The sequence below is a fragment of the Tachypleus tridentatus genome, chromosome 2 (genome assembly GCF_004210375.1).
Source record: "Tachypleus tridentatus isolate NWPU-2018 chromosome 2, ASM421037v1, whole genome shotgun sequence".
Classification (NCBI taxonomy): domain Eukaryota; kingdom Metazoa; phylum Arthropoda; class Merostomata; order Xiphosura; family Limulidae; genus Tachypleus; species Tachypleus tridentatus.
The window spans coordinates 88,122,098-88,183,908 of NC_134826.1; the positions used below are offsets into that span (position 1 = coordinate 88,122,098).

The window sequence follows — 61,811 nt, forward strand, 5'->3', positions numbered from 1 at the left end:
ATAGAAGTTCCACGTTACTCTTTTAAGCCATTACAGTAAGAAAGGAGTTCCAATTTAATGTTTAACCCTTTACCGTAACAAAGAAGTGCCAATTTAATGTTTTAAGCCTTTAGAGTAACAAAGAAGTTCCTAGCTAATGTTATAGGCCTTTACAGTAACAAAGAAGTTTCCTGTTACTGTTTTAAGCTTTTACTGTAACAAAGACGTTTCAAGTTAATGTTTTAAGCCTTTACTGTAACAAAGACGTTTCAAGTTAATGTTTTAAGCCATTACTGTAACAAAGACGTTTCAAGTTAATGTTTTAAGCCTTTACAGTAACACAAAATTTCCAAATTACTGTTTTAAGCCTTTATAGTAACAAAAAAGTTCCAAGTTACTGTTTTAAGCCTTTACCCAAAGAAGTTCCAAGTTACTGTTTTAAGCCTTTACCCAAAGAAGTTCCAAGTTACTGTTTTAAGCCTTTACCCAAAGAAGTTCCAAGTTACTGTTTTAAGCCTTTACCCAAAGAAGTTCCAAGTTACTGTTTTAAGCCTTTACCCAAAGAAGTTCCAAGTTACTGTTTTAAGCCTTTACACAAAGAAGTTCCAAGATACTGTTTTAAGCCATTACTGTAACGAAAAATTCCAAGCTAATGTTTTAAGCCTTTACAGTAACAAAAGTTCCAAATTACTGATTCAAGCCATTACTCAAAGAAGTTCCAAGTTACATTGTTAAACCAGTACGGTAAAGAAAAAATTCCAAGTTACTGTTTTAAGCATTTACAGTAACAAAGACCTTTCAAGTTAATGTTTTAGCCTTTACAGTAACAAAGAAGTTTCAATTTACTGTTTTAAGGAATTACTGTAACGAGATATTCCAAGTTAATGTTTTAAGCCATTACAGTAACAAAGAAGTTCCAAGTTAATGTTTTAAGCCATTACAGTAACAAAGGAGTTCTAACTTAATCTTTTAAGCCATTACAGTAACAAAGGAGTTCTAACTTAATCTTTTAAGCCTTTGCAGTAACAAAGAAGTTCCAATTTAATGTTTTAAGCCTTTGCAGTAACAAAGAAGTTCCAATTTAATGTTTTAAGCCTTTACAGTAACAAAGAAGTTCCAATTTAATGTTTTAAGCCTTTACAGTAACAAAGTTCCAAGTTAATGTTTTAACCCTTTACCCTAACAAAGACGTTCCAAGTTAATGTTTTAACCCTTTACCCTAACAAAGACGTTCCAAGTTAATGTTTTAAGCTTTTACAGTAACAAAGAAGTTCTGAGCTAATGTTTTAGGCCTTTACAGTAACAAAGTTCCAAGTTAATGTTTTAAGCCTTTACAGTAACAAAGTTCCAAGTTAATGTTTTAACCCTTTACAGTAACAAAGTTCCAAGTTAATGTTTTAACCCTTTACCCTAACAAAGACGTTCCAAGTTAATGTTTTAAGCCTTTACCATAACAAAGAAGTTCCAAGTTAATGTTTTAAGCCTTTACCATAACAAAGAAGTTCCAAGTTAATGTTTTAAGCCTTTACCATAACAAAGAAGTTCCAAGTTAATGTTTTAAGCCATTACTGTAACGAAATATTCCAAGTTAATGTTTTAAGCCATTACAGTAACAAAGAAGTTCCAAGTTAATGTTTTAAGCCTTTACAGTAACAAAGTTCCAAGTTAATATTTTAACCCTTTACAGTTACAAAGTTCCAAGTTAATGTTTTAACCCTTTACCCTAACAAAGACGTTCCAAGTTAATGTTTTAACCCTTTATCGTAACAAAGAAGTTCCAAGTTAATGTTTTAACCCTCTATCGTAACAAAGAAGTTCCAAATTAATGTGTTAAGCGTTTACACTAACAATGAAGTTCCAAATTAATGTGTTAAGCGTTTACACTAACAATGAAGTTCCAAATTAATGTGTTAAGCCTTTACACTAACAATGAAGTTCCAAAGTAATGTGTTAAGCCTTTACACTAACATTGAAGTTCCAAAGTAATGTGTTAAGCCTTTACTGTAACAAAGAAGTGTTACTGTTTTAAGCCATTACAGTGACAAAGAAGTTCACTGTAAACAGTAAAAACAGTAACTGTTTTAAGCCATTACAGTGACATAGAAGTTCCACGTTACTCTTTTAAGCCATTACAGTAAGAAAGGAGTTCCAATTTAATGTTTAACCCTTTACCGTAACAAAGAAGTGCCAATTTAATGTTTTAAGCCTTTAGAGTAACAAAGAAGTTCCTAGCTAATGTTATAGGCCTTTACAGTAACAAAGAAGTTTCCTGTTACTGTTTTAAGCTTTTACTGTAACAAAGACGTTTCAAGTTAATGTTTTAAGCCTTTACTGTAACAAAGAAGTTCCAAGTTACTGTTTTAAGCTTTAACAGTACAAAGAAGTTCCAAGATACTGTTTTAAGCCATTACTGTAACGAAAAATTCCAAGCTAATGTTTTAAGCCTTTACAGTAACAAAAGTTCCAAGTTACTGATTTAAGCCATTACTCAAAGAAGTTCCAAGTTACATTTTTAAACCAGTACTGTAAAGAAAAAATTCCAAGTTACTGTTTTAAGCATTTACAGTAACAAAGAAGTTTTAATTTACTGTTTTAAGCCATTACTGTAACGAAATATTCCAAGTTAATCTTTTAAGCCATTATTGTAACGAAATATTCCAAGTTAATGTTTTAAGCCATTACAGTAACAAAGAAGTTCCAAGTTAATGTTTTAACCCTTTACAGTAACAAAGTTCCAAGTTAATGTTTTAACCCTTTACCCTAACAAAGACGTTCCAAGTTAATGTTTTAACCCTTTACCCTAACAAAGACGTTCCAAGTTAATGTTTTAACCCTTTACCCTAACAAAGAAGTTCCAAATTAATGTGTTAAGCCTTTACACTTAAATTCAAGTTCCAAAGTAATGTGTTAAGCCTTTACTGTAACAAAGAAGTTTTACTCTTTTAAGCCATTACAGTGACAAAGAAGTTCACTGTAAACAGTAAAAACAGTAACTGTTTTAAGCCATTACAGTGACATAGAAGTTCCACGTTACTCTTTTAAGCCATTACAGTAAGAAAGGAGTTCCAATTTAATGTTTAACCCTTTACCGTAACAAAGAAGTGCCAATTTAATGTTTTAAGCCTTTAGAGTAACAAAGAAGTTCCTAGCTAATGTTATAGGCCTTTACAGTAACAAAGAAGTTTCCTGTTACTGTTTTAAGCTTTTACTGTAACAAAGACGTTTCAAGTTAATGTTTTAAACCTTTACTGTAACAAAGACGTTTCAAGTTAATGTTTTAAGCCTTTACTGTAACAAAGACGTTTCAAGTTAATGTTTTAAGCCTTTACAGTAACACAAAATTTCCAAATTACTGTTTTAAGCCTTTCTAGTAACAAAGAAGTTCCAAGTTACTGATTTAAGCCTTTACCCAAAAAAGTTCCAAGTTACTGTTTTAAGCCTTTACCCAAAGAAGTTCCAAGTTACTGTTTTAAGCCTTTACACAAAGAAGTTCCAAGATACTGTTTTAAGCCATTACTGTAACGAAAAATTCCAAGCTAATGTTTTAAGCCTTTACAGTAACAAAAGTTCCAAATTACTGATTCAAGCCATTACTCAAAGAAGTTCCAAGTTACATTTTTAAACCAGTACTGTAAAGAAAAAATTCCAAGTTACTGTTTTAAGCATTTACAGTAACAAAGACCTTTCAATTTACTGTTTTAAGGAATTACTGTAACGAGATATTCCAAGTTAATGTTTTAAGCCATTACAGTAACAAAGAAGTTCCAAGTTAATGTTTTAACCCTTTACAGTAACAAAGTTCTAAGTTAATGTTTTAACCCTTATCCCTAACAAAGACGTTCCAAGTTAATGTTTTAACCCTTTACCCTAACAAAGAAGTTCCAAATTAATGTGTTAAGCCTTTACACTAACAATTAAGTTCCAAAGTAATGTGTTAAGCCTTTACACTAACAATTAAGTTCCAAAGTAATGTGTTAAGCCTTTACACTAACATTGAAGTTCCAAAGTAATGTGTTAAGCCTTTACACTAACATTGAAGTTCCAAAGTAATGTGTTAAGCCTTTACACTAACATTGAAGTTCCAAAGTAATGTGTTAAGCCTTTACTGTAACAAAGAAGTGTTACTGTTTTAAGCCATTACAGTGACAAAGAAGTTCACTGTAAACAGTAAAAACAGTAACTGTTTTAAGCCATTGCAGTGACATAGAAGTTCCACGTTACTCTTTTAAGCCATTACAGTAAGAAAGGAGTTCCAATTTAATGTTTTAAGCCTTTAGAGTAACAAAGAAGTTCCGAGCTAATGTTTTAAGCCTTTACAGTGACAAAGAAGTTTCCTGTTAATGTTTTAAGCCATTACAGTAACAAAGAAGTTCCAAGTTAATGTTTTAAGCCATTACAGTAACAAAGAAGTTCCAAATTAATTTTTTAAGCCATTACAGTAACACAAAATTTCCAAATTACTGTTTTAAGCCTTTATAGTAACAAAGAAGTTCCAAGTTACTGGTTTAAGCCTTTACCCAAAGAAGTTCCAAGTTACTGATTTAAGCCTTTACCCAAAGAAGTTCCAAGTTACTGTTTTAAGCCTTTACCCAAACAAGTTCCAAGTTACTGTTTTAAGCCTTTACCCAAAGAAGTTCCAAGTTAATGTTTTAAGCCATTACAGTAACAAAGAAGTTACAAGTTAATGTTTTAAGCCATTACAGTAACAAAGAAGTTACAAGTTAATGTTTTAAGCCTTTACAGTAACAAAGAAGTTCCAAGTTAATGTTTTAAGCCATTACAGTAACAAAGAAGTTCCAAATTAATGTTTTAAGCCATTACAGTAACAAAGGAGTTCTAACTTAATCTTTTAAGCCATTACAGTAACAAAGGAGTTCTAACTTAATCTTTTAAGCCTTTGCAGTAACAAAGAAGTTCCAATTTAATGTTTTAAGCCTTTACAGTAACAAAGTTCCAAGTTAATGTTTTAAGCCTTTACAGTAACAAAGTTCCAAGTTAATGTTTTAATCCTTTACCCTAACAAAGACGTTCCAAGTTAATGTTTTAACCCTTTACCCTAACAAAGACGTTCCAAGTTAATGTTTTAACCCTTTACCCTAACAAACACGTTCCAAGTTAATGTTTTAACCCTTTACCCTAACAAAGACGTTCCAAGTTAATGTTTTAACCCTTTACCTAACAATGACGTTCCAAGTTAATGTTTTAAGCTTTTACAGTAACAAAGAAGTTCTGAGCTAATGTTTTAGGCCTTTACAGTAACAAAGTTCCAAGTTAATGTTTTAAGCCTTTACAGTAACAAAGTTCCAAGTTAATGTTTTAAAACTTTACAGTAACAAAGTTCCAAGTTAATGTTTTAACCCTTTACAGTAACAAAGTTCCAAGTTAATGTTTTAAGCCTTTACCATAACAAAGAAGTTCCAAGTTAATTTTTTAAGCCTTTACCATAACAAAGAAGTTCCAAGTTAATGTTTTAAGCCTTTACCATAACAAAGAAGTTCCAAGTTAATGTTTTAACCCTTTATCGTAACAAAGAAGTTCCAAGTTAATGTTTTAACCCTTTATCGTAACAAAGAAGTTCCAAGTTAATGTTTTAACCCTTTATCGTAACAAAGAAGTTCCAAGTTAATGTTTTAACCCTTTACCCTAACAAAGACGTTCCAAGTTAATGTTTTAAGCTTTTACAGTAACAAAGAAGTTCTGAGCTAATGTTTTAGGCCTTTACAGTAACAAAGTTCCAAGTTAATGTTTTATGCCTTTACAGTAACAAAGTTCCAAGTTAATGTTTTAACCCTTTACAGTAACAAAGTTCCAAGTTAATGTTTTAACCCTTTACAGTAACAAAGTTCCAAGTTAATGTTTTAACCCTTTACCCTAACAAAGACGTTCCAAGTTAATGTTTTAAGCCTTTACCATAACAAAGAAGTTCCAAGTTAATGTTTTAAGCCTTTACCATAACAAAGAAGTTCCAAGTTAATGTTTTAAGCCTTTACCATAACAAAGAAGTTCCAAGTTAATGTTTTAAGCCATTACCATAACAAAGAAGCTCCAAGTTAATGTTTTAAGCCTTTACCATAACAAAGAAGCTCCAAGTTAATGTTTTAAGCCTTTACCATAACAAAGAAGTTCCAAGTTAATGTTTTAACCCTTTATCGTAACAAAGAAGTTCCAAGTTAATGTTTTAACCCTTTACCCTAACAAAGAAGTTCCAAATTAATGTGTTAAGCCTTTACACTAACAATGAAGTTCCAAAGTAATCTGTTAAGCCTTTACACTAACATTGAAGTTCCAAAGTAATGTGTTAAGCCTTTACTGTAACAAAGAAGTGTTACTGTTTTAAGCCATTACAGTGACAAAGAAGTTCACTGTAAACAGTAAAAACAGTAACTGTTTTAAGCCATTACAGTAAGAAAGGAGTTCCAATTTAATGTTTAACCCTTTACCGTAACAAAGAAGTGCCAATTTAATGTTTTAAGCCTTTAGAGTAACAAAGAAGTTCCTAGCTAATGTTATAGGCCTTTACAGTAACAAAGAAGTTTCCTGTTACTGTTTTAAGCTTTTACTGTAACAAAGACGTTTCAAGTTAATGTTTTAAGCCTTTACTGTAACAAAGACGTTTCAAGTTAATGTTTTAAGCCTTTAATGTAACAAAGACGTTTCAAGATACTGTTTTAAGCCATTACTGTAATGAAAAATTCCAAGCTAATGTTTTAAGCCTTTACAGTAACAAAAATTCCAAGCTAATGTTTTAAGCCTTTACAGTAACAAAAGTTCCAAGTTACTGATTTAAGCCTTTACCCAAAGAAGTTCCAAGTTACTGTTTTAAGCCATTACTGTAACGAAAAATTCCAAGCTAATGTTTTAAGCCTTTACAGTAACAAAAGTTCCAAGTTACTGATTTAAGCCATTACTCAAAGAAGTTCCAAGTTACATTTTTAAACCAGTACTGTAAAGAAAAAATTCCAAGTTACTGTTTTAAGCATTTACTGTAACGAAATATTCCAAGTTAATGTTTTAAGCCTTTACCATAACAAAGAAGTTCCAAGTTAATGTTTTAAGCCTTTACCATAACAAAGAAGTTCCAAGTTAATGTTTTAACCCTTTACCCTAACAAAGAAGTTCCAAGTTAATGTTTTAACCCTTTACCCTAACAAAGACGTTCCAAGTTAATGTTTTAACCCTTTACCCTAACAAAGACGTTCCAAGTTAATGTTTTAACCCTTTACCCTAACAAAGACGTTCCAAGTTAATGTTTTAAGCTTTTACAGTAACAAAGAAGTTTCAAGTTAATGTTTTTAAGCCTTTACGGTAACAAAGAAGTTTCAAGTTAATGTTTTAAGCTTTTACGGTAACAAAGAAGTTTCAAGTTAATGTTTTAAGCCTTTACGGTAACAAAGAAGTTCTGAGCTAATGTTTTAGGCCTTTACAGTAACAAAACTTCCAAGTTACTGATTTAAGCCATTACTCAAAGAAGTTCCAATTGATTGATTTAAGCCATTACTCAAAGAAGGTCCAATTTACTGTTGTAAGCCATTACTGTAACGAAAAAGTTCCAAGATACTGATTTAAGCCTTTACCCAAAGAAGTTCCAAGTTACTGTTTTAAGCTTTAACAGTACAAAGAAGTTCCAAGATACTGTTTTAAGCCATTACTGTAACGAAAAATTCCAAGCTAATGTTTTAAGCCATTACAGTTACAAAGGAGTTACCTCTTATTATTTTAAGCCTTTACAGTACCAAATAAGTTCAAGTTACTGTTTTAAGCTTTTACTTTAACAAAGGAGTTTTAAGTTACTGTTTTCAACTGTTACAGTAACAAAAGTTCCAAGTTACTGTTTTCAGCCATTACAGTAACAAAAGTTCAAAGTTATTGGTTTAAGCCTTTACAGTAACAAAAGTTTCAAGTTTTAGAACAGCAGCTTGCCCCTTGTTAACCATGTTTCTTCTTTGTATAGTTAACTATTATATAAAATGAGGAGTTCTGTGAGTATTATTTGAAGGGTTGATCTGTTAAGAACAATGCTCCACATCCTTGATCCTGAATTCTGCATCCTCAGTTACACACCACAATTTTTCCAGAAGGGCCTGGCATTGGTTAGTGTTTAGAGCACTTGACCTTTAGTCTTTACATTGTGAGTTTGAATCAAATAATGAAACATGCTTGCTTATTTAGCTGTTGGGGTATTATAAATTGTTGGTAAAAAGTGTTAACTAGCTGTCTTCCCTTTAGCCTATCATTCCTAAATCAGGGATGGCTAGTGCAGATAGTCCTCAAATAGCATTCCCCCAAAGTCCAAAACTAACTTAACAAACATTAGTGAAAGCTAACTAGGTTGTCCATTTTGAGAAACTTTTCACAAATATAGTGTTGGCCACATGAACAAAACAAAGTTACAGAAGTCTATTGGAGTTATATCTGTGAACTTTACAGACACATGATCAAATGTGGTCACTTGTGATTCTTTGTTGAAGTCCATGAAGTAAATATATATAACTCCTCAACAAAATTTGTGACAAAATGACCTTGTATTAGTTATTGAAGACTGTTCTTATATAATGTGACTGACCTTCTCTGTATGATAAAATCTTGATTTATCAATTTTCATTATAACTATACTTGACCAATGATGTATTAGGTTTAGTAAACACAGAAACATGGCTTCAAACTTTGAGTATTTGTTAATAAATCTTTTTAAAGTAACTGTATAACTGTTCTGATATTTTAATTTGCTTTACTAGAACTTCAGTATTGCATTGGATACACTGATAACAGAGATGAAACTGCCTTAAGATGTATCTTCATTTTCACGTTACTTCTTAATTTGTCAGAACTGTTTAGGTAATACCAGAAATGTGTTATCCAAACACCAGCTTTAACTGGCTGTGTAAATCTGATTGAACCATGCACGTATTAGATTTCCTACTGTTACCAAAACACAGTTTTTAGTTGAAATGATAGATTTTCATGTCTTTGTAGCAAAAAACTAAAATTATTACTCATAATCTGTAAATAATAAAACCATTTACCGTAATAAATATTTTCTGATATGTTATAATCCTGTTATTACTTAATAGTGAATGCTTAGAAACAAAAAATAGCAGTTAATAATTTGTGTTAACGAGAAACCTACTTGAAGTAAAAATGTACCTCTGGATGGCTGGTACAGGTATGAACACTTTTACTACTAAAGCAGAGTCAACATTTCAGCCTTCTTAGATTATCTTCAGGTTAATACCCATACCACCTGTTCTGAGATACAGCAGTTAATAATGTATATCACCAATAAGTATAAACATCCCCCCCCAGCTTTGTGCATAATAATAAACAAAGTATAAACATATTTATATAATTGTAATAATTGTGTGCTTTGCATAATCTCTTAACACTGATGTTTTACGTAGGATAACCTGTTACTAGACGTGTACCTAGCTCCGCACGTGAACACACTCTATACACAAATAAGGAACAGAGCACTAGTACAGGTAAGTGATAAATCTTCATAGAGTAAAGTCTTTAAACTGTAACATTGTTAGATGTTCATATTTCTTGTATACAGAAGTAGCTAAAATCCTTATCATTACAGTGGATCTCGAACATTTTGTGCTCATGGCTGCTCATCTGATCCCACACACAAAAAGAAGACAGTTTTTCTGATTAAATATACTAATTTGAGGCTATTTTTAATAAATAAAAATGGTCTAAATTCAGTAAGAAGGCCACGTTAATCTACATATTACACAGTAATTTACAAAATGTTGTGGCATACCTAGAATGGCTTTGCAACACACTGTTTGGGAACCACTTGTTTAATATATGAAGGCAACACTTTAATTGTAGAAACACATCTCTTTGTTTGTTAGGCAGTGGTAATAAGTTATTATATTTTTTGAATATTAGTATCTTAAAGTTCCATACAAACATTAGTTATGTGAATGTTTTTAGTGTTTTATTTAACAACCTCACAGAAATGGTTCTGATTCTTGGTTTGTTTCTTACAAGTACTTTAGCCCTTACTTGTCAGCAGACATGAGGAAAATGGCAGCAGCATTTAACACGTCAGTTTCAGCGCTGGAGGACGAACTCATGCAACTTATCCTCGACGGACAAGTACAGGCTCGCATTGACTCTCACAACAAGGCATTTGAGTTTTATTTACATAGCATAGATACTGTATAAAAGAAACGTGTGTGTGTGTGTGATAGTTCGGGGGTGACACAATCTGAATGATTTGGGAGGTCACTAACAGACAAGTAGTTTAGAAATAGAGATATAGGAGAGTAAATGTAAGTTGTAGGGCCTACTTGAGACCAAGTTGTTTATGTCATACGTAGTTAACTTCTGGTCACCTACTCAAACTTATATCACTACATCAAGTATGTCACATTTAAAGATGTAGACAGTAACAAGTTTTATGTTGATAACACTCATCAAAACTCCAGCTGCTAGTCACAAGATAACCAAAACCTCTAACAACATCACTCCTATTTTATTTACACAATTTTAGGCAAAATTTACGTGCTTTGCTTACTATTAGGTTGAGGAATAATTCGTGAGCGTTTTTAAATAATTTCATTCAAGCATTACATGCAAGACTATACAATACTTCAATGCATGAACACATTACACCCAAAACAGTTATTATGATACTTTATTTCATGTAATACCTAGGTATATAGTATGCATTGTTTTAAACGAAATTGCAAGAAATTAAATGCGAAAAGCAGATGGTGTCGAAAATGCTTGATTTTGTCCACTTGACATTCCATTTAATGAGCTGAAAATGAAAACAAAAGTTAGACATATGAAAATCAAACACACCATCTATTAGAGCAAAAAATTATCTACCAAATGACATGAAATATTTTGCGAAAGCGTTTCATTTATGAATATATTTTGTTAACTTGAAAAAACGCTCACAAATTATTCATCAACCCAATATAATGTATATTGTAAGTAGGAACTAGTAATAATGTTGGAAGGGTTATTGGTTACTTTGTGACTTACAGTGTACAGTTCTTGTAAGTAAGAGCTAGGAGTGTCATTAGTAGAATTACAGGCTGTAGTAGTTTTGCAAGTTATAGCTTAAGTCCATTTTATATTTGAAATTTCCCTGGTAAAGAACAGTGTTAAGTGTGCGACTTCCAAATAAAGATGGAATACATTATTCTAGATTATGTGACCATGAGAAGTCTATATAAAAAAGTTCAAATCTTAAGGAACTTAAATTTTAACTATAAGTACAATGTGATTTTAAAAATACATAATAAAATTTTAAAGCAGCTTCAAAGAATGTAAATTTCATATTTTCAATTTTGAAAACTAATTTTATTCATCACTATTTGATCAGAAATATTAGAGGAACAGTGAAAAAAAACTTATTAGATTATATGTCAATCTTCTCTGTAAGTTTACCATGAACAAATTTCATTGAAAAGAAGATTTTATCATAGAATGTCTAACATAACTAAGTGTTTCTCTTAATAATTATCCTTATTTACACATACAGTTTCTTTGAAATTCCCTGCAGATTCTTTATGCTAAGGATATCGATCAAAGGAGCACAACATTTGAAAAGTCTCTCAACATGGGCCTTCAATACCAGAGGAGAACAAAGGTGTGAATCTAGTTTTGTATCATGGTATTTCAGGGTGGCATCAGGAAAAAACAAAAGTCTGAGAACTTTTAGAAAATTGACTTTCCTTCATCAGGGGTAAAGCTATTTTCCATGATTAAGGAAAGACAATTTTTTAGTTCTCAGATTATTAAGACTGTTTTGTAAGAGTTTTACAGTAAAATATAATTACTTGTCTACTTAATGCCATGAGTATTACAGTAAGTGTTAAAAAAACTGATGGAGGTATGGTTATCAATACTAACTAATAATCCTAGCTTTAAGTACTTAATTTTATGAGGCAATATTTGTTTTTAAATTCTTGAATTTCCCTCAGTATGAGAATTGTGACATCTACTCTCTTAAGTATCCTCTGTTCTCTAATTTATTTACCACCACTCCAAAAAGTACAAAATGTTAAATAAATTGCTCATTTGATGTTGTCATTGCTCAGCCAAAGCAAAATTTTATAGCCTTCAATCTTATTTAGTTTACAGAGCCATAAAATAGAAAATTGGAGCCACTTGCTACACCCACGTGCCACATTCTCTTTTTCACAAATTGTTATTATAGTTCTCTGACATTTAATACTATATTAATTATAACCAATAAAAAACAAGGTTTTATTTCAACAAATGACATTTTATAATAAATTGTGTTGTGTACAAAGAACTGTCTGTTTTTCCTAAGGGAACACACACTGATAAGCTTAGCTGAATTTTTAATAATGTTTACTGCATAGCTAGAAAGACAGAAAAATTGTAATAGTTACTAGACATTGCTTGTTTTTTTTTATACTATTATTCTCTGTTCTTTGATGCATTATTTAGTTAAATAAAAAGATATTTAATGGAGTTATGACGTTAATATAAAAAGTAGGGTTACGTGTCATCGACAGTAAAAAACAACAGTAAGTACCGTATTTCTTGTTTTTTTTGTGTGTTTTTTATTATAAAAGTAACTAAAGTGCAAAAATTAGTTAGAAATGTCTCTAGTTAGATTAGGTAAAATAAATAATAATAACATTTTTAAAATGTACGTTTGCTTGCAAGTATCCCTGTGTGTTATGTAATTTGACAGGGTAACATGAGCTACATATTTGCAATTAATTTATAACTTCCTTAGCAGGAATATTCAAAGAGCTATAAAACATTAAAAAATGGAAGTAGAAACAGATGTATACCATTATAAGTTTAAAGCTATTTAGGATAAAGAATCACACTCCACATATTTGGTGACAGTAAAATGCTAGTGTGAAGCTAGAATATGTGAAGAGTTGGTGTTGAGAATAGTTGACTAGCCACTATTGTTATAGTCTATCAGTTTAAAATTATGGATGGCAAAGTATAGGTACCACTTATGCCTGAAACAAATAAAAATATTCCTACATTTGATATTCTATAAATGTTTTGAAGTTTAAAACAACAACTATTTAACTTTGTCAAATTGTAGTTTTTGTATGAAAAGGTTGAATAAAAAATATCTTTGCTCAGTGAGAGAAAGACTATTAAAAACAACTTCTAAAGTACCAGATTGAAGGCATTGTCACTTGATTGTGCTACTAAATATTGTGCTCTAAACAAACACATACCTGGTTAATTAAGAAAGAAAGAAAAAGAAGAAAAATTACATTTACTTTTGTGTGTCTGAGTAATAAACTTGACAGAACATATCAAATGTTGAATTTTAGTAACTTAATTTTTTAGCAGTCTTTGGCACTCATAAATAATCTTTGTATGTAATCATACTTTTTGTTCTAATTGGTCTGAGTTTCTGTTTTTTTGGGTTGTTTTTTTTTCTAGGCCTTGATTTTGAGATCAGCCATGTTGAAGAATCAGATACATGTGAAGGTAGGTTGTAATTAATTGCTACTAAAGAATCTGATAGATGTGAAGGCAGGTCATAATCAAACACTACTAAAGAATCATACATGTAAAGACAGGTTGTAATTAATCACTACCAAAATATCATGCATGTGAAGGTAGGTCATAATTTATCATTGTATTATATAGTCTCTTCACCATTGGTTCTCAAACTCTGGTCTGTGGGTGGTTGCCTCCAGATGATCCATGATAAGGTTACATAATTATTGAAAAGTGGCATTGTTACATATAATCTGATTGTTGTCCGAGATAAAAAAAACAAACAAATGGTGTTTCACGAACAAGCACGTTTGAGAACTACTGCTGTAAAAACTGCTTTATATCCATAAAGAACTTTGTAAAAGTAATCCCAGGTGTTAGAACATGTCGAAATATATTGATTACATTATGTCATAAAACAAAGGAAAATCCTTGTTACAAATGCAAATCATGAACATAGTAAGTGATTCAAAAAGAGAATCTTCTGTAAAGAAAGTTATTTATATATGAAACAGGAAAAGCAACAATACCTTTTTTTGATTATGACATTCTTATTTTAAATTATTTCCTGTATAAGAATTTTTAATTAAAGACCTCACTAACAGGACAGTCAGTTTCAATACAGTGTTACTGTCAGAGTACAGATAGTAATGTTAAAACTTGTAAACATAATAATAAGAGCTGTTTGTTGATCGGTCACATTCAGCTTCTCTGAATTTCGTAAGTTCCACTTTTTCTCCCATAACGCTTCCTCCATTCCCATTGGTTGAAATTGACTACTAACATTGATATGAAAAGCTCCTACATTTTGGCCCATTTTTTGCTATATAAAAACCTATCAAGGATGGAGTTTTTATACAAAAGGTTTATTTAATCACGTATGAAATTAATTTGTTGTTTGTTGTGAACAGAAGATGTTGAACATTGATCCAGTATTTACAAGATATGTGGTTTTAATAAAACTAGCAATCATTTAATTGATGTGACAATAAAACAACTGTAATCAATGTATACTGGTACAAGAATCAATGCTGAGACACTCTTTGGACAAAATACATATTGCTAATGACTGTGTGTTGACAGGTGGCAAAGGTGTAAATACATCTTGGGGAGTTTGAGTCTGGTAGACATTGGTTACCCGTCATTTGTGACGGGCTTTTATGTTGTTAAGTATAACCCCAAGTACCAAATATAACAGAATAACCATTGTTTTCATACAGACAAGTTGGATGTTTTAATATTTGGGTATCTGTGAATAGGCTTGTCCTTTACAGTTTTATTGAAGTCACTTTCTTATAACCATCATGTTTTGATATTTTGTACTTAAGAGTTGATGCAGTTTGTATTAAAATAGACATGGGATTCAGCATGAATATTTATGTAAAGATAATATTTATTTTCACAAAAACAATATTTCAACGATTTTTTGTCAGTAATTTGCAGTTGCAGTTAGCTGAACATTTTGTAATTAATGTGAAGGTATGTGGTTGTTTTCAGAGTCCACCACGAGATGGCTCTCAAAGCACAGAGATGACTATGGCTCCAGGAAATAGTGTCTCTCCAAGGAATTGACAGTTTGTCAGTACCACATTATCAGAAACATAGTGTATGCTACTGGCTTTATCTTCAGAAGATCAGCACAAATGGTTTAGTTTTTACTCTGCTTCCATTGTGTTACTGAATCTTCACTGATAGAGTTGTTTCAATGAAACACTTTCCTTATCACAGTTGTTTCAGTTTTGTTATGACCACGTAGAGGTAAGCAGAAATTATTAAAACAAAATTTCAAATAGCTTGTACATTTGTTTATTAACAGGGGTTTGTGTTTATTATCACCATTAACTACAAACAAGTCATTTGAATTAAAATGATAAACTTGTATTGATTGCACAGGTGTTATCTGAATCATACTGCCCACACATTTAATATTTTTTTATTTCCTGTACTCATGCCTATTTTGTAACTGGTAACAAAATGTCATAAGAAATTCTAAATATGAACGACATGAAATTTTGTTGGAGCTAGTAAAAATATCTGGAAAATGACATGCTTAAGTTACATCTTTCCAACTATTTCCTTTTGTACCTATAATTAGCAATTTGTTTTAATATCTGTATATCACCTGTGTGTGTTTTTTTTTGCATACGTAACTGGTCAATGGAAATTGTAAGAAAGGCTCACCTTGAAGTTATGTAAATAAAACTTGTGTTGTATCTATTAAAAAAAGTTTATTAAAACCATCCATCTAGATTGTGTAAGGTTTTCTAGAAAGTTCGTTAATATTTTATTACAAAATAAACTCAACAATGGAATAATTCTTAAATATCGACAAACCCACATCGTTATAAACGTTCATGACTCACAATACTGATTACATAATAAAACTGTCCTTTCAAACAACAGATCACGTGTTTTGTGGACACTAATACTGATCACATTATTTGTGCTAACAACACATCTTGCAAGTGTATACAACACCAGGTATGGCTCATTCAATACTTTAAAATACGTAGAAGATATACAGTTTGGATCTCGAATGGGAGAGTCAACTTCTACTACTAACTTGCATCAAGCAACATGTAATGTTAACTGGGAGAGTCAATTCCTACTACTAACTTACATCAAGCAACATATAGTGTTGACTGGGAGAGTCAGCTCCTACCACTAACTTAAGAGCAACTCATCAAGTGGCATATACTGTTGACTGGTTGGTCGTCGTATAGTCAAAAGTTCTAATTTCAGGACAGTTATGTCCTAATCTTGAGGTCTCTGATGAACTAGCTACTTACAAGTGCATCATGGATGTTACTGTTTGAATAGAGTACACTAGAAACTGCTATGTATGTAATATTAATAATGTAATCTTTGTGTACTCACAATGACTATGAACTAGTCCACTCTTACATAATATATCATAAATAATACAGCTAATCGTGTAGTGATAAAATTATCTTTGTGTTGTATTGCAAGTTAAAGTAATTTTACTTGACCAGTGTTGGGATAGATCTACAGAATAACAGGAGATTCAGCTAGGATACTTATCATGGAATGTTACTAAATCTCCCTTACTAAGAATGAAATAAAGACATTGGACACAAAGTAGAACATGAAATGAAAAGTCTTTTTCAAAACTAAACATATAGTACATATACTGGCTGTGGAAGCTGGATTGACATGTTTAATGGTTTCCTTTCAGACTTTTCAAGGTTGTGTATAAATAGTATTTCTTAATTTTAAGAAATATTGCCTTTACCTAGAGCAACCAACACTACACATTTGAATGGCCATTCGCATTCAAACGTAGATGAGACCATAACCTCAAAATACTACCTGCTCTAACATTAAAGGAAACTTCTGTCAATATCTATGTACAGCTTGTATTACACAAATGCTGTTCATAAACAGATTGAGTATTATCTCCAAAGAATAACAAAGGCAGCCAGAACAAATCAGGTTAATAGTTTTCTTAACCATATGTGAAACCTGCATATCTTCAGAGTAAGGTAAAATTCAGAATATGAATTATAAGAACATAGAATTACATTGTATATATAAATATCACACAGCTACAGAGATGGTTGTGTACATCATATTAAAACAATCCTAAATATGAAATATTAGCACATTACGTAACCACCAAAGCTGATATATATAGTCTTGGTTAGACTAAATGTATCAGAACTACATTTTGTATGAAGTGTAATGTCACTGAAAATTACTGTACTTGGAAAAAAAAATATTTAACAAATCTTTCTGTGTATGCAAAATATTCACGTCTTTAGATTGGAAGTTAGTTTACAACATGGGGATATCACTTGTACTTAATTAAAAAATGAAGGAATATGGATCAGTTTGGGGTACCAGGACCATACAGAAATAGGTTTGCAAGTTGTACTCCAGCATATCTTTTGAAAAGTGTGGTAACTTTTGACAGGTGAGACTACACAAACACTAATGTCAATGACAAAAGTCATTCAAGTGTCTCAAGTAATAAGTTTGCAACATTATCAATAAAAAAGTTATACAAGATGCGTAGATAAGATACTTTCATTAAATAGCTATTCAACCATCGCATACCTCAAGCAGCTGGAAAATTAAATTGATATCAATCAAGGTGCCAAATCCAGCACCTATTTATTTCACTGCAAGTGGGTTGTTGAAATGTGTTCTGGGAAAAGTATAGTGCCTTTTTTGGGAAGTCTGTACCAGCATTGCACAATAAGATGGTGTAACTTTTGTACATTCTTCCTGACAACATTGCTTCAATCCTTACAAGTTTGTTGGAAAACATTAGTGCACTGCTATTGTGGAGTCTTGCCATATACTTTCTGTTGGACTCGAGGCAGAAATTTCACTGGGATATTCACTTTCTTCTTTAGAAACTTCTCTAAGTGGCTTTGGCTTTGTACTTCAGGTGATTTTCCTGCTGAAATGTGAATTTTCGACCAGTTTTAGTTTCTTGGCTGACTCGAGCACACTTTCCTCTAGGATTCGCCTGTACTTTGCATCACCCCTCAAGCATCCCAGTTCCTACTGATGATAAGCATCCTCATAACATGATGCTGCCACCACCATGTTTGACAGTTGAGATTGTGATGATATTGAATGTATTTGGCTTGTGCCAGATGTAACACTTTGAATTTAGACCAAAAGGCTCAATTTTTGTCTTGCCTGACCATAAAACCTTCTGTTACATGTCTGCAGTATCATTTACATGCTTTGTCACAAACTCCATACAAAATATAGGATGATTCTTTTCAGTAATGGCTTCTTGCTTGCCACTTGTTCATACAGGCCAGCTTTGTATAGGGACCAGGATATTGTCGATATAAGAACACTTGCTCCGATCTCGCACATGAAATTTTGTAAATCTTCCAAAGTCATTGCTTGCTTCACTGTGGTAACTCTTAGCAGTTTCCTTCCTGTCTAACTGTTTAGTTTTGAAGGACAGCCTGATCTAGGTAGTGACTAAGTGATGTGAAGCACATTCCACTTGTTAATGATCGACTTCACTGTACTCAAAGGGATAATCAGTGACTTTAAAATGTTAATGTATCCTCTGGTTCTTTACCACTTTATCCTTGACTTGTTTGGAAAGTTCCTTGGTCTTCATGGTTGGTTTATAATTCACTATAAAAGTTTTGGTTTGAACAGATACACATACTCTGAAACCAAGTTAAACCATTGATAACACATATACAAAGACCATAACACTAATTTTGTAACCTTCCAAACTTATACTTCACACAAGAGCTGTTTATGGTTGCTGTAGCAAAGGAATTGAATAGTTATTCCATTATGAATGTTCTAATTTTCTTTGAAATTCTAACTTACAATTTTTAGCTTTCTCGGTTAGATTCTGATATTAAGTCACTTTTGGATATTTCATCATTGCAATCTTAGAAAGCAACAAAATGTGAAACTTTTGCCTGGGGTGAATGGTTTTGCAAAGCACTGTATCTTTATATGCTTACTAGATGGAATATGGAAATTCAGTCAAGATATCAGATTGTCAGACAGAACATGAGCAGATGTGGAAATATCGAATATAAAAATATGTTGAAGCTTCAAGGTGATATCAATATAAATTATGCAACCGTAATAATATAAAATTATACTTTCTATTTAATAATTAAATAAGTGATCACATACAACCGTGAACATTTCCACATTATTTGGTTTGAATTTCACGCAAAGCTGCATGAGGGGCTATCTGTGCTAGCCGTCCCTAATTCAGGGATGTGAGACTTTAGGGAAGGCAGCTAGTCATCATTGCCCACTCTTGGTCTCCTCTTTTACCAATGAATAGTGGGATTGGCCGTCACATTATAATCCCCCCACTGCTGAAAGAGCGAGCATGTTTGATGGGATGGGGATTCGAGCTGCAATCCTCAGATTGCAAGTCCGAGTACCTTAACTGCTGGGCCTAATCATTATTTATCAATAATTTCAAAGTAAAAACACAAGATTTTTTTTTGGTAATACAATAAATTTTTAGCCATGTTATAGTAGCCCATAGTATGACTCTGAGTTTTTTCAAGTACAAACTTTTAGCACATTAATTTTAGATCCAATTACAGTTTTGAACTCGAGATGTCAAAACCTATCAACTAATGTATTTGTCCATACCTATGGTCTCATGTATTACTTTAGTCCTTGAAGATTCCTTTTTGTTTTGTTATGAACTTTCACACTTAACAGAATTCCATAAACTTACAATCACATTAATTATCCATATTTTCAGAGCTAGCAAAAACAGTAAAACTTTAGGAATGTTTTAAAATAGATAAGCCTTGTATATGTTAGTTTGAAATGGATAAGCCAGGTATTTGTTAGTTTGAAATGGATAAACTTTGTAGGTGTTAGTTTAAAATGGATAAGCCAATATTTGTTACTTTGAAATGGATAAGACTTGTAGGTGTTAGTTTGAAATGGATAAGCTTTGTATTTGTTAGTTTAAAATAAATAAGCCTCATAGTTGTTAGATTCAAATAGATAAGCCTTTTATTTGCTTCGTCACCGAATACGTGGTCAAAAGATATTTTTAGACGCAGCATAGCGACTCATAAAATGACTCTTGAGTTTTTCAAGAGTAGCTTTTAGATCGTAGCTCCGTCATCTGTTGACCACTTTGAAAACTATTTACAGTCTTGGAATCAAGAGTTTGAACCGTTTCAATTGATATATTTAACCACGGCCAAGGTCTCAGATTAACTTACTCTAACCCTGCTTCAAAGAATTTCAATTTGAGAGTGAAATAGCTGATATGTAACAAAACAGAATCGGGTATATTCACGCCTCACACTTGGTATTGCTAGCGTACAAAAATATAGCTGATAAAAAGAGAAAAATGACTCACGGGTTAATTTATAGTAATCTTAAAAGTAAACTAACTGGAGACGCATATAAAAAAAATCTAAAGATTTCACTAGTAACACTGATGACTTATGTTCATATGGTGATTAACTCCTGAACAAAGATGAGATTTAAGATGTATAATTAAACAAGATAACGAAAATATTAAACATTTGTTAGTAATGAAGGTATTACAAAAAAAATCAATTATATAACATGAGCTTAACTAATTCTTAGGCCAGGTAGATTAAGGAGTTCGAATCCCCGTCGCACCAAACATGCCCTTTCAGCCGTTGGGGCGTTATAAAGTGATGGTCAATTCCACTATTCTTGGTAAAAGAGTAGCCCAAGAGTTGGCGGTGGGTGGTGATGACTAGCTGCCTTCTCTCTAGTCTTACACTGCTAAATTAGGGACGGCTAGCGCAGATAGCTCTTGTGTAGCTTTGCTCGAAATTAAAAACAAAAATGTCGTTTGACCTGGAAAACTTAAAACAAATGAAAGTTTACGAAATGCTATTTGTTTACATTTGTTGATAAAATTTAAGATTGAAAAATTTAGTAAATTCCACCTTATATTTGTAATATAAGAAAAAAATATTAATGTTATGACATACAAGGAACATCATTTCGTTTCCCAAACGTTTAAGGTTTTTATAGAAACTTCTGTAATATAGATATTTAACTGTCTGTTTGTTTTGTTTTGAATTTCGCACAAAGCTACTCGAGGGCTATCTGTGCTAGCCGTCCCTAATTTAGCAGTGTAAGATTAGAGGGAAAGCACTACCCACCGCCAACTCCAACGAATAGTGGGATTCTACAGTAGGGGTCCCCTACAACTGTAAGGCTATCTCCTGTGTCCACCGAGGAGAAACGAACCCCTAATTTTAGCGTTGTAAATCCGTAGACTTAACGCTGTCCCAGCAGGGGTCCAGCAATGTTTCTGAGGAAATATCGACCTGACACATACAGATACTTTCTAATTTTGGGATTGTTTGATTTTATAAATAGTTTTTCTAATTCCTCTTCTGTTAATATCTTGTTTTAATAATGTGCCAGTCTGTTTAGAAAATTTGTGTGTTTTTATTCACATGTTTTTGGACTTTGAAAGGAGGTTTTTGGTGTTCTTTTAAATTGCTCTTTACCTTACGCCCTATTTCACCCATGTAAAATACTGGATAACTATTACACTCCATTTCGTAAATATTTCCTGTTGGGGTGGTTCGTTATCTGATTGTTTTTAATGTTTAATTTTCATTGAAAGGGTGAAAACGAATCAAGATTATAGCTTTGTACTAGTCTTTTAAAAAGTTACGATGAATGTTTATTAATATTTTTCTATATATGGGATATTGCAAGTGTTTAGGTTTGTTTTATGGGAAGTTTTTCAGTTTGTTTCTCTTGTCTGTTTTTTAAATTCGTTAAATCAGCTTTGGTCTGAAAATACGCGCGCACTTTCAAAGGCTGTAATTATATTTTAGTAGACATTTTGTACACAACGTATTAAAATCTTATCAAGTTTGTTTGTTTTTTTTTAAAAAAGGTCTAATGTGAAGGAGTAGATAATACTATCAATAAGTATATAACTTTATTTATAAGTTTGGTAATGTTTAGCCCTAACTAAACCAAAGCAAAAAACATACACGTGGTGCACTGATAATTTAACTTAAAGTTAGGCCTAAAATATGTGGACTTAACAGATTGCGTCTGTTATTAGAAAATATTTTTAAGCTGTGAATTATATTATTGCACTAAAAGCGTTTGTTCGTTCAATTTGATCATCGTTAGAGGGCTTCAGTATAGAGATTTTATTAGATATCATTTATTTACGGACGTGATCGTCATTGAATTAAAGAAGTGTAACCTATAGAAATGAAACAACGTACTCGCAACTAGGCATCGAGACGTTTTTAAAAAGTGTTCTTCACGCTGAAAATACCAGCAATACTCATGAAGATAGAAAAATGTTACTTAGTTTCGGAATACTAAAATGAGCCTCAAAACACGCCTTATCAAGAGCTGTAACAAATTGTTTCATAAGGACCAATTTTATGTGTAATGGTGGGAACAACACCTTCTGGAGGTCCACTACTGGCTCACACTTGACACTGTGCCTCTCCACAGAGAACTCGATCCGTTGTGGCCAGTGCTTCCTGTTGTAGTGCGCTGCAGTGTCGCTGCTGTCCCAAAGGCAAAGACAACAGGGAAACTTGGTAAAGTCTCCTTGGAGACCCATCAGGAATGCCACCATTTTGAAGTCTCTGATCACCTCCCAGCCATACTCATCATACTTCAAGGCTGCTAGCAAGGCCTTGACGCTGTTGTATTCCTCTTCGAGGTGCATCGAAAGATATTTAATTTTAATAGGTCTAAAATTTGTTCAATATAAAATCTTACTATTCAAACAAGCAAAAATTGTCCGTCTTACCTTCTAGAGTTTTTTTGCAGTGCTCGCAGGTAAAATGAAGTGCCCAGGGTTTGTCTTGATCCCCGATAGGCATGCCGAAATATGCCTTGTAAACTTCACACATTTTAGCAGATACTGTCACAGAGTACTTTTTCGCTCTTGTCTTGACAAATTGGCCACATACAAAGCAGAATGCGTTTGGAGAATGCTTGCAGCTTTTTGATGCCATCTCTGATAAAATCAGTTAGGTCTATGTGTTCACTTAAGCAGCTAGAACTAAACTGAAGTGGTGAGCCCTTGTATATATATTACTATGGAAAGTTCTAGAAAATTCTGAAAGGTTCCTGAAAATTCTCATAAGTTCTACAACATTCTTAAAATTTATTCAAATTTTTGTAAGTTCGAGAAAATTCTCTATCAGCCACTCAGCACTGAATCTACCTGGAATATTCTGAACATTTCATTACCCAGGTCACAAAAGCAAGCGCAGATAGCCAAGCTGCTTTGTGTCATAAAACACCAAACCAACCACAAAAGCAAAGTTTGAAGAGAAAAATAGGTCTTTTCCATTTACTTTAAACATAAGCAATTGGAAAATAACACTTTCTGCCCAGGAACAAGAAAAAGTAAAAATTTTGTTACATAGTGTTGTTATTACATTTATTGGTAACGAACGTACTAATTAGTACAATAGAAATACCATTAATTATTTTTCTGAATAAAATACACTGAAAACTGTTTTCTGATATAATTAAAAACCTACCAAAAAAAGCATTCCACTGAAAACTGTATCGAGTAGAAATGTCTCTTTCGGCTCAATAAACCAAACTCCAACGCCTAGTTTACAAATACTACCTGAAGATGCCGTCTTGTCCTCTTTGTCGCTTATTAGGTTTTCTTCATTGATCACGATTGAAAACAATATTTCTTGGTTCTATGCATGTCTCTAAAGTAAGGGAAAGATACTTTAGATCTCCTGTGGGCAAGAACAATAAAGCTGATGTCATCAATTTTGGTTTTGAGCTCCTTATGACTCTCTTGGCGTTTCAGTGTTTTCTTCGAATATTTTTCAACATTCTGTGGAAGTCTAAAATCTTTTCCCATATTTTCCCACATAATCACTGATGTGATTCTGTCCGTCATTTTGCTATTTGATTGTGTTTCTTCCTCTGATCAAGTGAGGTCTTGTTGATCAGAAAAACCTAAAATCAATTCCTTCATTGCTAAGAAGCCATCAAGAAGAAGTGAGAAAGTCTTACCGCAGGATATTCATATCTTACCACAGGATATCATGTCTTACCACAGGATATTCATGTCTTACCGTCTTACCACAGGATATTCGAACCTTTTCAAGTATTGAAAGAACAACTTTAGTAAACGTACACAAGACTGAAACTTAACACTCGTGGTTAACTCTCAAACAAAGCACACCAATGTTCTCTATTAATACATATTAGTCATCAGTTTATTCATAATGAAACCAAGGTTTCAAGACACAAAGCATCATGTACGGGAACATTTTTAAAGTTAAGTTTTTTACGGAAAGTGCTACAAACCAGTGCTGTGACTGACAACGTTACCTTGAAATGGTTGTAGTATGACCGATTCTTCATCGTTTTTCCCGAGTTACAAACTTTGAAACTAATCTAATGGGCATTGGAAACCACCTGTTCGATGAAAAAGAACTTTTAAGAAATAACTACACAAATAGATATATGGAGGGAGGAGAGAGAGAGAAAGAGACGAAGTCAAGTAAGTAATAAAATAAATAAGATAGAACTGGGAAACACAATAAATAGGCTTAAGTAACAGAAGAAAGAAATATGTTTTGAGACAGACAAATGTAAATTTATAATGTTTCAACTCACAAATTGGTGTAACGTGGTAAATGTCTACATGACGTCCCAAGATACAATACAGAAAAATAAATAATGCACAAGTATATGCATGTATACAAAGCAAAAAAATGTATTAAGTATAATCTAAGATGCATTTCATACTTATACATACATCCATATTTCACTCCTGATTAAAGTGAGTTTTAAGTTGCTGTAGTTACTAACAATATGAAAGGTTCCACAAGAATAAACAATAGTACAATATTTAGTTCTTTCGGATGAATCAGCGGTAAAAGTTGAGATTCGAACAGTTCAGTGCGTACAGAGTAAGATAGCCATTTATGCATTTTTGAGAGCGACAAGTTCAAGGAATGTCGTTTCAGCTAGGGGGTAAAGTGGACACCAACGTTGTCAAACAGCGAGATATTAGCTAACTTCACATTTTGAAAACAAAGGATATTGTAACAAGTAGTAAAAAGGTATTTAGTGGTCATGGCATACTTAGAAAGTGAATACCAACTTTATAATTTTGATATCGAACTCGAAACTTAAATAAATGTAAAAAAGACTGTAGTGTCATTAGCCATTACTGGGTTAATATGCAGGTCAACTGATCAAGCTGAAAGCACCTTGTTTTATTCCGGTTAAATTATAAAGAAACACACTGGTAATCCTACCAGGCATGGCCTAGTGGTTGGTCTGGCTAGATTGTGAATTCCTGGGTTTTGATTCGTGACCCATTTGTGTAAAAGCGCACCCTGCCCTTTGGAACCGTGAGAGCATCATAAGAGTGACGGCCAAGTCCCAATATTTAATGAAAATTGTCAAGGATTGACGGTACTACTCCCTTCCCCCATAGCTCAACGATATGTCTAGAGGTTTAGAACGCTAAAACCTGTTGTTGTTTTTTATACCTGTGGTAAGTACAGCACAGAAAGCCCATTGTGTAACTTTGGCCCTAAACAAACAAACAAAAGACTTGTAACGTTTCGTCTAGTCCATCAGTTCACATAAGGCACAGCTAGGGCGGGAAACCCTTGTGATGGTTTGAGGAATATAAAAACAAATGAACACACGTAATCATAAAACATTAATTTAAATACAAACAACTCACTATGGATATCGTTAAGGTCAGATATTATATTCGTGGCTTCACGATAGAGGGCGATCGAATCACTAGAACTTGCAAACCAGCCTGTGTAGACTGGATATAATGTTTCCCAGGATTGTAGCCTCCTGTTTAAATACTCGGCGGAGAGTCCTTTGGAGTTCAATTTTTCTAATTCCTGTTGGAGAGTTGTGATTTATCGTGTCAGAAACAGCTCATATTTTGACGTTAAACTCAGCAAGACAATGTTAGAAGGCAGCGAGACTTCTTTAGAATTAATTTTTCTGTTCAAAGATGAGCAACCAAATTTCTTAACCCTTATTTTTATGTTAAACCGCAATATTATTGAATAAAACAAATATCATCTTATTATATTTAATTATTTCATTTTCAGATGATATCACTGCCCCATCTGTTGGCTTATTTTTAACCAATAATTGTTGATGGCTAACATTAAAATTCGAGTAACTATACTCACATAATATAAAGAGCCGATTGAGTACTACTGTACTTAGCAGAAAAACAAACAATAACAATAAAAAACGATTACCTTTACGTCAAATCGAAAAACTACTGATAAATCAGCAATGATAACTATGTAACAGGCTTTGGCTGCCAGATGCAGATAGAAGCTCATTTCGTACATTCTGATATTGGTGTTGCGTAGGATAATAGGGCTTGTTCCTTTTTCAATTTCTTGTTCACACCTGAAAGAACACACATGAAATAAAGACAATATATAGTAGACGGACAAAAACTGAAGTTACGCTATGAACTTACCTTCACAACATCATTTTCTATTGTTGACATCCTCCCTAGTAAATGCAAGGTTTAGGACGTGTCACATCTGATGGAACTTTATTTCTCTAACTGAGCAATAGTGTTTACTATATATTGATGGTTAGACAATAGAGTTCATATAAAGATATTCATCACCCAGTAAACCGCGAGTCGTGCATGTATTTTAACAATACAAAAAAGACAAAAATATACACACATTCACACAAATTTCGTGCGATTTCTTTAGAGACGCTGATTTGCTATTTTTGTCAAGACAACACTTGGCTATGAAGATAATAACAATGATATCTGGCTTGGAGTTAGACGAAAGGAACATTCATCTTCAACCGAATACTACGATAACCTAGTACCGATCTGATCCTTCGTTTTACTTTTGGTCTTAAGAAAGTTATGTATTATTACCTTATATTTTACTCAGATTATATGGGAGCCTAGCATGGCCAGATGATTAAGGTGTTCAACTCGCAATCTGTGGGCCATGGATTCGAAATCCAGTCACACCAAACATACTCGCCCTTTCAGCCAAGGAGGTTTTGTAATATTTGGCCAATCTCACTATTCGTTGGTAAAAAGAGTAGCCCACAAATTGACGGTGGGTGGTGGTGACTAACTGCCTTCCCTTTAGCCCCACACTGCTAAATTAGGGACGCCTAGCGCAGATAGCCCTCGTGTGGCTTTGCGCGAAATTTAAAGAATATATATACATAGTCTGACGAGCCAGCGAACAGCATTTCTAATTTAATAGTTTAGGACCATATTTGTCGTCAGCCCTTTTCTATCAAGCTATGTTCATATGTTATTAATGTTAACCTTACTTTCCACTGTTCCCATGCTCTGAATTAAATACTTGAATTTATTAAGAATTTTGATAAGATATAAAAACTAGGAAATACATTCTCAGAATTCTGTGTTTTAAAGTAGCAGCCATTATTATCGTTCATTTACTTCTTATGATTTATCGATGAATAAAATGAAAGTATACAAAATAAAAAAACGAAGAGATACAGTTGAAAACTTGATTTTTGGAAAAGAAACTCATTAAGCCACTCTTCCTTTTAACGTCTACCTAAACCAACCCAAATTGGTTGGTTTATCAAATATAACCAGTTTATCAAATTGGTTTATTTAAATCAATATCAAAAAGGTGTCGATTTTACAGTTACACATACAACGGTTTTAAAAGTGTCAATCAGGGATATAGAAATATACAAATACAATATTTTTAAGCTGTGTGTGTGTGTGTTTTGTTATAGCAAAGCCACATCGAGCTATCTGCTAAGTCCACCTAGGAGAATCGAATCCATGATATTTAAGCTGTCGATCGAAAATACACAAATACAATATTTTTAAGGTGTTGATCAGAAGTATATAAATATAATTTTTAAGGTGTTGATCAGAAGTATACAAATATAATTTTTAAGGTGTCGATCAGAAATGTACAGTCTTGCATGGCAAGGTGGTTAAGGCACTCCACTCGTAATCCGAAGGTCGCAGGTTCGAATCCCCGTCACACCAAACATGCTCGCCATTTCAGCTGTGGAGGTGTTATAATGTGACGGTCAAGCCTACTATTCGTTGGTAAAAGAGTAGCCCAAGAATTGGCGATGGATGGTGATGACTAGCTGCCTTCCCTCTAGTCTTACACTGCTAAATTAGGGACGGCTAGCGCAGATAGCCATCATGTAGCTTTGTGCAAAATTCAAAACAAAACCAAACCACACCGTACACTGGGTGTAAAGTGATAAGCGCAGACATGGTTTCTACATGCGGTACAGGTTTCACGGACTTAAAAACATATCGATTTATTGTTATTTTTCTCAGGTAACATCAGTAACAAATTTTAGAATCTGATTAAATAGTCAACATGATTTCACTTTGGGAAAAAATTTGCCTAACAAATATTTTGATATGCTTTGAAAGTGTTACTACATATGTAGATGAAGGTAAAGGTGTGGATTTGATGTATTTGGATTTTTAGAGAGCTTCTGACAAAGTGCCATATAAAAGGGTTATAAATAAACTTATCCCTACAGGTGTGGAGGATAAGTTAACTTATTGTACAGAAGAGTGGATTGAAGGAAGAAAACCTAGAGTTGTTACAAATGGAGTTCAGTCAAACTAGATTAACGTCACAAGTGATGTACCTCAGAGCCCAGTCTTAGGACCTCTGCTCTCTTTGATTCACATCAATAACATAGATGAAGGAATCAGTGATGTCGAGAAAACCCACTTGTAGAGAAATATATATGCAAAAACGGCTCGTTTGGGTTGTAAAATATTTTTTCAACCCAAATGAGCCATTTTTGCATATATAGATGAAGAAATGTTCAATACGTTATTTAAATTTGCTGATGATGTTAAGCGTGTTATTGATATAATTTTCGTAATTTGGGTTCTAGTTGTTGCCTAAAAATAGTCAATAACATCTTTAAATGTAATCCACATTTCTTTTTTTAGCTTTTCTCGCTGTTCTTTGGAATTGTTCATCTGAAGTCAATTTCCTAACTTGAGAACCAACAAAAACTTATCACAAATATAACAGAATGTGTTTATATTATTTACCCAACCTCTTGTTGCCATAGTGATGAATAAAAATATTAAAATAAAAACAAAAAAGTCAAAGTGCACGCACAAACAAATACTATGCAGTCATGTGGTCTGTTAACTGTTCATGTACAGGCGGTGTGTTTCTTGTAAGTTGTAGAACAATCGATAAGACTCTGACGAGAGAGTTAAAAGTTACAAAAGGAATAGTAACTTATTCATGCACCATTTCATTGGTCTAGAGAAATTTATAGCCAGTGGTTATCCACATTTTTAAGCATAACAAAATGTGATTTGATTTCAATGAAAATAATTTGCTTATGTAAGAGTACATATTGCATTCTGTGAAAATACAACAAAAACTTTATTTGATGACAAAAAAAGGATATTATTTTCGGATTAAACGTATGGGTATTACGGAAAAAGGTGTAAACATTTCTCAAAAATAAAAACACCGCAGGTATTTGTTATCAGTTCTCGTTATCTTTAAATCCTAACTAATTTACTTATATGATATATGAATGGTATGGTTGATGTTTGAATATAATTTGGTTCACAGAGCAACTTTTGGATTGAAGTAAAATAAGTGGACAAGCAATCTCCAAATGAACATTAATATCATATAGTTTTCAAGGCAGTTTCCATTTATCATGCTTCAACAATGAATAAAAGATAAATACACGAAAAGGAAACAGATATAGTTGAAAACATGATTTCATAAAAAGAAAAACATGTTACGAAACTAATTCCCCTAACGTCTACTAAACCATAGATTCCCATTTTTTTTATTTTGAAGCTTTTTTGATGCCAATAAAGGCCCGGCATGGCCAAGCGTGTTAAGGCGTGCGACTCGTAATCTGAGGGTCGCCGATTCGCATCCCCGTCGCGCCAAATATGCTCGCCCTTTCAGCCGTGGGGGGGGGTTATAATGGTACGGTCAATCCCACTATTCGTTGGTAAAAGAGTAGCCCAAGAGTTGGCGGTGGGTGGTGATGACTAGCTGCCTTCCCTCTATCTAGTCTTGCACTGCTAAATTAGGGACGGCTAGCACATATAGCCCTCGAGTAGCTTTGTGCGAAATTCCAAACAAACTAACAAAGTGATGCCAATAAAATAATTTGAGGCCATCTATAAAATTGCCTTAAAATGTGATTTTACTCCCCCTGATTACTTTATCACGGTGATTTAAAAACAGTTTAGTGAAAACAATAACATGCTCTTTTCGACATGCTGTTTTATTGATTCAACATAATTTTTATCAGCTTATTGTTTATTTAAAATTAATTCAGCATCTTTATTTTCACACCATTTTTGTGCGACTGCACCCCCACACCCCCAGAAAATTCCACGGTTCTCGGAGTGGACGCTTCTCTCACTTTGGGAAACAACCCATAGAACCCTTTTGAATTTGTATCTCATAATATTCAGTAGCTGCTGATAGATCACTCTATGAAATTAAACATATCCTTCTTATTAACTCTACTCTTATTACACTCATTTTAAAATGTTACCACTGAAATGAACTAAGATATATTGTAGAGGGCGAGACTGAAGAGGTAGGAGGTTGAAAAGTTAGATTTGATGCTGAAAATTATTTACTATTAATAATTTGCAGTGATTTAGGTTAAATAATACTATAACAACTACAAATAACTTCAAAGTTTAGTGGTGTAAATTTTACTAGTCTTAAAATTAGGCTTAGTAAGTGTAATGGTACTTTAGGTTTAGATATATTTCGACTTACTAGTATATCGCAGAAAAGGATAAATACATTGTTTTATTTAATAAATACAATCTAAAAACTAATTTATTGCCTCTTGGTGTTTTAAGAATTAACTTATGTTATTTTTCAAAGTTCTATATAATTAAAGATAAATTATAGTACTAAGGTAACAGTTTATCTCGGACGAGTCTCCGATTTATTATGTTATACACTACGTATTAAAATTTCAAATAACTGGAAATTTAAATTTAGAAGTTAACCGAAAGCCAATATGTGTAAGATTTATATTTGCCAACAAGACTGATACAGTTTTATTTCTTAATAGAAATATATTTTAATATACAAATAATAATACTATTGATAATGTTTATTACAAACAAGTTTTAAATACAAATATTTTACAGTCTCACGAACAATATTCAGTCTTCTATCTGGTCTGGAACTGAATATTTTAAAGACGGTCCAGGCACATGACAAGCAAATTAATGTTATGCTGATACATCGATATACTTCACTTGATGAGAATCTTAGACAACTCTATTTTTCATTCGTGAGTTTTAACCAAAGACACTATCTAATGTGCTCATAGAAATACAAATGAATTCACTGAAGTTTATGATGTTCAAAATCTATAAACGTTTCTGGTCAAATGTTTGTAGTTTTTCTGACTGTTATGCGTTAATCACAATATAGCTTCCGAGGCTTATAGTATGCTGAATGTAGTGACTAAACAATATTCTATTACTATCTCTTGGCACGCCGATTTATAAACTTTGAGGACATGTTTTAGAAAGTTCAATTGATAACACTAGCATTCATTAGTGTTTTAAATGTATCATACAGTGTTGATTCTTAAGCGCGAGAATCTTTTACAAATTTATAGAACAGGCAGGACTTGTGCAATGCACATTTAACAATATATGTTACACTCATTAAAATGAAACAAACTTAGATAGTAAAATAAATGTATAACAGTGAATCTGTTACAAGACAAAGGAGTGATAAAAAATATAGTCAATTCTTAAACATTAGGATTAATAGTAACACTGTTATTGACAGACTACTAGTACTTGGTATTGAGTATTTATTTTTATACTATAAATACAACAGTGTAGGAGTTAAGTGTTCACAGTTTGTTAGGTGTATTGAGCACAATGAGTGGATTATATTTGGGAACTTGGGACTGGCTTGTACCTTTTACTAATGAGATATGCACGTTTTATGAAGGTTGAAGGACAAGTTGGAGGCTATTATAATCAAAGTAGATGTAATAAAGAGAAGTGTGAACTTTGGAAAATGGCAGAAAAATTTTAGAAATGATAAGAAGGTTATAGGTTATTCCTTGACAAGATGTGTGGATAAAATAATCTGTAGGTTAAACAGAGAAAAAAAGAATCATGTTACCCATGGAAACAGAGAGTAGGAGATATGATAAAGGGGCTTTGAGAGAGAAGAGTTTTAGTATAGGGATATAGGGAAAGGTAGGCCATAGGAGCTAATTAATAAGTACAATGGGTTGATAGTCATTTAAAGAAAATTACCATAACTTAATTTTGTAATGGGTACTGCCCAGAGTTAACTGTTGAGGTGAAGATATAAATAGGTCACTAGTACTAAATGCTAGATTTAGGTTAGTATGTAATGATGAGTAGATAGGTGGTTAGACTTGTGGGATTGGTTCAGTGGAAAAAAGGAGCTTTTTGGAATGAATGGTTTGCCTTTAAATAGGGTAGGGACTGGCTTGTTTGTTATAGTTGCAAAAATAATAATAAACAGAGGAAATGACTATAGCAATAGTTCTATGGATAGGCTTAATTATTACTATTATATGAAAATTAAAAAAAAAACAATTTTAAGGCCAGCACTTACAATTAATGTATCTATCTAGCTTTCTTTTAAAATTCACTCAAATTTACTGCCTCCACAACATTGGAAGGTAACACATTCCATAAGCTAACTACCATATCTGAAAAATAAAATTGTCTTACCTGAACATGGCTTCTACCTTTCTTAAATCTGTATTTGTGTTCCCTAGCTCTTTAAGTCTTGCTATTACATGCTGGTGCATCAATATTATCAATTCCTTTTACAATCTTAAATACTTCAACCAGATCTCCTCTAACTCTTCTCAATAGAAAACAGTTTTTGCGATCTTAATCTCTCCTCATATAATGACCCCTGCATCCCAAGGCACTATTACAGTGACCCTTTCCAACAAATCAAAATCTTTCCAAAGGTAAGGACCCAAAGACTGAGCACAATATTCCAAATGTTGCATAACCAGTGACCTGTACAATGAAATTATCTTTGCCCTACCACTAGCAACATGACACTGCTTTGATGGCTTCAGAGACTGATCAACCATTACAACAAGATCATTTTCTTTTGTGACACTGTTAAGGTTATTCCCATCCCAATTATACTTATAATTCAAATTATGATAACCCACATTTATTACCTTGCATTTATTATAATTAAAACCCATTTATTTGCCAGACTCACTAAATTAACTAAATCCTATTTTAAATCAGCAGCACCCTCTTCACAGCCAGTAACATCCAAGACATTAACATCATCAGCAAATTTAAGTAACGTATTGAACATTCCTTCATTTATGTCATTGATGTGAATTGAAGAGAGCAGAGGTCCTAAAACTGAGCTCTGAGGTACATCACTTGTGATGTTAATCTAATTTGACTGAACTGTTTATAACCCTTTTTTGTGGCACTTTGTCAGATGCTTTCTAAAAATCCAAATACATCAAATCCACACCTTTACCTTCATCTACTTATGCAGTAACATTTTTAAAGCACATCAAAATACTTGTAAGACAAGATTTTTCCCTAAGTGAAACCATATTGACTATTTAATAAGATTTTAAAATTTGTTATTGACGTAACCTGAAAAAAAAAACAATAAAAACTTTATTAATTGCCAAGAAAATACCAGTTAAATATAGTCTATGATATAATTTTCGACCAGAAGGTTAGGGGGCTCAACTCGCAGTCCGAGGGTCGCGTGTTCGAATCCCCGTCTCACCAAACATGTTCGCCCTTTCAGCTGTGGCGGCGTTATTATATGACGGTCACACACTATTCGTTGGTAAAAGAGTAGTCCAAGAGTTTGCGGTGGGTGGTTATGACTAGCTGCTTTCCCTCTAGTCTTATACTGCTAAATTAGGGGCTGCTAGCACAGATAGCCCTCGTATAGTTTTGTGAGAAATTCAAAACAAACAAACACTTCGTCAGACGCAACACAGACAAAAGTACTGTTACTGTTATATAGCAATAGTGTTATAAAAACGATATTCTGTGTTATATTATACAGTAATAAAAAAAGGTAAGCTTAATTCCAAAATATGACAAATTACCTGATAAACACACAGATGAAACTTAAAGGACATTACACATCAGTTTCCTCAGGATACAGCTTCTAACTTTAATACGTTACGCCTCTCAAGCGATATCAAACAGAAACTAACCAAAACCGCAACACTCCGATGTCGTAATAAAAATTATTTGCCTCAGTATCTTTTTTAATATTGATTGAAGTTAATAAAAATTTGATAGTAAGTTTCTTTCTTATTTAATACAATAAAAATAAACCTACAATAAAAGGCTACATGGGAAAATATTTATTTGTTACAAACCCTTGCCATTACATAATGTTTCAAAATTATAAGTCCGTTGGATTTTCAACATTAAAAAGAGGGTTTGTTCACTCATGTTTTTCAGATACAATTTTCTTTTCTAAAATCATAATATAATTTATTTAATGGTACATTTGTGCTATTAAACCATCTCTCTATATCACAAGGTCATAATGATCTGACCTTCAAGGAAATAAAGTGACATATCCACCAACAACTTCTCAGATTACTCACTAACAGTACCGGGTTTTTAACTATGTTTGTGATGTAATCACTAACAGTGCTAAATTGTTAAATAACAATGGTCGTGAAATAACCATTTACAATACCAAATTGTTAACTAACAATTATCATGATTTAACCAGTTACAATACCGGGTTGTTATTTTGTGAAATCGTAATGTTAAAAAGGAAATGCTCATCCAGAAGTAATTTGATGTATTCTTACCACTAAGGGGATTTTGTCTTCTATGCAAGACGTGATATATGCAGATATGCAACGATAAATCCATTAAACACACACAAGCGTGGTAAATTACTCACTTCTCTAACTATATACAGACCTTCTTCGGATCATCTCACATTGCTATATTTGTTAGGGAAACATACACACAAATGTTCTGGAAGTCATTTATGGCTGTTCATTTGAGGTGGACATTATATGTAATGTTAAGCCTAATGTCTTGAGACTATTTGAAGTTATTACATGAAGGCAATGTATATTAGAACTGTATTTTTATTGGACTGTTTAAGATAATGCACGTACATACCTCACGCTTCTCCAATGTAATCTAATTCACATTATAACAGATTTGTTCATCCAATTTGAACATAAGCGTCTCAACTACTGGTGTGCCCGTCATATCCAAACTGGTCTGAGGAGCTCTGGTTTCATCCTAAAGGCCTCATCGACACTCGATGTAGCATATATAGCAGGGTTCACATATTGTTATATATTTTTCTCTAGTTTCACCCTTAGGTTCTTAGAATGATTTTTACATTCTTAAACTATCGCACACAACACTGTGCGTTTTGAGTTGGCAAAATGCTGTTAAAGTGTGTTAACAGATGGCGCGAGTTGTCAGTAAGAAGAGTTATAACATTTATTTTATTCGAAGATGAAAGGTTTACTCATCTATGCCAACAAGCAATTCATACTTTTAAGCAGAAAAATGAACAATGGTTTTAAAGTGAATTGTTTATTTACAGTGAAATGAAAAATCCTTTAAAAAATGAAAAAAATATTTTATTCAGTTAACTGCATCCTAATTAAAGTAATACGTTTTTTATTTATCGTATTAAAAACAAATGCGAGCCATCTTTAAATATCTGAATACTAAACTTAACTACTAGAGGATTAAAGTCGGTTACGGTTATTCGAGACGTTTTGTAGAGTAAGTTGCGTCGTAGGACTTTTTGTGTTCGTTCAGGCACATTGCTAGCTGGACATCACACGTGCACACTTTATCAACACAGCTGTTACTGGTTTTCCCTGAAAAATAACAATACAAAATTTATTAATTGGTAAAAAAATGTAGTTATGAAACAATGTTTGGCCAGGTGGTTAGGGCGCTCGACTCTCAATCTGAAGGTCAGAGGTTCGAATCCCCGTAACACCAAACATGCTCGCCCTTTGAGCCGTGGGGGCATTATTATGTTACAGACAATTTCACTTTTAACTGGTAAAAAAATAACCCGAGAGTGGGTGGTGATGACTAGTTGCTTTACACAGCCTTACATTGCTAAATTAAGGACGGCTCGCGCAGATAATCCTCTTGTAGCTTTACGCGAAATTAAAAACAAATTAAACAATGTTGACAACTTCTTGTTAAGCAAAAAGCTACACAATGTGCCCACCATAGATATCGAAACTCGATTTTTAGCGTTACACGTCCATAGCCTTACCCCTGAGACAAAAAAAGACCAAATATTCTACTTTTACTTTCTTAACTAGTCCAGCTTCTAATAACACGTAAGATATAGATGCCAAAGAATCAACTTTTTCACTGTCCTTTTAACTATACGATGTTTAAGTTCAATCATAAGCGGCCTGGCATGGCCAAGCGTGTTAAGGCGTGCGACTCGTAATCTGAGGGTCGCGGGTTCGCATCCCCGTCGCGCCAAACATGCTCGCCCTTTCAGCCGTGGGGACGTTATAATGTGACAGTCAATCCCACTATTCGTTGGTAAAAGAGTAGCCCAAGAGTTGGCGGTGGGTGGTGATGACTAGCTGCCTTCCCTCAGGTCTTACACTGCTAAATTAGGGACGGCTAGCGTAGATAGCCCTCGAGTAGCTTTGTGCGAAATTCAAAACAAACAATCAATCAATCATAACCATAAAATGTCTTTGCTCATTATTATATACGACCTATTTCGCACAGTGCTTCAGGTTACTTAAAGACACGAAGTATCCCCCATGTGATTTTTGAATACATGCTGATTTATTTATTTGTTTAAAATTAAGCACAAAGCTACACGAGGGATACCTGTCCCTAATTTAGTATTAATATACTAAAGATTACATTTAGTCATCACCACTCACCGCCAACTCTTGGGCTACTCTTTTTACTAACGAATAGTGGTATTGACCGTCACATTATAACGCCCCCACGGCTGGGAGGGCGAACATGTTTGGCGCGACTCGGGCGCGAACCCGCAGATTACGAAGCGCACGCCTTAACGCGCTAGGCCATGCCAGGCCTTTTGTCAGTAACTAGTGGGACAGTGTCTTGATATGCTACTGGAAAATGGGGTTTAATATTGTAATAAATCTCAGTTCAAATCACAGGCATTACCTATTAAACGTTGAAACTGGTGTTGTTGTTTTTTTAATTCTCTGACGCCCTCTTGTGGTGTACTATAACTTTTTATTATATAAAAGATATATATTCCATAATTTTAAGTAATATCGAGCTGTATATGGATAAATTTAGCTTTGGAACAATATCAATTACTTGATGGTGGAAGAAAAAACGAACTTACCACACTTAGGTTTCCCTGAGCTTGTAATGTTCCAATCATATTTAAGAACGTACGGTCCTTTGTTGTGGTAGTTTTTACAAGATTTGTCGTTTGCCCTGTCGTAACACAAGTCGTGACGCATACAACACCTGAATAAAGAAACAACTAAAGTTATATTAACAGACCTAACAATGGTTACCACGAGTGAGGGACATATTAAAAATAAAATAAAAATTATTTAAGCCTGCTCCGAAGAGAAAAGATGAAATTTGTTCTTCCATAAACCATAATAAACAGCTAAACGTGTGTTATAATAATCGCTTTATTTGTTAGCAAGAATTCGAAAACTTAATTTAGATGTATTTTTAGCAGATTTCAATATTACTGTCTGTTACGCTTTGTTAAAAAATAAACTACTCTTCTCTTGACGTTACAGCGAACTTCCTTCTTGAAAAGGCCCGGCATGGCCAAGCGTGCGAGGCGTGCGACTCGTAATCTGAGGGTCGCGGGTTCGCATCCCCGTCGCGCCAAACATGCTCGCCCTTTCAGCAGTGTGGGCGTTATAATGTGATGGTCAATCCCACTATTCGTTGGTAAAAGAGTAGCCCAAGAGTTGGCGGTGGATGGTGATGACTAGCTGCCTTCCCTCTAGTCTTACACTACTAAATTAGGGACGGCTAGCACAGATAGCCCTCAAGTAGCTTTGTGCGAATTTCAAAAACAAACAAACCTTCTCGAAAAGCCTTTTAGTGTTTCCAAACGAAGCCTGGACGCAGGCCTAATGATGATCTTCCAGCTAAATGTTTCTTCATGTTTGAAATAGTGAAAGTTTTTCAATAATGCAAACAAAACAAGACTTTTAAATGGTTTTGAAGGGGATTTCTCAAAACATATTTCAGAAGTTCAAGTGTCATAAGATAAGTGAACTATTGAATGTCAACACATTGATTCATTATCGGATTGTATCGTATTTGGTGTAAGCTTATGGGTTCAAGTATGCATGTGTTGTTTCTATAATCACACCCCAAAAATCAGTTATTCAAATACAATAATAGTGCATGCATTAGATTTACAAGTAAATCGTGACTTACAAACTTCGAGTGCATACATAGATTCCTTAAAGAAGTAGGTTATTTGGTCAAGAATGATAGCCAGTTGCACTTAACATATTTCTTCATTTCGTCTATTCAACTTAACATATACTAAAAACAAACTTACTCGAACCATTTCAGTGTAAACTAGATGAAGTTGGTTAAGTGGTGTAATTTTTATTAAATCTGTTTATGTTATTACGCATAAGAATGTTTCTTGTGATATTTATGAACATCCAATTATTTACTTATTTTAATATTAAACCGTTTTATTATTAATATTATTTACTTTGAATTAACTGTACTCATCACTCAGAAGAAATGACGAACCAACAATCTTGTTGTTGTGTTTTTATCCCGGGACAGGTCAACTGCCCACACCGTCAACAAGAGAAGATTCTATTAATAATTCTAAGGACTTATGAATGAAAGTAGAGAAAACTGTACTATAACACGCTATCTTAAAGCCGACGAGGCCTTTCGTATAATCCCAGAGCTCTTCAGAACGACAGGAATTTCACACACGCATGACAGTGTGTTTGTTTCAGAGCAAAGCCACACTGAGCTATCTGCTTTGTCCACCACGTGAATCGAATCCCGGAATTTAGTGTTGATTTCCTTAGACTCACCACTATCCCACAGGGAGGGGGACCACACATGGCCATTGTTCAAATGCTATTTATATTGTTAAATCGCTTGACAGAAACTGCTATGGTGTGAACTGGGCTTAAACGGTGAACGGCAACTTTTTTATTAAATTTATTTATGTTACAACACAAAGATTACTTAACACTGTATTATTTACTTGATATACAATACATGGCTAAAAGTATGTGAACACCCGACCATCACACCCATATGTGCTTGTTGAACATCTCATTCCAAAACCATGGGCATTAATATGAAGTTGGTCCCTCTTTGCTGCTATAACAGCCTTCACTCTTCTGATAAGGCTTTTCACTAGGTTTTGAAACATAGCTATGGGGATTCGCCCCTATTCAGCCACACGAGCGTCAGTGAGGTCGGGCGAGAAGGCGTGGTTTGCAGTTGGCGTTTCAATTCATCCCAAATGTGTTCGATGGAGTTGAGGTCAGAGCTCTGTGCAGGTAAGTCAAGTTCTTCCCCACCAACCTCAGCAAACCATATCTTTATGGAGCTCACTTTGTGCACGGGGGGCATTATCATGCTGAAACAAAAAAGGGCCTTCTCCAAACTGTTGCCACAAAATTATGTTATTGTATGCTGTAGCATTAAGATTTCCCTTCATTGGAATTAAAGAGCCTCACCCAAACCACGAGAAACAGCCCCAGACCATTATTCCTCCTCCACAAAACTGCAGTTAGCATTATGCATTAAAGCAGGTAGCGTTTTCCTCGCATCTGCCAAACCCAGATTTGTCCGTCAGATATTGAAACGTGATTTATCACTCCAGAGAACACGTTTCCACTGCTCCAGAGTCCAATGGCGGTGTGCTTTACACCACTCCAGCCAACGCTTAGCATTGCGCATAGTGTGCGGCTGCTCAGCCATGGAAACCTATTTCATGAAGCTCCTGATGAATAAGTTTTTGTGCTGACGTTGCTTCCATAGGCAGTTTGGAACTCGGTAGTGAGTGTTGCAACTGTAAACAGACGATTTATACGCGCTTCAGGACTCTACGGTCCCTTTCTGTGAGCTTGTGTGGCCTACCGCTTCGTGGCTGAGCTGTTATTGCTCCTAGAGGTTTCCAATTTACAATAACAGTACTTAAAGTTGACCGGGGCAGATCTAGCAGAGCAGATATTTGACGAACTGACTTGTTGTAAAGGTAGCATCCTATGACAGTGCCACATTGAAAGTCACTGAGCTCTTCAGTACGACCCATTCTACTGCCAGTTTTGTCAATGGAGATTGCACGGCTGTATGGTTGATTTTTTGCACATGTTAGCAATGAATGTGACTGAAATAGCCGTATCCACTAATTAGGAGGGTTGTCCACATACTTTTAGTGTATGTTATTGATCATTATTGTCTTAAATTAATGTACCAACAAGTTATTAAACCTTTCCTGGTCTCGTAGCAGGCCAAGTGACCACAGTGCTAAAGGAAAAAAACGACAAATAATAATTATTAATAAATTATCCTAACTGAAAATGGAGTTTATAAGTATAACATGCAGTGGTAGGTCGTCGTTGAGGTCATATTTGTCTGTCTGTTTGTTTATTTAAAGTTAGGGACAAAACTACACAAGGGCTATCTGTCCATAATTAAGCAACGAAAGACTAGAGGGAAAGCAATTAGTTAACACCACCCACCGCCAACTTTTGGGCTACTCATTTAGCAACGAATAGTGGGCTTGACCTAAGCCTTATAACGCTTCCAGAGCTAAAAGGCCGAGCATGTCTAGTGGGACGGAGATTCGAAACCGCGGCCTTTAGATTACTAGTCAAGCGCCCTAAATACCTGGCCACGTCGGGCCATTTTCGTCGGGGAAGGAAGAAAAAAAGGTTCATGTCTGTTTGTTTGAAGTTAAGTACAAAGCTAAGTGTGATGGGTATCGAAACCCGGTTTATAGCGTTGTAAAAAGCCATGTCTTCACAAAGGTTTTGAACAAACGCAGTTTCAATTTTTTTTTCATATTAAAACTTGTATTGTCTCTGTTTTGAGAGTGAAAATGTTTATGGGAAAACAATAAAAAACTTCCTGTTCCGTTCGATATTGTCTATCGAGGTGACATCCGTGATGTGAAACACGAAATACTTGTGCTTTTTGGTTCATTTGATACGTTTACAATTTCTCTCTTCTGTGACGGAAACACCCGAGAGGAACCGAACATATTTACCGAGTTGAACAAGATATTTGAGACCTCTCGCACCGTTGATGAAGCCAATCAGAAACTCGGTTTTAATTGGTTGTTTGTTATAACAAATACACATTGGACTATTTGCCATGTCCACCGTGAGGAATGGAACACCAGATCTTGACGTTGTAAACTTATAAACTTACCGCTGTTCCACCATAAGGCTCTAAGTTTTAAGAACAACCCAAAAATTATTCTAAGAAAACACTACACACAAGGGTCTGATGATCAAGAATTGATACACGTTTAATGATTCTGTGATTATTTAGTGTTTTTAAGGATGTGAACAATTAAAAGTGAGTTTCCTTAAGTGATTTCTAGTGACTTGGTTACAAAATGTGGCAGTTAATTCTGAATTAGAGGTTATTTTGCAGTGTTATAGTTCAAACAATAGTGAGGCCTATTTTGGAAGCTGGAGTTTTAAATGTCGCCCACCTCCTTTTGAACAGTAGCCTTGAGCCGGCACTGATAATATACCGTTTACACTATTTGATCTTTGAGTGAAAATTTTAAGTGCAAAAACAAAACTCCATTATTCGAAACTCATAAAAACAGTTTGAATCTCACGAGGTAAACTTGGAACCTAAACAAGTATGTGATAACATCAGTCAGCGTAATGTAACAAATTTGTATACTGTTTAATCTCTCATACTCTTCTCTTTTGATCAAAGATAAACAATACAAAATACACTTACTCATCTATTGAATCCACGGGTTTCCCAGCTCCACCCAAACCGCACCAGTTTCCGTAGAAAATTAACATCAGCGGATTAAGACCAGATATCGTTTTAACAACAGAACCTAAGTCCGAAATACTGCGCTTCAAGCGACCCCTTACTTCCATAATACTTGACACTGAAAGTAAACAATAATCAATTTCTGTATGTAAGTAATTTCTCTTTACTGCACACAACTTATAAACAAAAACTATACTGTTGAGTTTGTAATCTGTCTTTTTGTTTGCTTGTACCGCAAATAGTCCAACTTTCTTGATTGGTTATTGGATATTCCCCAAAAGGTATTGTAAAACACCTCCTATAATATTAATTTCCTTATATTTTCAACTTTCACCTTGCATTAGAGCGACATCTAGCATGGATACTTACATATTAAATTAGTCAAATCCGCAATTTCTAAAATTTAACCAGATAAGTTTTTTAACCAAAGAGCATGATTTTAGCTTAACCTTAAACTCAAATAATTAAAGACATTACAGATAAATAGAGCTAATCCATATGATTTGCATATTATATCTCGTTTTAATAATACACTCACGCAGAGAAGTCGGAAACACTAATAGCGCCCTCCTTTTTATATCATGGCCCGGTGGTTAAGGCTCTCGACTCGTAATCTGAGGGTCGCGGGTTCTAATCCACGTCGCGCCAAACATGCTCGCCCTTTCAGCCGTGGGGGCGTTATAATGTGAGGGTCAATCCCACTATTCGTTGGTAAAAGAGAAGCTCAAGAGTTGGCTGTGATTACTAGTTGCCTTCCCTCTAGTTTTACACTGCTAAATTAAGAACGGCTAGCGCAGATAGCCTTCGAGTACCTTTGCGCGAAATTCAAAACAAACCAAACAAATTAATGATACTTAACTCTTGGACTACTTTTGTCTAACCAACTCATGGCCCGCTGATGGCTTAGAGCTGTAAATCTGACTGCATATAGCGTTAGAAATATGGTTTCGATAGGGCACAACACAGATAGTTATTGTGTAGCTCTCTGTGCATCAACTAATACACAAACAAAAAGGTGAAATTTAACTGCTACTCTTATAGCGCACTTTAGGTGCCTTCGTGCAAAGCGTGTTACGAACCATGTACCTTCATATTTATTCTAACCACTTGGCCCTCTATTTGTAGTAATTGTTGTTGTAACTAGGTCCGTAAGAACGCATTCCTTCGCTCAAAACTAGTACGATTAACTGTCCAATTCAACTCACTGTAATACGCTTTATGCAACGTATTTCTTATATATAAATGGCCACAACTATTCTTAGAAACCGTTAATAATACTAGTTTTGCTCTAATTTCTTCGTGGATAAATAAACTCACAGTTATTCGTGTAATTCACAACAAGCTTAATTAATTCAAAGCTAGTTTACAAAAGTGTTCAGTCACCTTTTATACTTCTTGTTTTAAAATGGTTAATTATAACCTCGCTGTCATGTCGTCTTGAAAAACTGCTTGTTAAATAGACTGACAATCAGTAGCAGTGACCTTACTGTTATCATCTGGACATTTTCCTTCACCACTGGGTACAACTGTTACTGCCAAAACCAAATCCACACTTTGGAACCGTGGGTGCGTTAAAAGAGTGACGATCAAACCTCACTATTCAGCTACAGTTGCACAGAAGTTGGCAGTGGGTGGGTGTGTCATTCCAAAATAAGGGACAGCTATAACCCACAGACCTCGAATGGTCGTTGCACAAAAATCAAATCAACACAACACACACACACAATAATTATAACAATGCAAAGACTGGTAGGCCTAAAGAATATAAATAAACGTCTTACCACTATGTACTGAGAACAGTTCAGTAAAACAAAGCAACAAGAAACATATTCTTAGCCATCCCATGTTCAGATTTTGGGTAGAGAATTGATCAGCGTACGTTTGTTTTTTAACTGTTTACAAGTTCGTCTATTTAATTTCTAAGAAACTGGTGACGATGCTTGATTAGATAGCGCAGTTTTGAGAGCGAATTTTAAAGTAATTTCATTCAAGGTCCGCTGGTAAAATTTTTCCTCTTTGAGCCTTGTTATATATAGTGTTGTAACGACCTTGGATAGGCAGGCCCTATATACACTCAAAAAATAACAACACTACCTTGATTCATCAAGGGCATGCTTTCAAGGAAAATCTGGTGTTGTAAGTCGCATCAAGGAAAGTTGTACTTTGACTTAATATGAATGTTCATTTTAAGCCTCTTTAAGTTAAGTATGTTAAGTGATATCTTGTAAACATTTTAACCAAAATACGACACACACAAAAATACAGAATAAAAAATTAAATGAATTGAGTTTTAAGAAATTTTTCTTAGCTTAACGTGACAAAATAGACTTCCTACGATCTATCCTCCGTGGGGAATAAAACCTTGGATTTCAGTGTTGTTACTCCTTAAACTGATAGCTGGCTCATCAGGAAACTGGAAAAATAATCTTTAACATTATGTTTTTTATCGAATAATTCTGTATCATTTGTTTACTGATCTTTCTAAAACAGCAGGGAATCTTCAATAGGCGCAGGACTTGAAATTCTTTGAGGCATGTTAAGCCTAGCTTAATCAATAAAATCTCATTTTTATTGGTTATATTTATATTTATATTGTTATAATGGCCCAAGCGTGAGCCGAGCGTATACCAGATTCTCATTTTATTACTCATCAGTATCCTTACTAGCCTAGTTTCACGTTGAAATACTTTTGGGCAGGATTAGAGTAAATTAATCTATGAGACTTTGGGCGTGATCAAATACATCAATGGAAAGGATTTGACCTCTTGAGTCCAAAACTGTAATTAAATATTAAATCGGTCAAGAGATGACGGAGCTATGAACTAAAAGTATGTACCTGAGAAAGAAACAAAATACATAACAATAAAAAAATTTTAGAAAACTCAGAACCATTCTGTGAGCCGTCATGCCGCGGTTGAAAATGGGAAGCTTGTGGTTGAAATACAACTAGCTTGTAACGCTGCGTGATTGTTAATTATATCCTTCTAATTACGTAGCGATTTATGACTTTTATTTTACCCTTTCAGAGTGTCACGCAGAACTATATTTATGGTCTTATGTGTACAACAGAAGCTAATTTTGAACTGATAGACTAGAAATAACACAGCTAATCAACAACACCCAACGTCAAGTTATGAACTATTCTTGTCTGATTGAAAGGTGGGATTTGACTATCGTTTCTGCCCCCCGCTAGTACAGCGGTATGTCTATGGATTTACAACGCTAAAATTAGGGGTTCGATTCCCCTCGGTTGGCTCAGCAGAGAGCCCGATGTGGCTTTGCAATTAAAAAACACACAAACACATACACCCATCATCGTTTCTATGATGATATACATTCTTGAGATTCTACTCGCATCTGGTTCGGTTTCACGGACAAAATTTCCCCCGCTGGTACAGCGTTAAGTTTATGGATTTATAACGCTAAAAACATGGGTTCGATTCCCATCGGTGGACACAGCAGATAGCTCGGTGCGGCTTTGCTATAAGAGAACACACACACATCGACAAAGTTCACAGAGTTAAATTGAAATATAATAAATTTCAAACGCTTTTCTTTACCTAAAGCATCTTCATGAAACAAACTAGAAATAAAATAAGCTCCAGATATTTGAACTCATTGGGTTTGAGATGGTTGAGGGAAGAACACTTCAACAACAAAGGTAAACGAATTTGCTGTTAGCTGGGACTGTTGCCTTTTCGTCTTAACTTTATTTTTATTCTAATTTACCTACTGTACATTTAATATATTAACGGTCACAGACGTAAACTTTCTTGATGCTATTTCAAATTCAAACTTCGCAGGATGTATAGCGGGCAAATTAAAAGTGGGGGTCTAAGGTGCATTTAACTAAGCTGTTGTTGTTTTTAATTAAACACAAAGCTACACAACGAGCTATCTATGATCTGCCCACCACGAATGTCGAAACCGACATTATAAGTCCGCAAACATTCATGAGGGGGAAGGGGCGTGGCTAAACGAAGTGAGGAAATTTGCGTCATAAGCGTCCTCAGTGTCCAAGGCTAACTTTAGTGCCCTGAAAGTTTTGGGGCTATGTATCAAATTCTATTCAATCTACTTTTCCTGAGAGTAATATTTCTAATTATTTTGCAATTTTTTTGAGACAGGTTGAAAGTTGGGGGACCGCGCACCCCTGCTTGTTTTTTGTTTGTTTGTTTTTTGAATTTCGCACAAAGCTACTCGAGGGCTACCTGTGCTAGCCGTCCCTAATTTAGCAGTGTAAGACTAAAGGGAAGGCAGCTAGTCATCACCACCCACCGCCAACTCTTGGGCTACCCTTTTACCAACGAATAGTGGGATTGACCATAACATTATAACGCCCCCACGGCTGAAAGGGCGAGCATGTTTGGCGCGACGAGGATGCGAACCCGCGACCCTCGCCCTAACACGCTTGGCCATGCCGGGCCCGCACCCCTGCTACTGAAAGATTAGTCTTTTACCAGTAAGATTCACTAGTTCTGTTATTAACAATCATAAAACGATAATGTTTATCCTTACTACGATGTGTTTATGTTTCCTTTTCACATACAATTTCATTCTAGTTGAAATGTATTAGTAATTTGGGGCGTATCGTATTATCTATTATGTAAATAAAACGAATTTTTTCAAAAAATTCAATGAAAGAAATTTAAGGTGTTGTAACACATGCCAGATTTTTTTTTCACAAAACAATAATTATTTAAACAAAAATTCAAACGAATGGGAAAATGAAACTGAGCGTAACTTTAAAATGACAGCTACCCTGTAGTAGCGCTATCTATTGGATTGTCTTAAAACGTTAATAAATGCAGTTGAGGAAGGCTGTAAAATAACTATTTAAACAATGAAAATTCAAACGAATGTGATAATGAAACTGGACGTAACTAAAATAATACCTACCTTTATTAGCGCCATCTGTTAGATTGTCCTAAAACGTTAATTGTTTGTTTCTTGAATTTCGCGCAAAGCTACTCGAGAGCTATCTGCGCTAGCCGTCCTTAATTTAGCAGTGTAAGACTAGAGGGAAGGCAGATAGTCATCACTACCCACCGCCAACTCTTGGGCTACTCTTTTACCAACGAATAGTGGGATTGACTGTAACCTTACAACGCCCCAACGGCTGAAAGGGCGAGCATGTTTGGTGCGACCGGGATTCGAACCCAGCGACCCTTAGATTACGAGTCGAACGCCTCAACCCAGCTGGCCGTGCCGGGCCTTGAAATGTTAATAAATGTAGTTGATGGAAACTGTGTAGATAAATATAGCTGTTAACACATATCGAACTTGAATTTCCATTATGGCATTCTTCTTAGCAATCTCTTAAAGATATAACAATTTTTATATGTCTAAAATTTTTGTATTTTTACCAATCAGTAATATGATACGTTTGTTTGAATTTCGCGCAAAACTTCAGGGCCTATTTGTGATAGCTGTCCCTATATTAGTAGTGTAACACTACACTAGTCCTCGTCACCTACCACCAACCCTTGGGATACTCTTTTACCAACGAATACTGGAACTAATCGTAGCATTATAACGCCTTCACGGCTGAAAGGGTGAGTATATTTGATGTGACAGATATCCGATCCCGCGACCCTAAGATTACAAGTCTTGCTCCCTACCACCTGAATACGATATACTAATAGCATTTTAATTATATTTTGTATGTCCAGTTCAGGTTTCTGATAGTAAATAGAATAAACTAACAATTCAACTGAACCTTTTTTGTTGTATGTCCAGTAAAACATCACGGGACATAATTTATATTTGTTATGGCACTAAACATGTATATTGTTTGTTACAAGATGACCGTATTCATAAGAGTACCAGATAACTACGTAGTTTTTTAGTTAACAACACAAGTGTAGTAAGTTGATGTAATATACATACATGTACTATACAAGCACATAACATTATAGTGGTTTGAAGCTCCTGGCAGTGGCTAATTATTAAATCTTCTCTCTACACTATTACAACACGTGCCACGTGCATTATCTTGCTACTTGAGTCTGCCTTTGGATCAGATACATCTAAATAGTGACCCCTGTTGACAGACTGAAAGAATTAATAATGTTTCATATGTTACTTCTTGCACAAGATGTTTCCAGGTAAGAAATGCCAGATTCATAACTATCGCCCTCTAACGTCAACTTCTTTTACCATTTAAAATAATCGAGTTTATCAAAATTTATTTATGAAAGCTAACCGATTTGAGGTTATCTTATCAATTATATATTTTTAAATTACACTGATGTAAAACACTAAAGTTTTGATAAGTTTAGATTATTCGGTGCTACTACCTCGCTGTAAAAAGGAGAATTATAATAAAAACTAACTATACAGACCAGAAGCGTTTTTTGTTTTTTTTATTTCGCACAAAGCTACTGGAGGGCTATCTGCGCTAGCCGTCCCTAATTTAGCAGTGTAAGACTAGAGGGAAGGCAGCTAGTCATCACCACCCACCGCCAACTCTTGGGCTACTCTTTTACCAACGAATAGTGAGATTGATCGTACCATTATTACACCCACACGGCTGAAAGGGCAAGCATGTTTGATGTGACGGGAATTCGAAACCGCAACTCTCAGGTTACGTGTTGAGTGCTTTAACCACCTGACCATGCCAGGCCTCACACGTCAAGTACAGAGCGTTATAAACAGACAATAAAACTAAAACCTTTGATATTAGAATGTACTGGGTCATAAGTTAGGCACATCCCAGTGTTGACCGCAATAAATTGAAAACGTTATATTACAACTACTTGGAACAACATGTATAAGAACCGTATTTTGATACTGTTTCTGAGGTAGGGTGATCCTACCGAAAGTGGATCGCTTTCAGAAAGGGTACATAACAGCATTTGACATCATATACTGAGATTATAAAGATATTTTGAAATCGAAGATTTGTAATTTCCAAGACTGAGATATCCATTATGTTTATCGACATAAGAAAAGAAACAAATATAAATTAATTTGGAGTAATAGGAGTATCCATAAAGAGACCTTTGAGAAATCACGCCCCAGCAGTGGTAAGCAAAGAGCGGCTTTTGCAAGAAGTGAGAATACACAGACACAAAGGTTAGTGACAAAACTTGTCCTTGTGTTCATGGCAAAATATGCAACATACCCAAAAAAGTTCTCGTGCGGCAAACAGACACGTGTCCAAAAGTTGCTTCCTAAAGCAGCTAGGGAATAAAACGGGTATTCATGCTATTCCACGAGACATACTGGTCAAGTCGCTGGGCACAGTACTTATGGATTATTTTGTGGTCAGATTGCTGAAATAGACACTGGAAAACCATCGTTGTCAAAGATTAGACTGATTTGTGAGGACGGTCGTGCAAATAGTTTGCAGTAGAAACCACACTGCAGCAAGGACAGTTGTCAAGATGCACAGTCGTCAGGTAGAGCAGGACCAAACTTTGAGACATACGCTATAACAACGTGGCAAGTCTTCAAAATATTTTTAATTTGACTTATATCTTTATACTTTAAGCAGTAATTGTAATATTTCTTCGTAAGGTTCGGCCATATTAGAAAGTTAAGGTTAGCCATAAACACCTATATAATAAACAACTACGTACTTTAATCTTAAAAAATAAAATTATAGAATCAAGATTGCGTTACAATCGGCACAACTAATCATTCTAACGAGATTAATTAAGACTAAAAAATGGACTTGGTCGACTACAGTTATGTTTTTAATAATTGTCGATTTTAGTGGTAAAAGTAATTAAAATAACTACTGATAAGTTAAGATTTCTGGAGTTTTCACCAGTAGACACTATGATGATCATAACATGGGAATAGTTTGTTTTAAAGCAAAGCCACATTAGTACACTGTTGTGTCCTCGTGAAGTTTAGCTTTGTAAACCCGTTAACTTACCACAAGAAGATTAACAATTTGGGCAAATCTTTAATATTACAGTGAAAAAAAATTGAAATTCAAAGTTAAAAATACAGAAAAAACGTGAAGGCACGCGAAATTATACAGTACAAAGCGAAAGTTTAAATAAGAAAATAATTACCTAAATTGCCAATAACATTCAGTGGTGCCTTGGTGGTTGTTTAATTTTGGATTCTTTCGAAGGACTACAGGAGCCCTTTTCAGACAACAACTTTTTTAATTTTTAATAACTTGGAGTGTTGGCTGAATGCTGTGGTCTAGATATTAATGGTATCCTCTCTCCAGCAGCACAGTTGTATATATGCGGACCTACAACGCTATAAACCAGGTTTCGGTACCCCTGTGGGCACAGTGAAGACAGACAATTGTGTAGTTTTTACAGTATTGTAACACAACTCCTGTTTATGTATTTTTATTTTTGTACTCTATTGTGACACGACTTCTGTTTATGTATTTTTATTGTTGTACTCTATTGCAACACAACTCCTCTTTATGTATTTTTATTATTGTACTATATTTCAACACAACTCCTGTTTATGTATTTTTATTGTTGTACTCTATTGCAACACAACTCCTGTTTATGTATTTTTATTGTTGTACTCTATTGTAACATAACTCCTGTTTATGTATTTTTATTTTTGTACACTTATTATTTTCTATAACCAACCATTTGACGCAGTTGGCCCAATGTGGCTAGGTAATTAGGGCGCTAGATTCGCAATCTGGGAGTCACGGGAATCCCCATCACACCAAACATACACGCCCTTTCAGCCGTGGGGCAAAGAATAGCCCTAGAATTGGCGGTGGGTGGTGACGACACTGCTAAATTAAGGACGGCTAGCACATGCAGTCCTCGTGTACCTTTGCGCGAATTTCAAAACAAACAGACGCAGTCATTGAGAAAGGCAAAAACTGTAGCATTACGTATTAAAAAGCATTTTTTTTCGTGTTTTCTAAACACTGCTATATACACTGATATTCCTTGTTGAAAAACGTTAAGAAAAGCCCCTCCCACAGTGGCACAGCGGTACGTCCACGGATTTACAACGCTAAAAACTGGTTTCGATACCCGCGGTGAGCATATAAAAGACAGCTCATTGTGTAGCTTTGCGCTTAACTACAAACAAACAACGTTAAAGAAATCGTAGCTTTTGGTTTTCTAAAGTTGCGTGATGTACAATTAGTGTTATGACAGTAAGTGATAAGAATGCCTTACAGTAATGTGAGGTTATTAACCTGCAGTAGGATATATATATATATAATGTACACAGATATAATAAATTAAACTTCTTTATACCTCACAAACAAATTCATTGAATATGTATATATCTCAAACTGTCAGCTTACGAATATAATAATAATAGAGTTTAAACCAAACTGTTTCAAAAGGAATTTCAATAGTGCTAAAATCAGAACCTTGAGCATAGGGCTTTGGGTTGTTTTGTTTAGAAGACACCAGGTACAGACAGCACCTCATCTTTTGGAATCAAATCAGTGTACATCTTCATATGTTTTACCAAAAGCAGGCCGTAACATTTTGTTTTAATTAAATTAGCAAAGTCGATGCTTGTACTTCTGCCGGCTGCCACTTTCCTCTCATTACTTTGAACGTCGTAGCAACAGTAACTAAGGTTTAACGAGATGGAGGGCGGAGTTAATGTTAATTTTGTAATCGATGGAAATGGGAGATCTTTATTGTTAAAAAAAAAAGTTCATTAACACCATGTAATATTTATTTTCAGGAAGAAAAGGAGTTACTACATTCAGATACGTATTGTCATCAAGGTGTTGTTTAACACTTCTAAATCTTAATTGTCGTCAGGAAGGGAATCAGCACATTGATATATGTATTATTATTAAGGTGTTGTTTAACACTTCTAAATCTTAATTGTCGTCAGGAAGGGAATCAGCACATTGATATATGTATTGTTATTAAGGTGTTGTTTAACACTTCTAAATCTTAATTGTCGTCAGGAAGGGGATCAGCACATTGAAATACGTATTGTTATTAAGGTGTTGTTTAATTAGTACCTAAAGATTTTTTGCTGTTAAAGAATGGATTAACAACTTGAAATCCTTAATGTCATGTTAACTCTGTAATTATTCAAAGATGTCGTGGGATGTTTTTGTCTTGGTTTTGTAAACTATTATCATAACGAAAATATTTTTTGTTCTTAAACAAAAATAGCACCAGTGTTTGTTTGACACGTTTGATTTGAAAGGAAAAGGTGTGTTCGTTACTTATCACTTTATAATGAAATACTTCATAGTACAGAAATCCTTTCGTTCAAATTACTGCAATACAACACGCTGCTCTATCATTCTAATACAGTTTAACGTTACAAATACGTTTCCTTAGAAACTGACTCGAATACCCTATATACCAGAAAGATATTTTAAATTGGTAGACACAGGTATCTTCTAATATTCCTTGTAGTGACCTTGATTAACTGCATCATGTAACTCGACGAACAACAGCTAGAAGAACGTAATGTCAAGATACCGACATTGTTTAGAAACAAAGTTAAACATTATAACACTGATATGATGTGCATCTAATGGGTCAGCTGTTAGCTAAATTTAACCTGGGATATTTGTATGATGTACAGCTGAAGGATAAAAAATTAGGGTAATATAACCAATATATTTTTATGATGAAAAGTTAAAGGATCAATAGTAAGGGTAATATAACCAATATATTTTTATGATGAAAAGTTAAAGGATCAATAGTAAGGGTAATATAACCAATATATTTTTATGATGAAAAGTTAAAGGATCAATAGTAAGGGTAATATAACCAATATATTTTATGATGAAAAGTTAAAGGATCAATAGTAAGGGTAATATAACCAATATATTTTTATGATGAAAAGTTAAACGATCAATAGTAAGGGTAATATAACCAATATATTTTTAAGATGAAAAGTTAAAGGATCAATAGTAAGGGTAATATAACCAATATATTTTTATGATGTAAAATTAAAGGATCAATAGTAAGGGTAATATAACCAATATATTTTTATGATGTAAAGTTAAAGGATCAATAGTTAGTGTAATATAATTAGATATTTTTGTAATGTAAGTTTAAAGAATAAACAGTTAGGGTTATATAACCAGCTATTTTTATGACGTAAAGTTAAAGAATAAATAGTTATGGTTATAAACCAGTTATCTGTATAAGTATAATGTAATGTTAAAGGATCAATAGTTAGTGTTATATAACCAGTTTTTATGATGTAAAGTTAAAGCATCAATAGTTATGGTAACCAATATATTTTTATGATGTAAAGTTAAAGGATCAATAGTTAGGGTAATATAATCAGATATTTTTTATGATGTAAAGTTAAAGCATCAATAGTTAGAGTAATATAACCAATATATTTTTTGTGATGTAAAGTTAAAGGATCAATAGTTAGGGTAATATAATCAGATATTTTTTATGATGTAAAGTTAAAGCATCAATAGTTAGAGTAATATAACCAATATATTTTTGTGATGTAAAGTTAAAGGATCAATAGTTAGGGTAATATAACCAATATATTTTTGTAATACAAGTTTAAAGAATAAATAGTTAGGGTTATATAACCAATTATTTTTATCATGTAAAGTTAAAGAATAAATAGTTATGGTTATAAACCAGTTATCTTTATAATGTAATGTTAAATGATCAATAGTTAGGGTTATATATATAAATAGTTATGGTTATAAACCAGTTATCTTTATAATGTAATGTTAAAGGATCAATAGTTAGGGTTATATAACCAGTTTTTATTACGTAAGGTTAAAGGATCAATAGTTATGATAATATAAGCAGATAGTTTTATGATGTGCATCTGAAGGATAAAAAATTAGGGTAATATAACCAATATATTTTTATGATGTAAAGTTAAATGATCAATAGATAGGGTTATATAACCAGTTTTTATGATGTAAAGTTAAAGAGTCAATAGTTACAGTAATACAGGATGTTCGGAAAGTCACTGTGCAGTTTTGTAATCATATATTTTATTCAGTCTATTTCAAGCCAGCAACTGATAGCGGTGAAACAAAATAAGAAGGATCCAGGCCTGTATTGATGCCAACGGGGGTCACTTTCAACATTGTTTATAATTGTCATTCAAATATACCTCCTAAATTCTATATTGAAACATGTCTGTTAATAAGTATATAAATGCACAGTGACTTTCAGAACACCCTGTATAATCTGATATTTTTATACTGTACAGCTGAAGGATAAAAAATTAGGGTAATATAACCTATATATTTTTGTGATGTAAAGTTAAAGATCAATAGTTAGGGTAATATAACCAGTTATTTTTATGATGTAAAGTTAAAGGGTCAATATTTTCAGTAATATAATCTGATATTTTTATGATGTAAGCTGAAGGATCAATAGTTAGGGTAATAATATCAGATATTTTTATGATGTAAAGCTAAAGGATAAATCATTATGGCAATATAATCAAATACTTTTATGAAGTAAAGTTCAAGCATCAATAGTTATGGTTATATAACCAGTTATTTTTATGATGTAAGTTTAAAGAATCAATAGTTATGGTTATGTAACCCGAATAGTTTTGGTAATAATTTGCTACTAATAATTTTTTAAATTTCCGAAAGATGGATGTTTTCTCCAGATGTATCATAGGTTATGTAAAGGGAAAATTTACCCAGTTTACTGATAATCCGTACGAAATAATTTTAACTAGAGTCTCAAACATGGTCGCTCTTTCAGCCGTAGGGGCGTTATAAAATTACGATTAATCCCACTATTCGTTGGTAAAGAAAAAAACAATAGTTGGTGGTGAGTGGTGATGACTAGCTGCCTTTCCTTTTGTCTTACGTCGCTAAATTAGGAACGGTTAGCGCAAATAGTCGTCGTGTAGTTTTGTGCGAAATTAAAACAAAAAATTAACTAGAGTCTGTGGTTTAAAACATTCAATGGTCAGAATACAGTATAATTGAAGAAAAGAAACCGTTTTAACTTAGCTGCAAGATAAAATGTTCATCAACATACGACAACTAACATTCGTACGCTTTATTGTTCTTTTTATTCCAACGCTCGTGCCTATAAAATCAACAGAATGAGGGGGGCAGTCTCCCACTGATTTACATTTAAATTAAAATAGGTCTTTACTTTTTTATGTTTTAGACTTTTGAACTGTTGTCAAAAAATTAATAATTATTCATACTTATAAACTACACAGTTTACTAGTCGAAATAAACTCGAATTAAATTTGCACAGTTCAATAGTAGTCGACAAACATGATAAATAATAGTGTACATAAGTATTAATAATAGTGTACATAAGTATTAATAATAGTGTACATAAGTATTAATAATAGTGTACATAAGTATTAAAACTAACGATAAACTTTTGATCCACAGTATTCAAGTGATTACAATACTAGTTTCACACGTCAACTTTGTTTGTTTGTTTTGAATTTCGCGCAAAGCTACACGAGGGCTATCTGAGCTAGCTGTCCCTAATTTAGCAGTGTAAGACAAGAGGGAAGGCAGCTAGTCCTCACCACCCACCGCCAACTCTTGGGCTACTCTTTTCCGTCACATTAAAACGCCCCCAGGCTGAAAAGGCAAGCATGTTTGGTGTGACGGGAATTCGAAACCGCGACTCTCAGGTTACGAGTCTAGTGCCTTAACCACCTGGCCATGCCATGCCTCACACGTCAAGCTCTGTGTCTCTGTCTCTCTCTAATGCTCTTTTTGGAAACTAATGGGATGTAAAAGTGAAAATTAATGTTTGAGTTGTATGCACAGCGACTTACACCAATTTATTTATCTTCGTTTTCAAGTTATCATCAGAATAAATGTGCCTGAAAACAGATACTTTAAAAATATATATAATATTCTCTGTAATAAGACTTATTTTATTCATGTAACTAGCCAACTTCACGAAAGAGAATCTAATCCTGTTTTTCTAAATTTCACAGCTCTTATTCTACAGCATGGAAGTAGAGATGTAATTATTTATGTAGCTTTCTTAACTCGTATAGGAGTTAAATTGAATTTACCAAAAAAACAGCGAATTTTAGTCTATTTTTAATCTGTACAAACCAGAATATTCACAGTTTAGGGTGAATTTCATTCTTTTAAAGTAACTTCTTTTTTATAACAAAATACAGTAAAATATTGCGATGTGGAAGTATCCCATACTGTACATATTAATATGCCTAATATAATAAATACAGGACTGAAAAAGGCTTAGTTTTTGGTTATTAGAATTTCTTCAGAGAAATATAATATTGTTATAATGATTAATGCTCTTTTGATTTTTCTCGGGGTACCCGATGGTATAGCGGTAAGTCTACGAATTTACAACGCTAAAATCAGAGGTTCGATCCTCTCCGTGGGCTCAGCAGACAGTCCGGCATGTACTTACTATAAGAAAACACACATTCTTCTAGGGAAGTTATAAGTTTAAATATAACACCAGTGAAACAAATATTAAAGTTGTAGCCTCTTAATATGAGACTGGGGATAGCGATTACTTAAGAAAAAAAAAGTTTTATTCAAAGCCATAGGATTCGGTTCATGAAATGGAAACATGTTAAAATATGGCTTACAAAGTATTCTTGTGGATATTTAGCGAGGATGGTAAATGTATGTTTTAACACATAAACGCTTGTGTTTTAAATTCTGTTGGGCAATCAAACGGTGGCTTATGCTCTAACAATTAGGAAGACCTAGTTCAGACAAACAAAACGTCAATTTACTAGTTACGACCACGGATATCTTCCTCTCCCCTCCCTCTCGGTGGGTCAGCAGTAAGTTTCCTGAGGTTTGATTCCCCTTTATGTACAGCTAGTCTAAAAAAAAATCTGTCAATCATTCATCATACAATTCTAAATGATTGTAAACACGTCCGGCATGGCCAGGTGGTTAAGATGCTCGACTCCTAATCTCAAATTCGCGGGTTCAAATCTCCGTCGCATAAAACATGTTCTCCCTTTCACCCTTGAGGTTTTTATAATATTATAGTCAGTCTCACTATTCGTTGGTAAAAGAGTAGTTCAAAAGCTGGCTGTGGGTGGTGATGATTAACTGCCTTCCCTCTAGGCGTTGTGTAATCTTGTGCGAAATTAAAAAACAAACACATAAACGTTCTTTGTAAATATGCCTTTATAGCTGCCTCAGTCAGAGAAACTTTTAATTAATCATAGTGATAAAAAAGTAAGAATTATCTCTTTCAATAATAATTCCCACTATACGTCTGAAAGGAAAGTTCATCCTTTTTATAGTATCGTTAGTATAACAAAGTCTACAAACTTACAATGCTAAAATTCTAGGTTCTATTCTCGCGGTTTATTCTAAAATAAACTATAATAAGATAAATATTTCACACAGAGAGTTGGCTATGACGTAGTTAAATCGAAAATCAATAAAAGTGGGTAATATACAAGGAAACGCAGTATATGATAAAGAGATGTTTTTATATGACAGCCTCACTTCAGACATATTCTGAACCTTGGTCACTTCGGTCATTTTGTTAAATAGCATACTCTTAACTTATATATACAAAAAATGACGCAGATGTATTCATTTATTCATTTTATCAAAAACAATAATACATGTATAATCACATACGAGTGTACGTGCGCGCGCGCACGTCTTTGTACACGTATATATATATATGTTTATATAATTTTCTTTTCTTTCATGTGTTCGTACGCATTATTATATACGTTAATTTGTAACACTGTCACGCGACCTTCGATTTAGAATATTTGCGTTTATAAATTTACTGTTCCGTTAGTGATACATGAAGTAGGGCATTGCCCGAAACGTGGTATCAGTAATAGTATATATATATATATATGTAGTTACAGTGTTGCTGGTTCGACCTACAACATTTTTCTTTTATATGTATCATTGGTTTGTTATAATTGATATACTACAGTCGTGTGAAAAAGTTAGGACACCCTAACTGTGTATTTTTGTAACATTTTTGAATATATAGATATTTAATCTCAATTTTAACAGTACTGAGAGATTATAGGAATATAACTAAACAATTAAAACTGAAGAAAAGACTTTTCAAGATCTTCTGTAAATGTAATTCTACAAAAATGCATATTCTAACTGAGGAAAAAGTTAGGACACTCCCACATTTATTCCCACTTAAAATGGCTCAACTCACACACAGGTGTATCACACCAGGTGCACATGATTAGAAGATCGTTACTCAGCATTTTGAATGAGGCTTGCCCTATTTAAAACTCAGACATTTAGTTTGGTGTGCTCCTGACTGTTGAAGTGAGAGTGAGCACCATGGTGAGAGCAAAAGAGCTGTCTGAGGCCTTCAGAAAGAAAATTGTAGCAGCTTATGAGTCTGGTATGGGATTTAAAAAGATCCCAAAAGATTTTGAAATCAGCCATTCCACTGCCCGTAAAATAGTCAACAAGTGGAGGGCTTTCAAAACAACTGCCAACATACCCAGATCTGGTCGTCCAAGCAAGTTCACCCTGAGAGCAGACTGCAAGAGGTATCAAAAAACCCTAAAATGTCATCACGGGACCTACAGCAGGCTCTGGCTACTGTTGCTGTGAAAGTGCATGCCTCTACAATCAGAAAGAGACTGCACAAGTGTAACTTGCATGGGAGGTGTGCAAGGAGGAAACCTTTGCTCTCTAAGAGAAACTTCAAGGCCAGACTGAAGTTTGCCAGAGAGAATGTAGACAAGGACTTCTGGAATAATGTTCTTTGGACAGATGAGCCCAAAATTGAATTATTTGGACACCAGAACAGAGGACATGTTTGGCGTAAACCAAATACAGCATTCCAGGAAAAGAACCTCATACCAACTGTGAAACGTGGAGGTGGAAGTGTCATGGTTTAGGGCTGCTTTGCTGCAGCAGGACCTGGAAAGCTCACAGTCATAGAATTCACCATGCAAAGAACCTAGTACAATCTGTCATCTCTGGTCTCTCAGAAATGAGAACTGAAGCAGCATGGAAAGATTTGGAAGAGTCTGCTGAGGATATACGTAAGAAAGTGGGAATACGCACTGAGACGGTGCGTCAAGGTGGACAGCGAACTGTCTGGACGAATTCATAATCACATCTAGTATTGGCCAAAAAGATGCACCAACACCAGATGCCAGGAGACACACCTGTCTATGCCATCATAGACAGGATGCTCAACGAGCTGAATAGAAGATTCTCCTCTGAAGCTTGCAGTGTTCTGATGGGTGCAACTGCATTGAACCCCAAACACTCCACATTTCTGGACAAGTAAGCACTCTTAGGAATGGCAGCAAACTATGGTGTGGCAGAGGATGACCTCGTAGTGGAGGTCCACCAGTTGAACCAGCTAATTGCCAGGAAGAAAGACAAGGGGCAGAAGTATCCACACCATTAGAGCTTGCAGCCATGCTGGAGCCATACAATGATGTCTCCATGGATCTTCACAAATTTGTACGCATCGCTGTGACCCTGCCTGTCACTTTAGCTGCCTATGAGAGAAGTTTCTCGTGTCTGAAGCTTCTCAAGACATACTTGCGCAACAGCAGTGGTAACAACCGCACCAGCAACCTTGCTGTCATATCAGGAGGGCAAAACAACTCGATATTGATACTGTTATAAACACATTTGTGGTCAATCACCAGAACAGGCGCATTGTTTTGAAGTGATATTGACTATAAACACAACATGATGAAAGATAGCCTGATGGTGACCTTACTTTTCCTCAGAGTGTATTAACTTCACATGGGATAATTCGTTTCTGCTATGTAAACTATCTTTATGTTATATTTTTTTTATTTGTAGCTTTTCTCTTAATGGTATATTAAATGTTCAATCTAAGCTAATCTTGATTTTCTTTATTATTATGTATTACCTTGGGTGGAATTTAGGTGAGCTTCCTCTTTTACATATACGCATATTTTCATAAACAGATTATTTCTGAAATGTACCTTGGTATTTACATCATTATAATTTACCATCTATACTTCATATAGATGGCATTTTGGGAAGCCCCTCCACAGTTTACCTCAGCCCCCCTCTCCCTCCCAAACGAAATTATCCTGACGCCGCCACTGCGGATAAGATAAGAAAATTCAATATTGTTGGTAAGTTTTACAAAATGTTTCTATAGATATCATTATTTGTTATAGCCACTGTTCAAAATTATATTATTGTCTATTTCTCAAAATATATTTGTATTAAAAAACAAAAATCATAAACTGGTTACATATTGTCATTTATTTAACTTCTAAACCTAAACTACAATTTAACCCGATTGTAGGCTATTTTAAATTGTAATGCGCAACAATACGAACTAAAAATAGTAAATGGAACATATAGGAATATTTAATATACAACGTCCAATATGCTTTTATTCAGGTAACAAATTCATGTGGTAAATTTTTAACTAAACTTTCATTCCTTATTACCTTGAATATAAATTCAAAAAAAATATTAGAATACAGCAACGATTCCCAAACAGAAGTGGACATAATATGTTTTATGTGATTCACACATATATTAGTGAAATGTGTATATCACAATAGGTATAACACATGCGTACCAGCACATTTTGTGTGCTATCAGTCAAGCTTAGAGAACATTCCTAAACAAATTGCGTGGTGGTAGTAAACAATATTAGGGAACATTACTAGATAAACTGATGGTAGAAGTAAACAATATTACGTAATTTCCTAGGTAGACTGTATGGTGATAGTAAAAAATATTAGGTAACTTTGCTTGGCAGGGGCGTAGATCCTAGGGGTGGGATACATCCCCCCCTTCATTTTAGATGGGGGATATGGTGCATAAAATCATCCCCCCTACAGTTTGGTCTGTTGAATTGTTTTATTGCATCACAGGCTTACAAATTGTGTGTTTGTTCTTGTGATTCTCGTGTTCTCACCAATCGAATTACATAATTAGGCCTAGATGTAGGCTTTTTTCAGTAGCCGAAATGTACATCTTTAATATAGGCGTGCTTCTAAGCTTTTCGATCTAAGCGACAGTTCGTAAGTATCAGTCAGTAGGCCTAAGTATACATGCGAGTATCGTGGCAACAAGATTACTCTGTAATTGCATGTTTACAGCTTTCAGGTTCACGTAATCAGAGATTTCCAATTTGCAAATTGAACAGTCCACATAAGTGGTTGCAAAAATCATCCCCCCCCCCATCGGGTGTAAAAAATCTACGCCCTTGTTACTGGGTAGATTGTGTGGTGGTAGTAAAAAATATTAGGTACCATTACTACGTAAATTCTATGGTGGTAGTAGACAATTCAAAGTAACATCACTAGATAGAGTGTGTGGTGGTAGTAAACAATATTAGGTAACATTACAAGGTAGATTGTAGGGTTGTAGTAAAAATATTAGGTACCATTATTAGGTAAGTTGTATGGTAGTAGTAAACAATATTACGAAACTTTACTAGATAGATTGTGTGGTGATAGTAAACAATATTAGGTAACATTCATAGGTAGACTGTATGGTGGTAGTAAACAATATAAGGTAACATTCCTCAGTATACTCTAGGGTGGTAGTAAACAATATTGGGTAACATTCCTAGGTTGATTGTAAGGTACTAGTAAACAATATTATGTAACTTTACTAGGTGGACTGTATGATAGTAGTAAACAATATTATGCAACATTACTAGGAATACACTATGGTAGAAGTAAAGAAAATCAGGTAGCATTCCTAGGTGGATTGTATGATGGTTGTAAACGGTATTAGGTAACATTACTGGAGAGATTTATGGTGGTAATAAACAATATTATGTAACATTCCTAGTTATACTGTATGGTGGCAGTAAACAATATTACGTAACATAACTAGGTACATTGTATGTGATAGTAAACAATGTTATGTAACATTACTAGGTACATTGTACGTGATAGTAAATAATATTATGTAACATTACTATGT

General features: G+C 34.2%; 2 protein-coding genes and 1 long non-coding RNA gene across 5 annotated transcripts; 1 reads left to right on the top strand and 2 right to left on the bottom strand.

Moving 5' to 3' along the window:
• The first annotated feature begins 9,330 nt into the window (after positions 1–9,330).
• LOC143244436 (COP9 signalosome complex subunit 1-like) lies at positions 9,331–15,697 on the top strand. The gene is made up of 5 exons (XM_076489082.1): positions 9,331–9,458; positions 9,976–10,113; positions 11,504–11,590; positions 13,390–13,437; positions 14,947–15,697. The coding sequence occupies exons 2-5, from the start codon at positions 10,003–10,005 to the stop codon at positions 15,019–15,021; spliced, it is 321 nt and encodes a 106-aa protein (XP_076345197.1). The 5' UTR covers positions 9,331–9,458; positions 9,976–10,002; the 3' UTR covers positions 15,022–15,697.
• Positions 15,698–23,354: 7,657 nt separating this feature from the next.
• Positions 23,355–34,185, bottom strand: LOC143244437 (uncharacterized). Of its 2 annotated transcripts, XR_013025086.1 has the most exons (5): positions 34,093–34,185; positions 26,205–26,361; positions 25,661–25,832; positions 24,289–24,375; positions 23,355–24,053 (listed from the first exon to the last, which is right to left on the bottom strand). It is a non-coding gene; the product is annotated as an uncharacterized LOC143244437 (long non-coding RNA). The 2 variants fall into 2 exon arrangements; XR_013025087.1 differs by lacking the exon at positions 34,093–34,185 and having other exon boundaries at positions 23,355–24,375; positions 26,205–28,336.
• A 1,409-nt stretch (positions 34,186–35,594) lies between these two features.
• On the bottom strand, positions 35,595–44,015 carry LOC143244438 (phospholipase A2 Scol/Pla-like). Of its 2 annotated transcripts, none has more exons than XM_076489083.1 (4): positions 43,780–44,015; positions 41,957–42,116; positions 37,353–37,480; positions 35,595–35,862 (listed from the first exon to the last, which is right to left on the bottom strand). In XM_076489083.1, exons 1-4 carry the CDS (start codon positions 43,841–43,843, stop codon positions 35,744–35,746), a joined length of 471 nt encoding a protein of 156 aa, XP_076345198.1. In that variant the 5' UTR covers positions 43,844–44,015; the 3' UTR covers positions 35,595–35,743. The 2 variants fall into 2 exon arrangements, with proteins under 2 accessions (XP_076345198.1, XP_076345200.1); XM_076489085.1 differs by lacking the exon at positions 43,780–44,015 and adding an exon at positions 43,382–43,735.
• Positions 44,016–61,811: the final 17,796 nt, after the last annotated feature.

What these genes read in the sequence shown, in the direction of transcription:
- LOC143244436 (XM_076489082.1), top strand. Translation starts at nt 10,003, where the DNA reads ATGAGGAAAATGGCAGCAGCATTTAACACGTCAGTTTCAGCGCTGGAG. An exon ending in AATACCAGAGGAGAACAAAG is followed by an intron (nt 11,591 to 13,389) that starts GTGTGAATCTAG and finishes TTTTTTTTCTAG; the next exon opens with GCCTTGATTTTGAGATCAGC. An exon ending in AGAATCAGATACATGTGAAG is followed by an intron (nt 13,438 to 14,946) that starts GTAGGTTGTAAT and finishes GGTTGTTTTCAG; the next exon opens with AGTCCACCACGAGATGGCTC.
- LOC143244438 (XM_076489083.1), bottom strand. Translation starts at nt 43,843, where the DNA reads ATGGGATGGCTAAGAATATGTTTCTTGTTGCTTTGTTTTACTGAACTG. An exon ending in ACTGTTCTCAGTACATAGTG is followed by an intron (nt 42,117 to 43,779) that starts GTAAGACGTTTA and finishes GTTTACTTTCAG; the next exon opens with TGTCAAGTATTATGGAAGTA. An exon ending in CTCAGGGAAACCTAAGTGTG is followed by an intron (nt 35,863 to 37,352) that starts GTAAGTTCGTTT and finishes GTTATTTTTCAG; the next exon opens with GGAAAACCAGTAACAGCTGT.